The sequence below is a fragment of the Phodopus roborovskii genome, unplaced genomic scaffold (assembly GCF_943737965.1).
Source record: "Phodopus roborovskii unplaced genomic scaffold, PHOROB, whole genome shotgun sequence".
In the NCBI taxonomy this organism is placed as follows: Eukaryota; Metazoa; Chordata; class Mammalia; order Rodentia; family Cricetidae; genus Phodopus; species Phodopus roborovskii.
In genome coordinates this window covers 24,023,735-24,095,823 of record NW_026126567.1, presented here as the reverse complement: position 1 = coordinate 24,095,823, position 72,089 = coordinate 24,023,735, and the positions used below count along the sequence as shown (strand labels likewise).

The 72,089-nt window shown below is 38.7% G+C and overlaps 1 protein-coding gene across 1 annotated transcript; it reads right to left on the bottom strand.

The window, feature by feature from the left end:
- Positions 1-28,547: 28,547 nt before the first annotated feature.
- On the bottom strand, positions 28,548-57,575 carry Trhr (thyrotropin releasing hormone receptor). The gene is made up of 2 exons (XM_051202489.1): positions 56,686-57,575; positions 28,548-28,955 (listed from the first exon to the last, which is right to left on the bottom strand). Exons 1-2 carry the CDS (start codon positions 57,472-57,474, stop codon positions 28,548-28,550), a joined length of 1,197 nt encoding a protein of 398 aa, XP_051058446.1. The 5' UTR covers positions 57,475-57,575.
- Positions 57,576-72,089: the final 14,514 nt, after the last annotated feature.

The following is a 72,089-nucleotide window of genomic DNA, read 5'->3' as shown; positions in this document are numbered from 1 at the left end:
CTGATAAAGCAGAGGCTGCAGAAAATAGAAACTAAAATCAAAGAAATGTCACACAGATAGTTTATTTTGTGGAGACATAGACTGTGGCTTAGGTTAATGGTTAAGAAAAACAATTGAGTCCCAGAAGCTAAGTTGGCTCAAGTTCTTTTAATCTTAATTGTTGAGAGATGTGTTCACAGGTGTTGGTGAGTGTTGTAGCTGAAACAAACTTTAAATATGGCTTAAGATGTTGAGATGCTTTTGTTAATAGTTTAGAGGTGAAAAACCTAGGGGAACAATCTAAAATTTAGAAAGGCTCATAGTTGAGTGGGGGAACAAGGACAAAGCAGCCCAATCATCATTGGCTGATGTGCCTTTCTTGTTAGAATTGGTTGGTGTTCAAAGGTGTTGATTAATTCCTTGTGTCCACTTTTGCCCTCAGCTTCCCCAAAACAAAACAAAACCAAACCAAAAAACAAAGCAAAACAACAACACAAAACAAAACCAAAAAATTATTAATGAATGGGAATGCACCCTGAGGATTTAAAGTAGAGCTGAGTGATTATTTTCATATATAAAAGTTTAGGTTTGTGATTCTTTTAAGAATTTTTATAAGATTACCTTCTGAGACAAGTAATAAAGTGATTGGACCTTTCTTTGTAGCCATAGAAATGCAGCCGTCCAGTAAAAGAACTGGCTGAGAAAAACACCTTGCTAGCTTACACTCTGTTAATCTATAAGTTGCTTGTATATGAATGTATGTGGGTTCTTGGGATATTTGTTTTTCATCTATAATAAGTGGGATGTTCAATTATTTGAGGGAAATGAGAACCATGTTTTCTTACTCACTTGAAAAATAGAATGTAATTACACTGTAATTTTTATATTGCCTGGAAGATTTTGTTGGGATATATAAGCTATAAAGGAAAAATAAAGAAAAAAGGAGAAAGAAGAAAGGGATAAAAGAATTCTTTCTTCAGTTCTGTACCCCATTTTTAAATAGGGTTATTTGGTGTTTTGTTGACTAGTTTTTTGAGTTCTTTGTATATTTTGGAGATCAGCCCTTTGTCAGATGTAGGATTGGTGGAAATTTTTTCCTAGTCTGTGGGCTGCCATTTGGTCTTGACCACTGTGTCCTTTGCCTTACAGAAGCTTCTAAGTTTGAGGAGGTCCCATTTATTAACTGTTGCTCTCAGTGTCTGTGCTCCTGGAGTTATGTTCAGGAAGCGGTCTCCTATACCAATTTGTTCAAGGGTACCTCCTACTTTCTCTTCTAAGTGTGGCTAGATTGATGTTGAGGTCTTTGATCCATTTGGACTTGAGTTTTGTACATGGCGACAGACATGGGTCTATCTGCAGTCTTCTACACACCATCATCCAATTGTGCCAGCACCATTTGTTGAAGATGCTTTCCTCGCCCCATTGTATTCTTTTATCTGTTTTGTAGAAAAATCAGGTGTTCATAGGTGTGTGGGTTAATAGCAGGATTTTCAATTCGATTCCATTAGTCTACCTGTCTATTTTTTGGCACATCTACACAATGGAATATTTCTCTGCAGAAAAAAAATGGAATTTTGAAATTCGCAGGCACGGTGGATGGCACTTGAAGAAACCATCCTGAATGAGGTAACCCAGTCACAAAAAGAGGAACATGGTATGTACTCGCTCATATATGGATTTTAGACCTACAAAAGGATCACCAGCCTATAATTCACACCACCAGAGGAACTAGGTTACAAGGTGTATTCTAAGAGATTCATATAAAGTCCCTCACAGAAGGGGGAAGGGACAAGTCCCCCGGAGCACAGGGGAGTCGGGGGGGGGCAATGAATGGAGTAGGAGAAAGATAAGGGGAGGAGAGGAAAGCACGTGCGACTATGAAGATTGAGTCAGGGTAGGAATAGAAGGCAGAAGAGAGAGAGAATGAACATGAAAGAGGGAGCCATTATTGGTTTGAAGAGAAAACTGAACCTAAAGAAAGGTCTAGAGACCTACAAGCCTGCCGCCAACTAACAATTTGAGCAACCATGGAAAGGTTACCATAAATGCTCTTCCCTGATAGTGAGATCAACAACTAACTTATCCACCATCATGGAGCTCTCATCTAGTACCTAGTATCGGAAACAGAAGCAAACACTCATAACTAAATACTGAATCAAACTATAATCCAGATGCAGAGGGAGAGGACAAGACCAGGTTGCAGAAACACATAGAGACAGCTGATCTGAACAAGGAGGAGCTAACCGGCCCCCAGACTGATAGCTGGGAATCCAGCATGGGACTGACTCAGACCCCCCTGAATATGGGTCTAAGCCCCCCTGAGCAGTCTAAGGGACCTCAGACAGTGGAACCAGGATGTATTCCTGGTGCACTAAAGGACCTTGGGAACACATCCCCCATGGAGGGATAACTGCCTTAACCTGGAGACAGGAAAGAAGTCCTAGTCCCTACTTCAAATGACTTGACAGATTTATTTGACCCCACCTGGATGGCATTGCCCTACATTTGGAATTGGGGTGAGGGGATGGGAGGGGAGGGTGGTCAGGGTGCATGTGAGGGGTAAGAGGGAGGGAGGGGGAACTGGGATCGACATGTAAAATTAAAAATAAATAATTAAAATAAAAAACGAAAGGGATAACAGAGAAAAACCCTAAGTGTGTGTATTTTCATTTTTTGTTGGCCCCAGAGAGTTAAGTTTAGCCCCCATTGCTGGCTCCTGAGAATTAAGTATTAGTCCCTCAGATAAAAAAGTCAAGTTGAGTGATAGTCAGCCATCTTCACTTGCTTCTCCTTTAACCCCAGCTACTGGAGATCCTCATGGCAGCAGTACCCACCCTTAAAGAAAACTGTCTCTCTTTTCCAGAAGCCATCATCTATGGCTAAATCTTCCTTTAGGGGTGGAGGATCATGGACACCTTCTAACTCAATGCTCGACTGTTGATTGGTTTTGTCTTGTGCAGACCACAACAGCTGCTGTGAGTTGATAGTGCAGATGTCCTGTCATATTCAGAAGACATTGTTCTCTCCACTTATTCCTGACTTCTGGCTTTTACAATATGTCTGTCTCCTCCTCCACAACGTTCTGTGAGCCTTGGATAGGGAGTGTAATGTAGACATTCCATTTGTGGCTGAACACTGATGCTAGGTCTCTGTGCTTGAACCCGTTGCAAGTTGAGTTTCTGAGTCAACTAGCTGTCACATTCCTCACTAAAGTTTCTCTGATGAGCTCCGAAAGCTGCACTAATTTATGGATAGAAAGAAGGGTTATATGATACTACAGCCATTTAGCAAAATAACAGGACCCAGTGTCTGTGAGCTCCCCAATCATGGGTCGTTGGCCAGATTTATGGTACTAGCCACTCATTTCCTACTGTGGAGTGGGCCTTAAATTCAATTAGAAAGTTGTTGGTTACCCCATAATACCCATACCACTCTTGAATTTATGAGTATGTCATATATATATATATATATATATATATATGTGTGTGTGTGTGTGTGTGTGTGTGTGTATGTGTGTGTATGTGTACATATATGTACATAGACTATTAATACAAAAATGTTTAACTGTAGTTATATTATACAGGAGTTTATACTCATTCTAGAAGCCATAGGTTCCCAAATAAAAGGTCTAGTGACAGATAGAGAAACCTCCCATAGAATTGTTGGTCAGCAGTGTCCTAGAGATCCCCCTAAATACAGGCTATTGAGGCCGCTCTTGGTTTCCCATCAGAACTTGGTGGTAAGATAATATTGCCAAAAATGCCACACATATTGGTCACAAGATATGTATAAATCAATTCGGTACTTACTAGGAAGCTCCCTCCTCTCCAGCTAGCTCTAATGGCACTGATAATTGTTATACAGTCTGCTTTGGATTGGGTTAATCATCACCATTCTTCCCCAGCATCCTACACTGTCAAATGTTAGGTTTTTGACAAAGCTCTAAGAGTATAACCCAAGTTTGTGTGGATGCGCTGGGACTAACTTTGACTGTAGCTGCTAAGGGAACCCTTCCATACCCCGTAATTTATTGAGGAATACGAGTCGACTGAATAAATTGCTCTTAAAAATACGAATGTAGAATTTTGATGATGCAGAATAGGAAAGATTTGCATTTTATTTCCTCCTCTACACATGAACCTATAAAAATCCACATATTTTATGTTAATGACTGCTGATTCTATCACTCTACTAAGTACCCAGGAGAGGGCCTAGTTTCCCAAGGGACTCCATAAACATCAGTGTCTTTGCAACTGGGAACAGGGAATGAAGTGTAAGTTAGATGAACCTCCTTTTAAAAATAAGCAGAATAGTCTCTCTTTCCATAGTTTGAACAGTGTTTGCTATTCATTACTTTGTGTTATCTTTTCTTTCCAGCTCTCTAGAAAAGTATCCCCTTATGTACAGTGAGTATGATTTCTATCTAATTATTTTATTTTGTGGTCTGATAACAATTATGTAAATCAATGAATTAGGTTAGCTTTAACTTTTCTTTTGAGTGCAACCCAAACTTGCACATTCTCAGTATTTGTAATTAGCTGTTCCTATAGTGTGTTGGTTGGTGTGGTTTCAATTATGATAGCAGCGGCTGAGAATCATCCTAATATAAACAAGAAGGAAATTCACTGGTCTGTGTCATGATCATGCAAGTATCATCTGCAAGAGGATTTGATGCAGTGGCTCTCGTCTTAATATCAGGGACCCAGCATGTTTGTCTTTCTGCTCTACTCTTTAATGTCACTGGCTAAGCATCCTAAGGTCCTCTCTTTATTGCCATTAGACAGCTGCTTGCAGTAACTGAACAGCATGGCTACTTGTGCACATGAAGACTGTAAGAGAAAAACGCCCAAAGGCTGAGTGTAGGCCTTCTGTTTCAGTTTTGAGGGTGCTAAACACAGAAGTCCATTCTTGTGTCACTACCAGTTGCAGTGGGGCTGTCATGTGCTGATGATCTGTGAGCAATTATCCACCACAGATGCCTGGGATTACATGAATTTCATCTAAATCATGGACATTCTGTGCCAGGATGGAAGAAACAACAACAACAACAACAACAACAACAAATATGATTTGGTCCAAAGAAGTAAAAAAATAGAAATACTATTCCTTTCCAAAAGTTCCTGGATGAATAATCAGCAGAAAAATGGTATTATGGTGTGAGTTTTAATTTTGCTCCACATGTCTACATTTTGAATGCCAGGTCCTTAGGATGGGATTCTATTCTGAATAGTGTAGAAACTTGAAGATGTGGGACCTCGCTGGTCATGCATTGAGTCTTTGGCAGTTATATTTAGCCCTGCTTGTGGCCTTCTGGCATTTGAATGGATGAACAAGTGGACTAGACATGTTCCCAGCATCATGGGTAGAACCGCTCCTGTTGCCATGCCTTTACTATTATGATGGACTGAGATCATGAGACAAAATAAGGCTTGTGTCTTCAAGTGCTTTATAATAGGTATGTTAATTACAGCAACACAAATATTACTAATAGCAAAAAGAGGCTATAATGGACCAATAACCATCTCATGGTGCTTTCCATGGATAAGATGTGGTGGAAATACTTTAGATATTTGTATATTTTTGAGCCATTTAGGATAGAAACTTTCTAAATATACAAGATAAAAATGACCATATAGATTATGAAATGGATTATAATAGTAGTGGGCCAAATGGTATGCACTTGCTAAATTCAAAATACTCCCTTACACTCCTTCAATTTTGTTTATTAACCTTTCATTCATTCTGTGTGAGCTACTCACAATGAGGCTCCTTCACAATTTAGGTTTCTCATGAGTATCAGTTGCTTGTGACTCTATTCTGGATGTGTCTGAACCTGAAGCCCCTTAAGATTCATTCAGTACACAGTATAAGCTCTGCTTGTGTATCTCACTGTGTTGGCAGCCTCTAGTGCTAAAAGCAGAACCGAATCTGAAAGATTACACATCTTTCATGTAAATAAGCCGAAGTTATTGCCTCTGGAGAACTGAATAAATGATTGCTCATGCTAAAAATCAATTTCACCAAAAGGAAGGATTGATGCCATCTAATTAAATCCTGTTGGACTTGGCCAAATTTTTATCAGACTTTGTGACATAAGACAACAACTTGAATTTATAAACATGGCATCTGCCCCTGTACTTTAGCTTTGGAGAGTTAGCTTAGATCATGCATTCTCCAATTCATAAATCCTCAGGAGTTGGAGCCAGTAAGTGAATGAATATAAAAGCCCATTCATTAAATGATAATTTCCAATCACATGCAATGCTCCAGGCAGTATGCTAGGTCAAGGCTACCCTGTTCTCCATTTTGAATTGACACATATATAATTTCAATGAGATACTTTTTTTTTTTGGTACAGAAATCTGCAAAGTGCAGTCTACAGAATAAGTGACAAATTCTATCTAAGGATGGCAGAATGGTCTTTATAGAGAAATCAACACTGAAGCAAGGGCTTTGAAATGGATAAAATCTCCAGAGAGAAATAAGCTGAAAAAAATGCATTTCCAAGAAAAGAATCTTATGATCCAGGCCCCTCAAAACTGAAAAAGTATGATAATGCCAAGTGTTAATGGACAGAAAGTTCTTAATATGGCTTCAGGAAAAGAATTAAAGGAAGTAACGAGGACATTGTGTAGAAATTGTAAGCAGAAGGACTGGAATGTGAGCCATATGGGTTGATTTCTTAGTCTACCACTAACTATGTAGAGATGTCATCACCTATAAAATACACATATTAATTTGTCACAAGTGTGTCTTGACATGACCCTTGACTACGTTGTGACATGATCAGCATCAGGATCCTCTGAATCCCAACTGTGGTTCCCAAGAAGGACTCTGGTGGGAGCAGACCAAAACTTCCTTCCAGTTCTTATGCAGGTAATTGGTACGCCAGTCTCTATCAACACATAACTGAACCTTGTATTAAAACTCTGCAGATATGAAGTTTTAAACATTATTGGATGTTTAAGGGATGATTGTTTAAAAGTTTAAAATAGGAAAGGTAATATTTGATTGACTTCCACATAAACTTGGCAGAAAATAGATTTGAAGACATGAGGTCAGTTGAGAAACTCTAATTATATTATGATTTCAAAAATAAAAGGGAAAAATTAAATAAAGAATTTGAATACAAATAAAACAAAGAAACAAAACAAAAACAAAACAAAACAAAACATAGCAAAAAACAACTACTGAGTCTTTTCAGCCACAGCCACAGCACATAGCATAAGGCTGGTAAGTTGCTGAATGAATATTTTATAGCAAGCTGGAGTGGCAGATCACACTTTATAAAGCTCACAAAGAATGTTTTAGTTTGTCATGCATGTAATAATTTTGAGTTCATAGTTGCAGAAATCTTTAATGAAAAATTCATTGTGCATTGTACTGATATATTCATCCTAAATATGACATAGCCTGCTTTTTAACTCCTTTGACATTCACCCCCAAGCAAATTTTAAGAAGAAAAGACGCTTAGAATGCAGATTTTAGGCTTTTGTTAAAACTCTTCTGTTTTTAATTTGCCGATTTATCATTCAAGATTTTTTTCTTTTATTTTTTTGTGATTATTACTGAAGTGTAGCATTTTCCCCTCTCCAAATCCTCCAATATCTTAATTATCAATTATCTTAATTTTGAAAGATTAGCAACTAAGGGGTTCATTCTTATATAAAGGTAAATAAAACAATCCAGAATATAGTAAAAAAAAACATGAAATTTTTACTAACATATAGCAATTTCACAATGCTCTAACCATAACTACTATAAAGACTTTAATATGTATTCTTACAGAGTCTTCTATGTATTCTGCAAAGGGAGAATGTAATGCATAGTTTGATTTTCTGGAATTAAAGAATTAGTACTAGTTGGTAAGTTCTGTAACAGTGTTTTAGCTTGAGATGATTTTGCCTTTAAAGGGTGTCCTTGAAGATGTCCTTCATGCTACCCTGGAGATCAATAATTAGCAGTTCCTTTAGGCAAGGTATATACATTAGTCAGGTTGGAGAATGCCAATCAGTTGCACATTGTTCCATCCAATAGATCGCCTCGATATACTTACTCTACCCCCAGTGACGTTGTCCTAACAATCTTTTATCCCAGTCAGTCTTTCAATAAACAACATTTTAAAGAGGGTTTGTGCACATCTTCCAGTAATTCTGTGGAATATATGATTTACAGAAGAAATTTATGAGTCAGAATTCTGTGCACTTGAAATTTTGTTATATGCTAAACTGATCTTCCCAAACTCCGTGAACATTCACACACCCACCAGCCAAGCACGAGAGAGTCCATATTCCTCTATTTGCAATTTTTTAAACATTATTATTTTTATGCTTTCTTAAATGAGTGGTCAAAAAAATCACACTTTAAAATTGAGTTTCCTTACTATAACAACCACTTTTACTCTCCCCTCCTTCTACATGTATTCCTTGGTTTTATAATTTCCTAGTTTGTATTCTTTGTCTATTTTAAAATTGCTGGAGTTTTACTGATTTAATTCTCTGTGGAAGCTCGTCAGATACTTATCTTCAGTATATTTAGAAATTTTTTTTCTCTCATTTAGCTATTTGTTTTTAATATGTCTTATGGAGCATTTTATTATGCAAAAATTAATTCTTCATGTCTAAAGCTTGATGATTATTTTCTCTCTAGTTTCTGTGTTCTGAAGCTCATTTGAGAAACTCTAGCCATGTCAAAGTAGTAAAAAAATTCTCCTATCTTTTCCCCTAATGCTACCTTTTTAATATTTTGCGTTTTAATGTAGCTAGAATGTTACTTGAGAATTAAGGTTAAATACTTCCTTTCTATTGGAAACTCAATCATTTTAATAATCAATTAAATACTTTATCACCTAAATAATTAAGAGAGTTGATTTACTTTACTTATACTCTTAGTCATCTTCCTCCTAGATTCAATGTTCTGACAGATTAAATGCTCTCTAGAAAATCAGGCAAGTACTTTCCTGGGGTTCACATCTCATATTAAAAACATACAAACGCATTTGTGGAAAAAATATATAAATTAATATACATTTCTATTTCCTTTTCACTTTTCTTTTGCCTAATATTCTATGAATTTTTTTTTACATGAAGATGTTAGAATACAAACATCAATTTTCATGAAAACTCCTGCTGTGATTTTAATTGAGAATTAATCAAATTATGAATTGATTATGGAAATTTTACAACATTTTGAATCTCTCCATGCAGAAATATGGCATGTTTTTCCTTTGTTCTGTGCTGTTGGAAAACAGTATGGCTTACTTCAGACAGAAAAAGAGTCATGGGAATGCAGCTTAGTGGTAGAAGGTAATCTCAGCATAAAAAAAGTTCAGGTTCAATCTGTGTCACCAAAGAGGAGGATGAAACTTAACTTTTTTTTTTCTTAATACAGGGTCTTATTATATAGTCCTGACTGTCCAGGACATTGCAGTTCAATATAGAGCAAGCTGTCTTGGAACTCAAAGAAAGCCACCTGTTTCTGCCTCCCAAGTGTTACGATTAAGGATGAATAAAAGCATGTGTACTATGAAATGTACACATTTTTGTTGTTGCTGTATTTTTTTTCCGCATTGGCTTCTTCAGTTGATTAGTTCTATTCTGAAGAGAGTTCTTGTATGCCAACATTGAGATCTTTGGATAATGCCTCTAAATCTAGCAAGTATATGTTGTGCTATCTGTTGTTTTTCCCCCTTTTGGGGGTGTTATAATCTTTTAAAATTATCTTTTAATTTTCCTTCAATCTCTTCATGCCTTCTAGGGATCAAACTCCTATCATCATCCTTGTTCATTGTGATTTTTATCTCCTGAACCATCTCACTGGTGGCTTTTCTAATCTTATCATCTTCAAATAAGTCAAAGTTGTGTTTTCTGTATTTTGCCTTCTAGAAGACCTTTGATGTGCATGTGTGCCTGTGATGACTGGATATCTATTCTTCACTAAACAGTATTAGGAGATTAGCAGCAGCACATAGAAGCTCATATGCAATCTAATCAAACATAAAGGAATGAATGTCTAGAGACAATAAGGCACACAAAGCATGGGAAATTTCCCAACAAGAAAAGCAAAATTTGTTTTAAATAATATATTGATTTAATAGCTTTTATATAATTTTCCTTAATTATTGTACCGGTTAGTTTATGTCAACTTGATACAAGCTAGAATCATCAGAGAGGAGGGAACCTCATTTTATTAACTTGTGATCAATGGGGAAGGGCCTGGCCATTGTGGGTAGTACCATCCCGGGGCTGGTAGTGGTCCTGGGTTCTATAAGAAAGCAGGCCATGAGGAGCAAGCAAGTAAGCAGCACCCCTCCATGGCCTTTGCCTCAAGCTCCTGTCCCCAGGTTCCTGTTCCATATGAGTTCCTGTTCTCTCTATTTTTGATGATGAATTATCATTTGGAGTTGTGAGTGAAATAAACCCTTTCCACACCAAGTTGTCTGTGATGATGGTACTTTTTCATCCTTAGTCCTTAACTAAGACATAAAGGAAAATAGTTCTTCCTTCCTTCTCTTCTTCCCTTTCTTTCTTCCTCTCTTTCTTCCTCTTTCTTTCTTTCTTTCTTTCTTTCTTTCTTTCTTTCTTTCTTTCTTTCTTTCTTTCTCTGTGACGCTCTTAGCACAGACAGAGAACACATGTTCACAGCAATTCATTTTTGTTGGGCTCTATTTCTAATTTCACTTCACTGCAACGAGATGAGTTGTTTGCTTTTCATTCTTTCCTATTTTACATTGCAGAATATTTGTGTACACTATAAAGATGTGTTTCTGCCTAAGGTGCCTTCTGATTGATTCACTAAAGAGCTGAATGGCCAATAGCTAGGCAGGAGATGATAGGCAGGATTTCCAGGGAGAGAAAGGAAGAGGAGTCTAGGTGCGAGGATGCACGGAAGACATCAGAGAGATCCTGAAGAAGTCAGATATACAATACCAAGCAGAGGTAACAGCCATAGTGTAGAACATAAATGAATAGGAACAGGTTAACTTAAGTTATAAGAGCTAGCTGAAGAAGTCTAGCTAAAGCCAAGCTTTCATAACCAATAAGAAGTCTCCTTGTATAGTGAGATATTCACTTTGTTTGCTTCTGTGGCACTGACCACGCCCATTGGAGGTGGAGCCAGGGGCAGAAGTGACCTGAGAAACTAGGTTTGAGGAGGAGCTGGGAATATTCTCTGGCTAGCAGGACATGGAGAGGAGAGCATCCCGTGGAACCTGCTGGTGTTCATCTGTCTAGGTTGTAAGTTTTTCTCCCTGAATAAACACCTATCGGCCTATTTGTTTATCCTGATCCTTATTAAACCACGATATCTGTGTTCTTATGTGAGGCTGGCAATCCAACAAAGCCCATCTACACTTCAGTTTTATCTACTTTTGGTTTTCTCTAGAAATCCAAGTTAACTTTTCAACTGCTTATGAAGTATGACACAAACACCTAATAGCTAATCAAGTGTTTCCAAATAGAAGAAAATTAGATTAAAAACTGTTTTTAGAAAAGGAGCAAAGAGATGTCAATCAACTTGCCAAATGCTACTACTTTCAGTTACAAGGAACATATAAATCTGTAGGGCTTTCAATCCTTTAAGTGATACGTATGTGCTATACATACATGCTTAAACATGGCAGAGACATGGACAAATTATTATTCACCAAGCTGAGTAATTCAGAGATGCATGTCTCTGTTTTGTGGTAAGAAGGGTCATGGCTACAGGAGAAACTAGGAAGAGCCTAGTTAGTTAGCATCATCTCACTGTCTTCCCGGAATTGTTCCTCGTCAGTGTCCCATCTCTTTATTCAGGCATGCAAAGGATTTCTCAAACCCAGGGATCCACCCAAGACAGCTCTTCGTGTCCGTCCACCTTTGCTTCTCCCTCTGAATAACTAACGATATGAAATTTCCTTAGTTTGATAAGCTTCAATACACAGATGAGGTCTGCTCTTGAAATGTTAGGCTGTACTTTCCAGCAGAAGTTTATAAAATGTTCACGGAGTTAATATTCCTGATTCCATTTCCTTTTTAATAAATGGGAGTTACTTCCTGTACCATAGAGTCAAACCCTCTAGTGACGGTTTATTCCCAGAAAGGATTGAGCCACACCTCAGCACAAAGGGGTAAAACTTTAATGTGGACAATTAAAATGTGAAAATAATTAAAAGGGTTCTCTGGCATCTTATGAATAAAACAATAAAGGGAACTATCTGTTTTCCCTTCTAATATGTTAACATCTGAGCTCAGCTATTAATATTTTGTTCATACCATGTACACCTGTTACTGCTTTGAAAGTGTCCTTCTCTGGAAGGGCATACTTCCAACACCTTTAAACTTCTACACCTGGAGTTTTTAATGTATATGTTTGCACATGTGCACATAGTACTTAGTAGACTAGCATGGCCAAAGGAAAGGGGAAAGGTGGGGGGAGAAATATGAAAATGAAGGAGAAGAAAGGGAACATGGTGGTATACACCTTTGATCTCAGCCCTTGGGATGCAGAGGTAGGATTACCAGGCATTAAACCTTAGCTTGGTTATATAGCAAGTTGGATAATGACAGCATGAAACAAAATGGATCTTGTCTCTCAAACACAGAATTGGCATCTGACCCCAATTCTCCTGCTAAGTCGACTTTGTATCTCCTGAAGAATTCAGTGCTCTTCCTCCATCTGCCAGTTTAAGTAATGAAGAGGTCACACCACTAGGTCATTTATTTACTCATTGGTATTCACAGAAAAGCATAATAGTAATTTTCTTAATTACACTACTTGCCGTTGTCGCGTGTCTCCCAGATTTCTGTGCGTGATTTTGTCTGCGGAGCAGGCATTCTACATGAATTCAATACCTTTAATTGCGGAGGAACTTTTGCTGGGAGAGGTAATAGGCAAAAGGGGAAATCAGCTTCTAGGATTCCATTTAAAAAATGGAATTTGCCCCTGATGTCCTTGGGTTTGGGGAATCAGGGTGAGCTGTGCTTCGTGATTTGCATGTACAAGCTGAGTGGAGGCTTCTCCGGGGCACTGTTTATTTGCTAATAAAAATGCAAGAGAAGGTCTAGTTCTCACTGTTTCCTGATACTCCCGTGAAAGGACAAAATGGGTCATCCGAAGGGCTCTAAAGCATGGAGAGAGCAATGCCACAGCCTTGCAATGTGCACCTGAATTTCATGAAACCATCAGCGAGTGATTGCAGAAGTAGTGTGGACATGGGCTTCCCTCCAAGTGCGCAGACAAGGTTCAGCAGTTTTAGGTTCGTTGGGCAGAATGCTCATAATCTCAGTCCCATCTCTAGGCTTTCAAAAGACCAGCTGAAAAGCAGGATAAATTCCCCTGAATTTATTGGCTTTAAAGGTCTTAGCAGCTTATCTCCCAGAATTCCACCTTAGCTTCCTCCGCTATCAAGTGTTTGCAATAGGTGAATTTGTCCCTTTCTGGTTATTTCTAGACTGGTTATAACCAAATATGCATCAGTCTGAATTTCCTCTCCTCACCGCCCACACCAGCTGATTCCATTGCGGGATGGAGAGGCTATATGAAACCCTGATCCATGATGCCAGAGGTTGTATTGCCGCTTTGAATGAAGTTGAACCCACTTTACAGTAGGGACGTATCTATTTTCAGTACAACAGTAGAACTAATTAATTTTTCCTTTTCTTTTTAAATTTGTAGATTCCTTCCTTCCTTCCTCCCTCCCTCCCTCTCTCCCTCCCTCCCTCTCTCCCTCCCTCCCTCTCTCCCTCCCTCCCTTTCTCCCTTCCTCCCTCTCTCTCTCCCTCCCTTCCTTCCTCCCGCCCTTCCATTTTCCTTGCCTTCTCTCCCATCCTCCTTCCCCTTCTTTCTCCTCCTCCCTTTCGTCTTCTTTCTCTCCCTCTTTCTCTTTTTCTGGGTTTTAAGAACAGATGTTTATTTTGAGGCTTACAGATCTATCACCATCCAAATACTGCTAATGAAACTCAAACTCCTATGACAACATAAACTCTTCTGGTTTTAAGGTCTGCCGTCATTTGTGAAATTCTAACACTTTTGCTTGTGCTCATTTTTTTTTAATTTAGAATTTATTTTGGGGGGCTATTATATATATGGCACTGTACATTATTTTGACTTCCCCTTCCCCCTTCAAGTCCTCCCATGCCCCAAACACTCTTGGATTAAGGATCTCTCATTTAATAATTATTGTTGTTACATTTTCCACACACACACACACACACACACATATGACTGAATCTAATTAGTGTTGGTTGATATATATACATATATGTATATATATATACATATATATGAGTTGAACACTTATGAACTTATGATTGAGAAACATTCAGATTTCTCCAAATGCCTTCCCTTAACATTGCAGGGTCTAACTAATTGCCTTAAATGTATAATCCTCTTGTTGCCACCTCCTAAGTGGCTAGATTACAGGCCTGAACCTCCCCACCCCATTTTCATTGTACTCCTCTATTTGAACAATCTGCTGTTCAGATAGGGCTGGGCCCTCTGTTACTTTCACAGGCTGGCTCATGTCAAGAGAAAAAATATAGTAAAGGTGAGAATTTAGTGACTGAGCGTTAGAAAGAAAAGGTGCCAGAGGCTGGGTCCAGCTTGTATTCCATTGTTGAGAAAGAGAGCAATTGTTGGTGGAAACTGTGAGCCTGTTTTCATAGAAGCCATTGTTCCACAAGGCATAGAAAATAGTGTTATTGACATCTGTAGATACCTGCTGGCATTTCCAGGTTTTTGTGTTCCAGAACAGAGAACTGAACAGCAACACTTGGTTACAGCAGAAACAGAGATGGCTTTCCAAGAAACAGTATACTTCTGGGAAGCAGACACGAGCAAAGAAAAGGGTTAGGAACTCAACAGTAGTGTTGTACAAAGGATAGAGGCATTTAGAGTATTTTGGGGTTACTTGAATAGTGTAGGCTTTCTTGTACATGCTGTCTGTTACATAGAGTTTGTAATGTCATAAGTCAGTTTCTTATTTCCTGGAGTATCCTGTGCCTGCCGTTAGGTCCAAGGTCTTTACATTTATACTTTGCCAAAAGATTTTTTCTCCCATACTAGTCTCCTTCCTCAGAGTACACAAACAAGATCAGGACAAAAGTAGAAAGCTGTAGGAGGATTATGATATATAGGGCAAGGAAATGCATGTAGTTCTTGGAAATGGGAAATCTTTGCATTTTTTAGTTTAGAAAACATGATTTCTGTATCAAAGCTGCACTTGACTGTTTTGGGATGAGACCAGAAGCCAGACAACTGCAAAGGGCTATTACTTGGCAAGTTTTGCATGTGCGTTTTATTTCTAGGGTATGGAAGGAAAAGATGAAGGAGAAGCCAAAGCTCCCTGGCTAGGCAGGTTATTGGCTTAATGGCAAAACTGCCCATTAATAATAATGTGACTTAATTAGTATCTGTAGGCTAGGGAAGGACAAAGAAAATCAAACTGCATTTGCTTCTATCTCAGACAGTTCAAATACATGTTTGGGTCCTTAGCTTCCATCAACTTGGAAACAGAAGCATTAACCTTTTGTTTCTGTGGCCCCTGTGAGTTAATATCAAATTATTGACAATTATTGTCTTGTTTGATTTCCACCATTTCATATTTGCATCTGATGATTTTTTTAAATGTCTGATGAGAAAAACTTTCTGTTTGTTTTAGACCATTTCAGAAATGGATTTTCCCTAGTAACAAAATAAATGGAAGACCTAGTTTCTTGGAAAGCATATTATGCTAAATAAATAGGTTTATTCAAGGAGGGGTGAGAGTGGATGATGAAGGATGACGGCAAAGCATCCTATAAGATGCTAGGAAACTATTAGTGACAACAGCAGGAAGAAGTGTGCCAAGAGTAACTCTGCCCACATGAAAATGAAGCACTTAAGTAGGCAACGGAGAAGCTCAGTTGTTTGCTGTCTGTCTGTCTGTCTGGTACATTTTAATTCAATCTGAGAAAGAAAAGTCTTTAAAAGATCAATTGTTCCCATTACTGAGTAGTCTTTAAGATAAACATCCTGACCTCAACTGATGTGGAATTTTCCAAGTCTCCTATTGAACATGAGAATGAGATTAGGATGATTGGAAGTGAAATTTGAGGCTGACAAGGGGAAGAAGCTAGCCACTAGCCACGGCCTGTAGACAAAGCCCATGAACCAAGAGAGAAGGCAATTTGCTACTCTCAGTTCAGTCAATTGTCCTAAGCAAAGACAAAGCCCAATCTCCAAATAATAAATACTTTTTTGTAAGGCACAGAATGATCTTATAGCTGTACTTGAGTGAGCGAGTTCATTAAGAATACAGAAAGCAAAATAAAAGAGTGGAGACTAACAGAAGCATTAGATACCTAACAGAATACTATAAAATCATGTGCTGACAACACCCATCAGAGGTTACTGGAGAAGCCCAATTGATAGAGATAGGAAAGGCTAGCGTTAGCAGGTCAAACGTTCATCAGAAATCAGCTGGGGAAGCCTTGATCCAACAGCTATGCCGGAGTTACTAATTGAAATGTCCAAGCAGAACATGGAGTTTTTTTTACACAGATGAGACTCCACAGCCACTTAACAATAGTAACTCTGGCCAGAGTACCCTTTTGCTATTATTATGAACATAGTTTTTACATTTGAGTTTTTTAAAGATTTATTTTCATTTTTATATATCCATCTCATTTGCATGTTTGTATATATAGTGCCCATGGAAGTGTCTGATCCACTGGAACTAGAATTACAGTTAAGAGCTGTCATGTGGGTGCTGAGACTCGAACCTAGCTCTTTTGAGAGCGGCTTACCTGCTGAGCCATCATCTCTCTAGCCCTCTCTTGTGATCCTTTGCTGTCTTTCTTTCACCCTGTTACAGAGCCAATTGCCCAGCCAATTTCTAGTCAGGGAGTATTGGAGTACCCTTAAAGGAATGTTCTAGAGTTTGGAATAGGAGAATCCTACTCCCTGTCAATGTCTGCTTGCAATTGGCCAATTTGCCAATATAATGTACATTACAAAGCTATTGCCTCAAAGGGCTGGATTTCCCCTCTGCTTCTAAAGCTAACTTAGTTCCCATCTCATCTTCCCTCTCAGGACTTGCTTCCTGCAGGTAGCAGTTTTGTGACAATACCTCAGTGTCTGAAGACACCTCAGTATCTTCCTTATGTTACTTTATTTGATTATGTAATGCCAATCATAAGACACAGAAGCATTAATTTCTAAAAAGCTGAAATAACAAAACAAGGCAATTCATAGTAACCATCTTCTTTGCTACCTAACGTTAGCAACCATAAGAACAATTGTGAGCTATAGGTGAGAAAGCTCAGCAGCTTCCATTCAGCAATGGAAAGTTTTTTTGTTCATGCTTTACATCTTTACATTAAGAAGAATGTTTTTAACATCCAAAGTGAAGGTACTGATTCTTTTAGTCATCTCAAGTATGTCTGGCAGCCAATGAGAGTCATCCAAGAGAAGATGATTGACCATGAGTAACTTCTTAGTCATTATGAGATACTTTAATATTAAATGCTAAAACCCCTTTCCTTTATTCAATAAAACCATGACAGAATACGTGATTTGGAAATGTTTTCACTAATCCTTGCTTATTTAAAAATAATTCTTATTTTTTCTTGCCTTCATCTACCTGGTTAGGAGTAACATTTCTAGATATTTCTGTATAACTGTTCACTGATAAGAACCTGCACTTAAATATTGTGCTTGTTGCTATTGCCAATTACTTTTCAGATTTTTATTTTGTTCAGTAGTTAGAGTTAGTGTTCCATAATACTTGAAAATTACTAAAATTAATAAACCTACCATCTTAAGAATATAGTTAACAGACTGGAATATTAGCTAAAAATTGAAATACCTTTTTTTTTTTTAATCATCAATGTGGGACTTTCTAAGGCTATCATGGCAAAATCAGAGTCAACATAAACTCATTTAAGGTGCTTTCCAGCTCCTGAGAAGACAAGAATTCCAAGAGGTCATATGGGGGACATATCATGTTTGATGATTGAATAATACATGTATGGAGTGGAGAATTCCCAAAGGTCATATGGAAGATATATCACGTATAACGATTGAGTAGTACATGTATGGAGTGGAGGGAGATTTTTTTTTATTTTTATTTAATATTATTTTATACATTTAAAAATTCCAAGAGAGGGGAAATATTTTTATTCTGGGCTATTTACTGGCTTATGCTGCTACATAAGAAAATACAAAGAGAGCTGACTCAAGTGTAATTCATTGACAAAGATCCTGCCTCACTGCACTTAAATTGTGTTTGACAGCTAGGAACATTGTTAGTCATTTTGAGAAGAAGGTTTGCATAATTCTGCCATTTGGCTAATGTATGGAGAAATATATCTTGGTGCTAAAATAATTTTGGAGCTTGTGGGGAAACATTCTAGATGGGACTTAATAGACATTTATTGCTAATATTTGTGTTTCTTTGCTTGTCTTTTAGCAAGCATATTCCTTTTGGATAATTTTAGATATAGAGAATAGTTCCATCTATTACCATTATTCTGAGCCAGAAAAAATAAAATAATGGTAATATTATTATTATCATGCTTTATATTTTAAGGAAAAATGTCTTAGCTAGGAAGTGAGAAATAGCCCAAATAAGTATCCCATTTGGATGAAAGTAGCCTGATGTCAGTCATACTTTACTCTGACATTCCATTGAAGAAACATACATATTATGGCCATGTATCTTAAGACTACTTTTAAATGTAACTTAACCTTTCAGTTCATTCACATATCCATTTTGAGTGTAATAATTATAGTCCATGGGAGCCAAATATTTGTAGGCTCCATTAGAGATAATGAAGAGAACAAAGTTAAAACTTAAGAATATTATATACTGATGGCTGATGGTACCATAAAGCAGATCAAGAGAGTAGGATCTGGAAACAGGTGGTCCGTGTTGGAGGTTCTGAGGGAAGCAGAGGGGAAGGAGTTAGGGGAGTCAGATACAAAGGAAAAGAGTATGTTTGGGAGTTGTGTCCAATTTGGTCAGTGGAAACTCAGCCATGCACACACACTTCGGAAATGTTCCACTGGAATATGAAGGCATCCTCCTCCCTGGTTTCATCTCTCACTGTTGGATTGCTTTCCCCAGGTATCTTAACCCCCTTGAAATTCTGGGCTATCTGTGCTCATAACAAAGGTTTTCCATGGTTTTGAACAATGTGATGTCCAGCGAGGCTGTCACCTCATTTTCTCAGCAGGAAAGAACTGCAGTGTACATGGGACTGTCTGTCAGTATTCAGGCATCTGTACTGGCCTGCCTTTAGAGTTCTGACAGGACACATCCTCAGCTGCAGCCACTAAGAGCACCACCTGTGCACATTCACTATGTTCCCTTTTAAAAAGGCCCTGCCCACCTCCCATCTCCCTTTCTTTCTCTCCCTCTGTCTGTTACCCCCTCTCCCCCCTCTGCTTTTCTGCCTGTCTCTCTGCCTCCCCCTGCACTCCCACCTCTCTTTTCTCTTCTGTTGCCAGCCTCCCCCTCCTCTCCCTTCCTCCTTTTCCCATTCACTTTTCCCTACTAAAAACCCTTTCACCCAAACTCTGTCGCCTGGCGTCTTTCTCCCGAACACCGCTTTTTAAATTACCACACTGTCTACCACATCTGTCATGAAATCACAGAATCAGAATCAAAATGCAGTTGGAGCAAGATGCTGCCATTACTATCATGTAATTGGAAAGGTTCCGTAAAATATGGGGATCTAAAAAGCCATTAAGTGGCCAATTTGACTTATTATCTAGGGGGTATTTGGGGCACTTTTTAGTATAGAGTTGAGTGAGTCTGGGGACCTTCACAAGTGGCATTAAGTGAAGGGGTTTTAGATTTTCTAATGTGGAGTGGATGGTCTTATATGTTTGTTGGTTTACTTCCCATGGGTGAGGCAGAGAATGGCACAGGGCATTCTTGGCTTGTCAGTCCAAGAATAAGAGCCAAGGGCTAAGCCTGATAGACTCTGTATTCCACGAGAAGGCAGTAATTCATAACCACTGAAGGCGTGAAGCTGAAAATTTAATGAACTGCCCAGTGAGGGCGGTGCTAGGCCTCTCCTGTGAGAGGTTCACCAGAGGTGTTTGTCAGTGAGAGAGATCAGCTATGGCCTTGAAGGCTGTGGCTGGAGTATGTGTGTGTGTGTGTGGGGGGGTTGTCCCCACTTCCAAGAACACCAGAACGGTGCCAGACCATCATTGGTGTTGTGTGGGAATCCCAATGGATGGGTAGATGGAAAGTGGGCTGTCAGTTCAGGATCAGGATCCCTGAGTGTCTCAGGAGAGGTTACAGAGAGAGTCTGAGGAAGTTTCATGGCACCAAATGTTTGCTGCAGCTGTGGGTGATAAAACACAGACCACAAAACTCAACAAAATCCCATGTGGAGTTTATTGGGGAAAGGGAGCAAAGGGTGAGGTAGGTGTTGGCCAACCTGCAACTTAAAAGGGAAAGCTTGCACATGCATGTTGTAGTCAGGCAACACAGGACCCTTGGAGCTATCTAAGTATCTGTCTGAATGCCAATTGTCAGGAGGCAGAGTCAGCATAATGCCCAATTCCTTACACTACACAGCAGTGAATGTTTTTCAAAACTGAGTGGCCCTAAGGTTTCCTGGTGTCTGTGGGGAATCTACACTGTAGTTAGGATGTGTCATATACACAATAAAATTGCTTCTTTAATAATAATAATATATTCTCATCCACCAACAAAAGATTCTTGAATGGACCACTATGTCCCAGGTGCTGAGCCAATCACTGCATTTGGCTGAGCTTGGTGAGCAACAACATGATGTCCTCAGATTTTATTGCCATTTTCAGGAGTGGGCGGAGGTGACCTGAGGAAGGAGGTCGGAGGGGGCCAGGAAGGCGCTCTCTTTTTCTGGCATGACTCGGACAGGAGAGGATCCGGTTGAATTTCCTGGTGTTCATCTGTCTAGGTTGTAAGTTATTTCTCCCTGAATAAACATCTATTCGGCCTATTTGTTTATCCTGATCCTTATTTACCGCAATATCTGGTGTCAGAAGCGGGATTTACCTGGGTTTTGCCCCCAGGCGGCAGAAGCCGCCCCCCTCCCCCACCTTCCCCAATGGGCGTGGTCAGTGCTACAGAAGGACTACCTCACTACACAGGAGGTCTAGAAAAAGGGGGATACATAATGGCACACAATCTCGTGAAGCCAATTATCTTAGACAATTGAAAACTTATAAAACTTAAGGTTTACACATTATGGTATAAGAAAGGATTCTTTGAAGCAACAAAGTGAGCGTTCTCTTGCCCTCTGAAAATTACAATGCTACACACACACACACACACACACACACACACACACACACACACACTTAGACCCCTGTGTTCAATTGTGAAAGAATGGGGTCATTCAAACATAGCTGACATGGACTTAAGCACGAATTTCCTCTCACATGTCAAAATGCATTCTATCTGTTTGCTAGTAGAGTATTTCAGCTACTGTCCAAAACTTTTCCCTCCAGTTGCAGACCTATCTGAGATTATTTGGAATTGAAAGGGTATCAGGGTAATCCATTTTACATACAAATAGTTGAGTTTGATGTTTCTAAAAAAGACAACAATAAGATGTATTTGAAGCAACTATTCCAAAACTGCTTCCCAACTTTCAACTATTTGTTAATAACTGTAATTTTTTCCTCTTCTAATATTAGCATTAAATGACTTCATTAATGTCAGTGTAATCATGGATGACATGATGAGTCAAGTCATTTCTGTAACAAGACGCATTCAATTTCTTATTAAAACTGAAAAGTATTATTTGTGCATTTACTTATAATTATCTGGGAAAACGACCAGTGGTATATGGCAGATAACAATGTATCAAAATGAAATGTTTGGGGCAAATGGTTTAGAGTCAAGCTATACCAAAAATTGGACGATTTCAAACAAAAGAAACCACAGGACCCGGATCTTTCAGTTTGATTCTTTATTGCACACCACACATACAGAATCAGAGTTTCCTACAGTAGAGAGGATACATAATACTGCACTTCCTTAAAGAAAAAAAAAGTCTTTGTTCACAAGGACACAATGGTTAACTTCCAAGCAGGGGGATGAGTCAGCTTATAGCTCTCTACTACTGGTAAAAGGAAAACAAAACACTCAAGGCAGTTCAGTGGCAGGACGGTTCAGTGGCAACATGCAAGTCAGCAGGTTGAGGGAGTGCAAAACTATTCACTGCTCTTCAATGTCACATTTCATACAGATGCTTAGGTTCATGAAAGTCCTATGAGCTAGCTTTGATCTCTATGCTTAACTGGATAATTTCACGGTTGTTAAGGACCTCTGAATCCTACATACATAAATAAATATTTTCCCATATATGATGACAATATGCTATAGAAAAGTATCCACATATACACTATAGTTTTTAACGTGGAAAATTGTGACTTTAAGAATACTTTTAGAATTATAACACATAGAAGACAAATAGTATACTATGTTTTCTGTAGATAATACATGAAATTTACAGGGTTTAGAAAATACACAATAGCTTACTTTTATACACACATCTACCTACAGTGTTTGGGTGACTATTTCTTCATCAAACACAAGCATCAGGAAGTACTTCATTTACCTTCATTTCCTTTCTACTGGTTGCTTGCTTTAACTAATTTCTGATGGTTATACTGCACTGGGGATATAGCTGTAACATCCAGAGTTGATTCTTTTTATCACGCACTTATTCATCTCCTTTCTTTTATGTGGATTATCTTTTAGCTATCTAAACCATGTCTATCCTCAAAAGAAATCCAAGCTTTTTTTTTAATGTCCTTCTAATGAGTCTAGGTCTTGCTGATCTTCTTCTCTCCAAGAAGGATACTAAAGTGTGCAGTACAAAATCATATAACTTGTCTCTCTACCATGTACTCTGCATGTTTTATTCACATTTCAGTGACAATATGTTGTCACTCTGAACACATAGACAATGTAATGATCTTGCTCATTATTGAATTAGGTAATAAATGTGAGGGTGCTATTTAAGTTTGCATTCAATATATATATATATATATATATATATATATATATATATGAATATGAAGTGGTTATCACCATTGTCTGACACAATTACAGGACATTTTAATGAGCCAGGAGAATGGCTTAAGACAATAAAAAAGCACTATAAACACATTACATAATTGCAAAGATAACTCTATGGGAAAATCAGGCATCATGAAGATTTTAGGTTATATTTCTTAGTTGGAGATTTGCTTATTGATTTACTTATTCATTCATTCAACAGAAAGTCAATGTCAAGGTCACAATCTGAGTTCAATTTGTGAAGCACAAAGATGAAAATGAACTTGTCATAATGGCATTTTCTGTTTATTTGCTTATTCAGAGCTATTCAGTATTCAAGATTCTTGAAGGATATATGGAGAGGCTCAGAACAAAGTGGCATTCAGGCTGTGCTCAGTCATCCAGTAAATGATAATTTCTTGAGACAAAGACAGACAAAGCACATATTAAGATAAACTCTCTGGTAATTTCTATACCTATCAACACAGAAGTGGCTTGTACTCATGGTTAAGGATTAAATGTTTGCTTCCTCTCTGTGCTATCGTGTACCATTTCAGTAGCATAAAGTCCTTACTGACTCTGAATGAAGGCTTTTGGTCAGTAGGAATCACCTTATTCTGAGTCATATTGCACTTATTTCTTTTCTGGAAAGATTTCACCTTTAGTAATACCAACCCAAGATGTTCTTGAGGATGTTCATATTTCTTCTTGTTTGGCAGTTAAAGAATAGTCGTACGCACAAGAAGGAGGTCCATTCTTCTGTAAAGAAAGAAAGGAAGAAAGAGTCGCTTACAGGCTTGCTGGAATGCTGAGTAACACTACTATTTATTCTAGTCTCTTAGTATAACTTTCCCTTATTCCAGTTAAGAGTCTATAGTATGGACCTTTATTAAGACTTAAAGTTATCATTATGTCACTATGTGGTTTATTGGCCACTAAATTCTTTTGTCTTGTTACATCCATTCTATTCGGTTAGCATGAATTTGCTTGGTGGAAAAAGGAATGCAATTTACTTCTTGTTTGATCTGACAACATTGAATACAAACATCCATGATAATTCTTGTCAAAGGAGATTATTTGTGCATCAAATTAAGAATGATATGGATAAACTTCTCAGTCAATGTAGTCCATTTGCTGTTGAAAATCTTAATAGTGAACTGCTCCCATTATGCCACCCTCCTGGATGACATCAACTGCTAACTTGAGGTCATAACTATGAAAGAATCACACAGAGAAAACATTCCAGGGCCTTTTGTGGCCTTCTTTCTTTTTGTAGTAAGTAAAAATGAGAGTTAAAATAGTTATTTTTAGAGATGCCACTACACATAGTTCATTAAAAATAGATAATCCTCCTATCAAGTCATCTTAGGTGTTTGCAAGTAGACTATTCCTAACTGCTTTCGGTTGTAGTTCTTATGGTTCTAATCTGTATTCTAAATACTGGTCAAGAGTTGCTTCTTGAGGTTATATCATGCAGATCTGCTTCCTTTCATTTCGGTGCGAGTTTTGTAGGAATAGAAAGACTCACGTTCCTCTCAAAATTTTAGCAATGGTTTTACATATATTTAATGTTCCCTTTCTGGTTTCTGACAAGCTTGTGAAATGTCAAGTCTCTAGTCTGTGAAGAAAGCAAGCCATATTAAACAAGTCAACTCTGCACTATTCCTACTATATAAATCATGACAGAGATAATAGGAATTTTAGAGGCAACAGGCTAGTTTTTCCACTAACTAAAAGAGAGTTTTATAGAAATCAGAGCTTGTGTAATATTTTCCTACACATAGTATATTTAACAGGACATTTGTATTTTCACTTAAGACACTTTCAGTCTACATTTGCTCTTTGAGGAAGTTAGCCGAGTTTTCCTGCTCTGAGCGAAGTGATACTTGTGAAAAGATGACAGTTTGAGAGGAGGAAAAGGAGGGACAGCATTATCAATTGAGGATTCCACAAGATTTCTTTGTGTGTGCTAGTGTAAAGCGTTATGTTTATATGGTTCAATATTTATATTGGTGGATATTTATTCATTACAAGCTGAAGAAACCCAAAACAAATTGCTTCAGTGGCTCACGTTTCTAAATATTTGAAATATTTCCTTAGCATGGGGACGACTGGATGTTTCTGAGTCTTCTGTCGTAGTTTAAGAAAAACGGCACTTGAGAGGAAGGTGTCATATGACAGGGTTCAAGCAGAAGGGTTTTTATTAGGGAAAGGGATGATAAAGTGGGTAATGGGGAGTGGGGAGACCAGTCTCTGCAGACAGAAGCAGCAGGAGAGAGGAGAGAGGGAAGAGGGGGAGAGAGAGGCAGAAGGAGAGGGAGAGGGAGAGGAAGAGAGAAAGACAGAGACAGAGTAACAGACAAAGAGGAGAGAAAGAAAGAGAGAGAGGATGGGAGTTGGGCAGGGATCTTTTAAAAGGGAACATGGTGAATGTACACAGGTGGTGCTCTTAGTGGCTGCAGCTGAGGGTATATCCTGTCAGAACCCCAAGGACAGGCCAGTACAGATGCCTGAATACTAACATCTTCTCTCACTCAAATGTGGTTTTCTGACTTCACATACAACATCCCATCCCCTCTAGGAGTTGAGCTGAAAGAAAAGTAATATTGATATTTTATTTGTAAAATTAATAGAATTATAAGTTAATAATTTATGTTCCTCTTAGATGTTAAAACTTCTAACTTATAATATTTACAGATTTAAAGTAATTTAGAATGACATCACTAGTGGTTTCACTTTTTAAAAGAACAAAATAGAACAGTAGCTCTCTCTTTCCTAAGACATATATACTATCCATAAAGCAACTCCACTATCCACTTAAAACCTAGTTTGGTTTCACATTTCTTTACATGGATTTACTAAGCTGTTTACACAAACTACCCATTCCTCTTGGTAGATTACCAAAGCATACACATTATTCTGTGTATTTCACCTCCTTAGAAATGTTTGGGGACCCTGAAAGAAGGCTTGGATGGCTGGAGAAATGGCTCAGCAGTTAAGAGCACTGGCTGTTCTTCCAGAGGACCCAGGTTCAATTCCCAGCAACCACATGATTACTCACAATTATCTGCAATAAGATCTGTTGCCCTCTTCTGGCCTGCAGGCATATATGCAGACAGAATAATGTATGCATAATAAATAAGTCTTTTTTTTAAAAGAAATGTTTATAGAATTTGAATTTGTCCTATTTATCTTCAGCATGTTGAATACTTATGATCCATGTCAAACTTTAAAAGTTTGATCATACGGAGGAAGAAACGCTAAGAGGAAATTTATGTTTGCTTTATTATTCATTCATCTTTGCCCACTTTCCTCAGGTGTGTAACCTCCCCAAAGTCCCTCAGCAATTAACAGAATTGGATGTAATATAACAACTCTGAGAGCTTTCAGGAGTCCCTTAATAAGATTATTTCAGTACACCAGCAAATTTTAATTTTTAATTTAGCCCTGCAGTTTCCATTGGATGATACATAGTTTTGATTATCTATGGAGATACTTTATGAGTATTTGTAAATTCAGCTATCTGTTGGATATTACACAGCAATACAGACTTTTATAATGGCATTTTCTTTAATGAAACATTAAGGCCTGAATTCCTTTGGATTTATCATGTGGTCAAAAAGCAAAGCTAGCAATTTTTCAAAAATTAAAAGGGGAAAATAGAAACATTATGTTAAATGTTCAAAGGTCAAAAGAATGCACTTTATCATGTGTATATTCTGGGAAACCCAATGGGAAACCCATTGGGCCACAGGAATTTAATTGTCAAAGGAAAAAGTTCTCTTTGTAGTGGCCACACTCTTTAGGAAAAAAAATCATGGATACATGTGAAGACATGGTAAATGAGCTAATAGTGCTTAAGTATCTATCTACCTGTGTGTCAAAGACATAGTAGATATTCAATATATTATTCCTTTCCCTAATGTAGAAGATCTAATATATTCAAATTCTCTTTGCACATAAATTTATGCACAAACACTATTTCCCTATCTATTTTGCCACAACAATAATAATTAATCCAGAACAGAAGTTAAAATAGATTGCTTAGTGTAATGTAGGTAGACTTCTGGTACTTTCTGTGAACATCTGATTACATTTTTTTTTTTTTTTTTACTGATGTCGTGGGAGGAAAAAAATATCTTCCTAGAGTAGATGAGGACAGGTTCTCCATGAGGCCACTATATTCTCTATTAAAAAGGTTTAAAAGGCTAATTATCCTTATCAATTACATTTCAAAGAAAATCATAAGCTAAAGGTATAGGTTGGAGAAAGGAGGTGCTAGCTTTATGAGGCACTTAGAAATACATTTTTTTTGACCCAACTATTAAAAATTAATGACTATGAAGTTATCACCAAGACCAATTTATAGCCTTCAATATCTAACTGGCTATACCCCAGCGGGTGAGTCATTTAAAGAGGATTAAAATAATACCTACAAGCATCCTGTGCACACCTGTGTAATGATAACTGGAACGCTAGGTCAAAGTTCAAAGTGTAAGGATGAATTAGCAACACGAGGAAGACATCAGTTTTAAAACAAATTCAGGAGGCTTGCCATGCTTTGATTTAGGATCTGTAACCAAAATATGCTAAGCACTTAAGTAAAATAAGTGAAAAATGACAAGGGAGCAATGGAAGACAATTGCAGGCAAGCTAAGGTCAGAGTGGGGCATCTTCACCTTGAGGCAAAATAACCAGAATTTGGCTGACTTCAAACCTCAGAAATTGCTTCAGACTTTTAAGCTTGATTCAGCTGGAAGAACTCTCTTGATGCAGCTCAGTAGTTTATGCACAAGAGTGTTTAAAGGGGACTTTGACTTTAAAGGTTTTGGGAAAAACATGAAACCATGTTTTAAATACTCAGTCTAGTCCCTTCTACATATTTGAATTTCATCGCATGTTAGCTGGTATCTTTATAGTTGTTTAAACTGCGTATGCTTTCATTCAACCCATTATTTAGGAAACCTGACGAGTTGATAAAACTTAGGTTTGCTTCAAAATCCACATGTCTAAAATTTTGGGGGTATTTTGAGTTTCTAGTCCCCCTTTTAAAAAATGTATTTCAGATATTTATGAAACAGTACTGTACTTTATTAAGTGAAATAGTAAATTAAAACATTTAAAAATCACATCTTGCTAAACTCCCAAATGTGCAGATATTTGGTGTGTGTGTGTGTGTGTGTGTGTGTGTGTGAAATCACATTTGATTAGGTTGCTGCGAAGAATTTAAACTGTCACCTAGATTTAATGGAAAGGTCTTTACCCCAGGAAAGAGAGTTGATTTCCCACATTAAATGAAAGTCAACAGCCTTTTTGTTTTCACCATTTATCCCCTCCAGAGATAGATCCCACTTTTGTGAATCTAGTTTGGAAAGAAGGAAAGTGAAAACACTGTCATGGGTTAAAGTATACAGGGCCAAGATTTGTAGGAGGAAAGCCAAGCCTGCCTGCTGTCTCCAGTGTAAGCACTGGCTGTTTTCTCTCTCATAGATAACAGCGTGGGTTCTCATTGACTATGATTCACATCCTGCTCACTCATGAATCAGCCCTGACTAAAGGTTACCTCAGAAGCCAAGCAGGTGTCATCAAATGACACTTTGGTTGTTGACACATAAGTATCAGTGACGGTGATGTCATCCAGCTCTGTGCTGAACCGGTCTGTCTCCTTGATGACGCTGTAATTTAGTGCCACGCTGTAGTTGGCCGGTTTCTCTGCCGGCTTCTGCTTGCAGTTGCAGAGCTTTCTGAAGGCTGCACGGAATTTCTGAGACATGAGGTTGTAAATCACGGGGTTGATGGCACTGTTGAGATAAATGCAAATTCTGCAAAAGAGCAGGAACCAATTTTCCTGGAAAGGGCTGGAGAGAAATGAGTTGACAACCACGAGAGTCCTGTAGGGCATCCATAAAAGGGCAAACAGAATCACGACCACTACCAGCATCTTGGTGACCTACAGAGAAACAGAGAGAAATGCAGTAAAACCTTAACCTTAATGGGAACAAATCAAACTAATCCTATCACTCTCTTCCCCAGCCATGCTTTCCAAGATGTAGTCTAAGACTGTCTTTCAGTCAGGCTGGTTTATTTGGAAGTTGAACCCAGAAAGTAGGATTGAAGGAGCAGAGGAGAATGTGACCCAGGAAGAAAAACAAAATAGGAGTTTGAATGAGATAGCTCTCCCTTGGACAACTGAACTCAAATTCTGTATTTCAGAATTAGCTGCACCAGAGGACTTTTATCCGCAAGCTGCCTGCTGCTATTTGATGAAAGCTGTCCCTAAGGATTTAAAACCTTATGTATATCCAGGACTTTCTATGTTAAGAATTTCTGGGGGCTTTAAGACAAACTTCTTTGATAAAAATAAAAGTACTGATAGACAGGGACTGCTGAGTACCTGGCATGGGATGTGGGCAGGAGCCAACCACTTCAACAGCGGGTGGGATCAGTCCAGCTAAGGCTTTTGTCAATCTCGCAAATGTATGTGTGACAAACATTGTGAGATGTAGTTCTAACTCTATCTCCTTAGCTGGAGGAAAGATCCTAGCCTTTCTCATAGGCTATCTATAAAACGGGATAATAGGTTCTTCTGTCATCAGATGTGATTACATAACTGTGTGAAAAGATACAGAAAAATTGCAGGAGCAGTGCAGGGTCTACTCTATAGTAGATAACACCCTAATGTTGCATATTTCTTATCACAACTGAAACGATTGAGACCATTCTGAACATTATTGCATCTGCCAGGTTTCAGATTACAGAGCACACATACTGTTGCTGCTCAATGTGTTGGAGGAAGCGGCTGAGCCTCAGTGCAGGACTGGAATTTGTGTTAGCCTGAAGGCTATTGTCACAGCTCAACTCTCTTTAAGTTTAAATAAAGGGTGGTGCAGACAAATTTCCCATAATTCCCAGGAGGTCATTTAGCAGATTCTTCTTACCGTAGTACTCAGTGAAATCTGGCATCACTCTCTTTGGATTTATAGTAAGACCATCCAGCTTTGTTTCTCCTGGTTTACTTTAATCAAATCATTGTTTCATTTGGACCTCTGAAGATCTGCCGGGTTATATATAATGTTTTCTCACTTCACAGAGTTATTGAAGAATTGCAATAGTGAATGGAATGGGACTTAAAAACCCTAAAGCTCCATGAAACTCTAACTTCCCATTAAGGGCATTATAGAGAGATCATAGTATTCTTTTTTTTCTCTCTCTCTCTTTTTTATTTAATTTATTATTTTACATGCCGATCCCAGTTCCCTCTCCCTCCCTCTCTCCCTCCCTCCTCCCCTCCCTTCCTCCCTTTTACCCTCTCTGCTCTCTCACATGTACCCTGACCACCCTCCCCTCCCATCCCAATTCCATACGTAGGGGAATGCCATCCAGTTGGGGTCATGTAGATCTGATAGGTCATGTGAAGTAGGGACTAGGGCTTCTCTCCTGTCTCTAGGTTAAGGCAGTTATCCCTCCATGGGGGATGTGTTGAGATCATAGTATTCTAACATGATGAATGCATGTAATTATTGCTGGGATCATCTTTGCATGCATAAATAATAACTAATTGATTTCCTTTAAATGCAAAATTTTACACATTTAACAAGCTTTCGGTTTCTCCTTGCATTTGAGAGAATTCAACTTTCTTGGTCCACACATTAGCTGTTCTAAAGGTGAACAATACGAGAACAGAAGAAATATATTCTGTCTCTTTCAGTGCTGAGATGAGGTGAGCTGAAAAGAGTAGTCCAATTGACAATCGTTGTGTGACAATGTGGACAGGGAGTAGAGTACAACCCTTTAGCTATCATGCCCCACCATCCTAAAGCTACTGCTCATCTGTGTGATTCTCCTATAGGTACCTATTTCAAATATTTCATATGAATGAAACAGTCAATCGTACACTTGAGAAATTCAGACTAATATTCATAAGGTGACCATACTGTGGTATATATTGGTTATTTACTTCTTTTCGTTGTTGAATAGTATTTCATAGTGCACATATATCACATTAGATTTATGTATTCTTTAAATCTTTAATTGTAATCGCTAACACTGCTATGAAACTTTGGAGTCTAAGTTTTGAATTGGTTGTTGCTATTTCTCTTATCTTTTACTTCTGTTCAATTTGTAGCTGTGAAACTACTAGTTTGCTCATTTCTACAGTGATATCTTATACACTAATATGAAATACTCCTCTAACCTTTGAAAAATACTGGGAGATAATTCTCATTATGATACCTAGTGAAAACACTAATTGAACTTACAGAGATATTAGAACTCAAGAAAGGCATAGAGTAAAATAAAGCTAGAATCGTTGAGAAGGATGGATCAATGGTTAGGAATTTTTGCTGCTCTTTCAGGGTCATGTTCCCAGCACCCTCTTTAGGCGGTCCATAGCCTTTTGTAACTCCAGCTCTGGGGACTCACAAGCTATGTTTCTTTTCTATTTTGTCCAGATACTGCACACACAAACACACACACACACACACACACACACACACACACACACACACACACTTTTTCAGACATGTCTGTTTGGAGTGCATTCAAAAGAGAAAGAGAGAAGTGGGTGTAGTCATGGAAATATTTGCATTTTTTTTCTGGCAAGAAGTGTGAGAAATCATGGGCTTATTGGAGAGGGTTGAGGAGTATCAGTTTCATTTTTTGCTTTCAAAGATGGACTATAGAATGCTACTTGTGTTTCCTTAGGAACAAGTTCCATAAAGAAAAACATTTATGATCCAGGAGAGAATGAAGAATAGGATGCTTAAAAGAACGGTCTTCAGGATGGAGATCGTATCCTGTCTGCCCTCAGTAAGAACAGGATCTCTTTCAGCCATGTTTAAGAGAGCAACAAAATAGATTTTTTAAAAAGCCAGCTAAAAGAGTATTTTTAATCATTTTGTAGAATCCAAGAGAGTTCTAGCATTTGTTATTCTAGCATCTAGTTTTTTGTTTAGGTGGAATTAACAAATTCTTTCACATCACAAGAGCATCTGTGGGAGAAGGTTTGCTGTTTACATTGTGTTGATGAGAAAATTGGAAATGAGCTCATATAAGCCAAGAAAAGAAGCATCCAACTCATCTACAGAGATGCTGTTGAGCCAACACCCTTGACTCTAGTTCTTATTTCTTTTCTAGGCGATGATGAATTTAACAGATTTAATAAGCTAAGACATGCACTCTCTATAGTTATTGTGTGTGAACTATATGGAAGGGATAATATTATTACCAGACACCACTGATAACCCTGAAATCTGCATCCCGCCCACCTAATGTCTTTTGGTTCCAAATTGGAGTCTTGCATTTTAGAGTCCTGATTAGGGAAAAGACAGTTGTCACAAGGCAGTTAGGAGTCCTATCCTTCCCCCACACCCTATGTCTTTTGGCTCCATATTTGAGTGTTGTGTTTTAGAGCCAAGATAGTTGTCACAAGGCAGTCAGGAGTCCTTCACACCAATCTACTTCCCAGGGAAACAAACAAACAAGAAAATTGAAATGCATAAAATAATCACAAAAAGTAATGGGAACTCATGTTTCTTAGGACACAACCCAATTAATTGCAAGTCATTTATTAGGTTCTGATTTCATGGGACCTGGGGATATTTTAATTAATTATCAGAGACAAGCTTATTAATCTTCTTGGGAAGTCATGGGATTTTGATTCATACCTCTGTTCCTTAGGATATTTAGTTGGGATTCTTGTGCTGATTCAGAAACATACCTGGATTTTGATTCTGTGAATGATCCAGAAGGGGAGAAAATTCTGTGTGTGGTCAAAGGACTTGCTGCTATCAGGTGACAAAGAAGTCTGCATCTCTTTGTGCATCAATGAGTGAGAACAGAAGGAGGTGGAACTGGCAGACACATCAAGGTTTGTGGTTTGTGTCTATCTCCCAAGAACACGGAGCAAAGAACATGACCCCTGTCTGGATTTTTGTAGTCTACCATACTCTCCAGTGTGGGAGGCTTTGCTTAATGCTGAAAAGGTGGAGTCCATATTTGCAGTTAAACTTCTACTGACAACTCTTTAGTTCTTTGTTTAATGAGTGGCTTTTCAGGAGTCACAGCAGGAAATCTTAATTTTAGTACAGGTTCTTTACCAAATTTGGATTCCCTGTAGCATAAATATAGTGCTCTGCTTTCGGCCTCTCAAGAAACATAAATCAAGAAGACACTTCCCAAGAACATCTTGGGAACAAAAAAGGTTAGGAGGAATCATCAGTACAGAAACTTGATATATAACAAGTGCTCAGTGAGTGGTTGTATTGTTGGGTAAATGTTTATTCTTACCAAATATGTGTGAGATAAGAGTCCTTTAAATTAGCTAAGTGCTGTGGTTCTTGTACTTTTTGTTTTTTTATGACTGGGAGATTCACTTGCAGAACACTTCATTCTGGAAACAATTGTTGGTTAATGAATACAAAACAGTAAGCCTTTAATATTCTAATGCCACCCTTTAAAGAGCAACAATACATTCTGTGTCTGGACTCCATCCATGTTCTCTGGCTTTCTGCATATTAACAAAGTGTTCTGAAACTGGATATATTTTGCTCTCAGCCCTCAGCAAAATGATCGATGACCTTTTGCATTTTGTTATATTAATTGAGGCAGTTGAAGGATGAACTGACTTGATAATTAAATAGCTCTGAGTGTAGCCAAGCCTCTGTGCTGATTGGGGCCCTGGGGTTTCTTCTTGTAGAGAGTGCTCTGCTTTGTTTTAACAAATGTCTGGACATTCAGTTTTGAAAAAAAAAATACTTATAGTCAATGTGAAGGGCTGCATGCCATAGCATGAGGTCGTTACTGGTGCCGAGAAATTGAATGAGACTGGAGAGGGTCTTGGAATCAGCTCAAGACCAGTGAAAGTACAATAAAAATAAGTAAAGGCTGAGTGATGATTCATGGTGAAGAGACCACGTACTGTCAGTTGTTGCACTTGACATCACTTATGGATCTCTTGACAGGAAGCCATGCAGGAATGCAATTCCATGGGTTTCTTGACTTCTGTCACCCCATATTGAATGTTCTATTCAGAATCATCATATTGGCAAGAAGTAGACAGAGTCCATTATGAGTTTTATTTTGATTAAAATGTCTATGAAAGATTGGTAACAGAGAATTTTAAAATTGTACTTGGTAATTCTTTCTCAAGAAATAGGGCTTGAGGGAAAGGGGCATACTGGTAGATAATTTTAAATATATAGGATCATGAGAGGGGTGCACACAACTTTTTTTTTTTTTTTTTTTTTTGGTCATAGTTCTAGAAGGGTTTGAGATGGATGTTTTTCCTCAAAGATACAAACAAGAAGATGAAACTGGACTTTAAGAGTCAAGAGGGCCGCAGGCTTCGTAGGGCCACTGGATCTGCCATTGAAAGACATCAGAGTTGAAGTTACATGCAAATGAATTTCTATGCAACACATAGCATGACTCTTCCTCTGTGGCAACCGCAGTTCCCCAGGAAAATATCCAAGTGTCACAAATATGAAAGCCCCTAGGAAATATCCAAATGCCACCCAATGCAAGTATGAACGTCTTCCCATGCAAAATAGGCAGAGCTTTACACAGAAGTCTGTTACAGGATGAGTGTGAGGCAAAAACACATGAAGAGGAGATGGTGCTGGAACTTTGAGCTGTGTGAAACTGAAGTCCAAAGATAACTGACATCAAACGGTCTTAGCATACAGGAAAGCCGAGGACCTGTTATATAGGGAATGCACAGTAATTTCCAAATGTATTTCCATATAAAACATCAACACAGCATGGATGCTGACAATATTCTCCAATAGCAATAGGAATTAACATATTAAATGGGAGAAAATCATTAAGACATCTGACGTAATCTGTGCTGTTCCAAAGCATGTGTTTGTGTATGTCCTTCACAATCAGCCCTGCCTCAACTACATTGTGGAGGATAAGACTGTTGGCAGAAAATTAATACATTCATGATGGGAGGCTACCATGAGAGGATATGCATATTTGACAGAACACTCTTTTTCTCTTTATGAAATACTTTACATTTGGAGAGAAAATATTTTTCCTGATGTTTTCAAAGCAACAGACAAACAGAAAGTTCTGGCTTAAAAGTTGGAATTGGTGGAGACTGTGTGTCAGAAGGAAGCCAGCATGAAATGAGTTATTTCTAAACTGAGCCACATGCCTGAAGTGCATAACAAGGCTATTTCTATTCTCACTGTGACACTAAATCCTGTTGGGACATGTTTTTGAATGCATCTTATTTGAAGGTTCTTCTGTTACAAATGTAAGTAACTGTGTTCTAGGTAACATCTGGAGCTAGACTCAGTGCGAAACTTCCCATAATGCTAGCAACTATTGTCTCATGGCTGTTTCAGGATCGATTACTTTAGTCTTGATAGCGCTGTGTGATGGTAAGGCCAGCTCCTCTCCTGTTGCTCGGATGTTTCTTGTTCACAGGAGGTGAATATTTGGAAACACGCTGGGAAAGGGAAAATCTCAGCTGGCACCATTGAGATTCAAATTACAATAACATCTGAATTTAGAAAATAGAATGTCATTTTGATTTTCTTTTTATGAGCCATGCTACAAAAGTGCCACATTTTATCTGCTGTGCTTTTGGTTTGCTATTGAGCCTCGTCCTGTGCTATCTTTTCAAGTAAAATTACCAGCAAACTGCTAACTTAAGGGAAAGGTGGCCTCATTCATCTTACTTTCATTTTTTTTAGTTTTGCTCCTTAGGGTACTGTTACTGGTTCTGGACATTTTTCTGCTCAGAACCAGATTAGGAGTTTTAAATGGTCAGGCATCTTGGCTAGGCAACTGGGATTTGGCAGCTAGCTGTAAATCTTCTCCGCTGACAGTTCCTGAAGATGCTCTTTTGCCAACCTTGTCCATTTCCCTTGCTTTTTTTTTTTTTCTTTTTTTCTTTTTCTTTTTTTTTTTTTTTTTTTTTTGTCTATACAGTCATGATCTGGCAAGGGGGGATATTGTAGACTGAGATACATACCAGCCATCTGTTGTCATTTATTCACCCACTAAAAGCTTCAAAAGCAATTTTGAGAGTGTAAAGTCTGAGTGACAGAGGAGAGGACGGGTGAGGTGATACATAAAGAGAGGTAAAGCTCTCAAAATTGTCAGGAGTTTTTCAGGCATTTTGTTTTATTCCTTCTAAAACTCTTGGGAAACAACAGACTGGCAGTGCCTGGGCAGCATCCAGCTCCTTCTGTGTCTCACTCAGGACAGACAGTCTGGACCTTGGCAGGACTTGTCATGAGCTACAGAGGTGATTTTCTTGCTAGCCTGGAAGACTACCCAGAAACAAACTACAGGCCAGCTATGTTTCATGCCTTCAACAGCTGCTTTCAATGACTTCAGCTTTTCTTAACTTTTATTATTAGATAGGGTCTCATAGCCGAGGCTGGCCTGTAACTTCCTAGCATCCTGCCTTCATTTCCCAAGTGATAGGATTACAGCCATCCACCATTACACCTGGCTTGATTTTAGCTCTCTGATGTGCTACAATGCCCAAAACCAAGACTTGATTACTAGTTTTTTTAAAAAAATATTTTATGTACATTGACAATTTGCCTTCATGTATGTCTGTGCAAGGGTGCCAGATCACAGACTGCCATGTGGGTGGTAGGAATTGAACCTGGGTCCTCTGGAAGAGCAGCTGGTGTTCTTAACCACTGAGCCATCTCTCCAGTCCCCATTGATTATTAGTTTAAGTCACCACCAAATGTCACAAGGAGCTCATTTGAGTTTTGATGTTTGCTCTGTAGAACATATTTGACATGTGGAAATGTATGTGTGGTGATTAATCATAAGGAAGATATGAAAATCCAAAGTAGCATGTACACACTCTTTCAATGTATGTGGTGTGGAATATGCGGTAAGTGGTGACTACTTTATCATCAGATTGACCCAATGCACCAAATGAGGCTTCTTTTCTATCTGTCTTCGTATCTATTTGACTAGAAGCTCAGTTGAGTCTATAAGGTCTACTATGCAAAGCAGGGTATGTGAGGACTGGGTATGTGGTCTAGGCTTTTGATACAGATTTGTATACAACAAATAAACCAAAACGTCCCTATTGGTTGACAAGGTCTAGGTTGTTATAAGAACTATGTAATGACCAGAGGGACAGGGTATTCAGACAGAGTTGTACTCTATTTCTAGTTCTACCTACTATAGGAGAGACAAGGAAAAATTAACCGAATGAAATAGTAATAATATATATATATATATATATATATATATATATATATATATCACAGAACTAGGGACTTCATTGACTTTTTCAAAGTTTAGAGTATTTGTGAGGTAAGTATTTTCTTCATTTTTAAAGGAGACCCAAAGAAGTTAATTCTGGAGAGAAGGGTGGGTACTATTTATGCCTCAAGTTGTTGTCTCTCCTGTTCTTCTGTCTTACTCTTACTTTGCTAACAGCAAAACCCTGTATCCACCCTGATCTTCTATTTGATTTCCTGCTTATCACTCTTTGTCCTTCTAAGAACAATGGCTGCCTTTCCTCCCTAGAATAGTGAGTCCTACTCTACCCTACTTGCATGAAACAATATGACCAAAATGAATATTTGGCATGAGGCAGGGTACACTACATATTCAGGAAATGAGTGTGGAACAAGTTCACGGGTGCTGTGCATAGCCTTACTACCTCCATGGAATTCCAGAGGCTGGTTCATATTCCCAGCCTCAGTCACACATGTCATTATAATGTGTCCCCTCTCTTTTCTGGCATGTAAGATCTTGATGGCAGGAGTAACATTATGGGCATATTGTTTCTTTATCTCTACCCTTGAACAAGGTCTTGTATAAAGTGCTTGAAACTAAAAATTGAATTTAGAAAAAAAAAAGGAAAAGATTTCTTCTTAAAAAGAGAGATGATAGATCAATTTATGCTGATCCCCAAAAGGTTTTTTTGAAGCACAGTTTTTTATTCTGTGGAAATGAAGAATTACTGGGTATATTGTTATAAAGAATTTAGGAAGATTAAAGAGTCAAGGAGATTGTAACTTAATGTGATCTATGCTTGGAATGTGTTCAGTAACAAATGCTGATTGAGCCTGTATTCCAGCAAACTTAAGCGAGATGGCATTTGCCACAAAAAGTTACAATTATCATCTTGACAGCTATTCTTGTTCTGTCTTATCTGCCTGCTGTCACAGTCAATCAATTGTGGTGTCTCTGTTACTCAGAAGTTGTAGAAAACTGTTTCTCCTGGTGCCGTCCTGTACGTAGAGATTATGATTTCGCCATCTAGAGTTTATTAATCTGAGATTCTCTACTACAGTGGGCAACATATTTTCCTTGGGGAGATTCAGAGTTAAGTTTAAAGAAATGAGAATGAGTGGCACTGAACCTTTTTCAAACTAGGACTATGATGTGTGGGTAATTTTTCAAGTATTTAATCTAATAATTCATGGGCCTATGACATAGATTAGTAATCACAGACCAAAGTTTGACCTTTAATTTTAGCATTGATTTTCTAGCAATTTCTAAATGTTGCCCTGGCAATGCTGTGCTTTTAGCAAACATGGAATCCAGTTTTCTAGGAGAGGAAGTACCCTAAGAATGATTAGATCAGGAGCTGGGTAGAGACAAGCATAGGAGGCCTTGGAAAAAAAAAACACAATTTGAATTGATGGGGGGTGATATCCTAGTTTTCAGCAAGCCAGGTTCTCAGCTTTGCCAATAAGTTCTCTTAATTTACCAAAAGAAAAACTTCCCCTAGTCCACAGCAGTCATTCTGGGTTACATCCTTGCCAGGGCATATAGAAGTTCTGAAGCTCTGGCCATCGCTATTTCTAATTTTCACCCTTTTCCTCAGTAAATTGGTGATGGACATTTCATCTCACTCCTAGGGTTATTGTGTGGAGAAGAGCAGTGACAAAAGGGTTCATGTCAGTCCTGGGAACAGAATAAATACTGGAGAAGTCGAAAGTGGCTTCAGAAAACACATTACTTACTGTGCTCTAAGCACTGTTTGAAATACTTCACATATATTGGTTCATTTAGTTTCTGCAGCAGCACACAGGAAAACATTCTGACTACTTCCATTTAGAGAATAAGGCAATTCAGGCTCTGGTTCCACTTATAAATGGTAAGATCAGTATCAGCCAGTCAGAAGAGTGTCATGTTCCATCTCTCCTAAAAAAGGTAACTTCTTTTCCTCAGGTTGAGAGATTGTCGTCCTTTCTTACTCAAATGCTGACACAACATTTAGATAAAAGACCATTTATCACATCATCTCTCAGCCATCATTCTACCTAATGGTCCTTATTCCATCATTGGGGAATGTTTCAGTTCTTGATTAGAACACATAAGGCATTTAGTTTTAAAATTAATGTTAAATTTTATGAAATAAAACTGAATGGTATTGCTAATGCCATATTTCTTTGCTTAAAAGCCTAATGACCTCTGTAGACCAACCTTCTGTCTTAACATTGTAGCAATATGGAACACTTGGTTGAGTTTCAAGTGTTGATTTCTTCATGTGTGCATATAGAATTATAATCTCAGGACACTTTAAAAATTGCCATGTTAAGTTGACAAATATCCTACTTCATCCTTTTCTTTTTGCCCCTATATTCACAAATCTTCTTTAAAAATTTTATGTATTATATCTTGTCATAATATGTGTGTTTACTAATTTTACTGCTCCCTTTCCTAATAGAATGTGAGATACACGGGGTGAAAACTGGCTCATTGCTGGGCTCTCAAGTTTCAAATTAGGCCTCAGAATATTCAACACATTTTTTTTTATGACTAAATAAATTAAATTATTAGAAGAGCAATTAGACTTCTTGCTGTTCAGCCTTTGAGGACCTTGAAACTATTAAGCCTCTGATTTCTATTCTTTAACAGCAATAGGAGCAAACGAGAAGGCATGCGAAAGCCCCTTAGCACTGCACCGGACACACAGTAAGAATTCAGCAATATCACCTGCCATGAAGGTTAAAACATGCCTGCGACCCGGGCAAGTGGGCAGGTGGCTGCACTGGCACAGGGAGGAAGATCAGGTGAGTAGTATGGTGTGAGCTCATGAAGGAAGAGTGTAAGCTGCCATGTTTTCACAGTGGTTCTCAAACTAGGACCAGGGAGTGTGAGGAGGGCTTTGGGACAAAATTGGAAGGCTCTTCAAAAGTCTGTATGCTCCAGGAGAGCCTACAATGTTGCCCCACTTGTAGAATTTGAATCAACCACTAAAGGGACAATTCTCTGTGTTTCAATGGGCTTAGGGTGGAATAAATGTTGAAAGCAAACACTTTGCTAAGACAGAATATATTCACATCTTTATGATGAGTGTAAACATGTCAAATACAAAAACAATTGGCTAGCGAGTACACAAGAAAAATCACTATTTATTTCAGTCTTATGCATTGTAATTCCCACAACACTAATTTGTGATCATTTACCAGGCTGCTTTACTTCTCAGTGCTATTAAATTTCTGTTTAGGGAATGTGTCTTTGTGAATTTTATGCTTGCTGGTCATTATTCTTCAAGGCACTTTTATGAAAAAAATTATGGGTGTTTCTGAAAGAATAAATTTCTCATTGTTACAAAATGTCTTGATTCTGTACTCTTAATTTAAAAGGACATGTTGGGTCAAGTTCGGGTCAGTCAAAAGGTGGCCTTCCTGAATAGATGGGAGCTTGCTGCTGAAAGCTTGGCTTTTTAGATAGCAGAATTATTTGATAACAGACATTTGCAAAATTGCTGTTTCTTTTTTTTTTTAAATGCCTTTAAGAGGTCTTTGAAGACCACTAAGATTCATTTGAGGTAAGTTAAGTCTACCACAGCCCAATAGTTTGTATACCTGACTACTGAAGCATACCAAGAAAATGGTTTTCCTTCTAGTACTTGAGTAAGGAATACATAAAATATTGTTTCAAAATAATAAGTGCCTTATAAACTTAGAGTACGCAAACACACTGACATTTGTCCATTTTAAAATATGATTATGACAGGGAAAATAAGCCTTGTGCACTTCAATCGTATCTCTTGAGCACTATTCTGAGGAGGTATATGTTGATGAGGAACACTGTTTTTCAGACACTGTTTTTCAGCATTTTTAAGTGTATGACCTACCCCAGCAGTTCCCTACCCTTCCGAATTTGGGTCTGCACTGGATTTTGAGTAACTGACAACAAAAATCAGGAGCATTTCCCTAAGGAATAAACAGACATCCTGTAGTGCTGAAGTATGAGAGTGAGACACAAATAGAGAAATCTTCTGGCTTTTATCTCCCGTGAGCTCAGAGCGATCTGTGAGGTAAACACACAGAATACGCTTGTCTGCGAACACTGAGTGAAGCACTCTTGAAGCCAACTTGCTTTATTAAGAGCATTTGTGTATCATGGTGCTGTGTACCTCTGAGACGAAGTCAGCAGCAAAGTCAAGAACTGTGGGCTTTTACTCCGAGTCTAATTTCTTTTAAGTGGGTTTCCTAAATTATTTAGAGACAGAGTAGAATGAGCCAAGACATCTGAGTTAAAGAGAAATGGCTCAACTCAACACCAGACATATATGTTGGAGATTCTTTTTTTTGTAATTTATTTTGTATTTAGAGAGGTATTTGGGTTCTACTGATTTTGATTAGTGCTTCAGATGGAGCTTGTTTTTTTTTTTTTTTTTGCAAATACAGAGAGCTAGGCCCTGCAGTAACACACCCAATCTGATTAAGTCAGGCCCTCTGCCTCAAGATCCTCACATCAGTGAGAGGGTTACAGTGCCACACGTGAAATGGTACTAACTGAAGTGTATCCCTACTGCAGCACAAAAGAAATCGCCTCAAATATAGTACCATCAGAGCTTGTGGGGAACAAACTGGTTCATCCAAACATGCTTTAGCAAGAGTGAGTCCAGGACAGACCCATGGGAAAGTGAGCGTTTACATGTCACCAATAAATCCAGACGTCTGGTAATATATGCTCTTGCTAGCTTAGTTCTAATCACGAATGGGACGCAACTCTGTTATCACACTATTCGTTACCCACCGCCTCCATTTTCTGCGATGGAGAGCTGTGTGACTACTCTTCCTGCCATTTCCTATCCTGATCCCATCAGGGAACGTAAGACCAGCTTACCAGGACTCGTTGCTTTCTCCCCTATAACTGGACTTGATCTGCACCCATGATATCCCATCTCTCCTCATTTCACATGCAGTCCTGCTTCTATCCACTCATTCACTGACAACTTACTGGATATTTCCATGTGGATTGGGCAGAATCAGGTATTGCAGCTGGTTCAGTGAACCAGACACACAATTCTGGCTGACAAGGACAAGGGGAATTTCTTTTCTGTCATCCTTCTTACTTCTTTGGGAATAAGTATTAAGTCTTGTTCTACATCTACAACTAATTCCTTCTATTCTCTTGGCTCTCTCTCATGAAGAGTTAAAAGGCTTGGACTCATCTATCTTCAGAGGTAAAGCGTAACAAAAACACCTTGCCTAACAAACCCGTTAGGGTTATTCTTTCATCATCAGGCTTACCCATGGCTACTCTTTCTGGTTCTTTCTCCCTGCAGCATCAATCATTTCCCTCAGTGTTTTATAAAGTTTGCCAGCCCTTTGAATGTTTATCTTTACAATTTTCTACTGATTACTGCTGAAACAGTATCTGGCCATTTTAAGGCTTCTTTCCTATACCACAGCACAGTATTTATTCCAGTGATCATGTCTGTTCTTCTGCCATCATCACCATCTACATGCTCAGAAGTCTGTATTTATAGGGTAACTGTTTCTTCTGAGCTCCGAATCTGTATTATTAATTGTGCCATTGTGGACTCTAAATATCTCAGAGGCAAGGTAGGTTCACCCAACTGAAATCTGTTGTTCACTATTCACTGTCCTCATTAAGGTACACTCCCAAATGAAAGATAGTGTTAATTTATGGCTATTGTTTCCAGGTAAATGGGGTTTTGTACTAATCCTAATTACTTTTGAACAAAGATATTGCTATTATCATTTTTGACAGATGTGCAAGCTGAGGCTCAATGTTATAAATTAAGTGGTTCACACAACTTTGGAGGGGCCAATCTTGGCTCTGACACAATGCTGTAATATTCTAGAACGCATGTTCACAAATTCTATACTACTTTCTTTTCCAATAGTCCATTCTTTTTCTTTCATTTTCTACCTATCTATTCACACTAAATCCATCAAGTGTTCTCCAAATGAACTAAAGTCTTTCCATATCCATTGCCATTTATCTTATTTGGGTATCCCTTTGTATGAAGACTCACATTGCTGCAAACCCCCCGCCCTCCAAATAATGTCTTTGATACTGGATCTCAATTATTTTTCTATATTGAAGATAGAAGGATATGTAAGTTTTTGTTTTGCAATCTGCTGGTGATTTTTTTTAATAGCCTATAAATCTTATCCAGCTCCCTAAATAGACTAGACAAGGATCTTTTTCAGACCGTGCTGAATCCAGAGTAGGACCTCCACTTTGCAACTGCAGGTTGTTTACACAAAATAACTGATTTTGATTACTCTTAACATTGAGAGGTATCTAACTGATTCCTAAAGAATTCCTGGAGATTCACTCTGGAACTTTAAGATCTCTAGTTACATATTTGTTCTATAATTTTATTGTTACCCCAAGCCTATTTCCATCTTTCTTGATAAAATATAAAATGTATCAGGGAATTAATTCTATTTCCATGTCCAATTTCATGATTGTGTCATCATTCAAACATTAACAAAGCAGAAGCTATCCACACTAAGCATTATCAGAGGAAGTGTGATTGATAGGTACCAACCCTGAACGCTGATCAGTATCAACCCTGTATCACTTTATGATTTTCAGAACACTTGCCTCAGTGTTTACACCCTAATAATGATATCACATATCTTGCTAGGATAACCACTGCTGCCTTAACACATATACCAAGTTCACCTACATTCACAGTCTCCATATCTATCAAACAGTAATGGCTCCAAATGGAAAGGCATAGGGCATTTTATCTTCACAACTACCAGAAAGTTATGCCCAGGGCAGTCCAGCAGAATGTGTAGCCAGAATGTAATTTTGTTGTTTATGAGAAACAGAAACACTTTATTTTCTAAAATGCTATAAATTTTTGTTTCAATTATATATGGCTATTTATTTTTAGATTATTAATTCAATTTGTATGTCTTCTCCCTTCAAATGTATTTGAGGTTTTTCTCTGACACCACAATGCTACTCTACAGAGTTGTCCTTGACTCAAACACCAGGCCATGCCTTTTGCTTTAACTGTGTCCTTTCATGGTCCCTGGCTCATTACTTCTACTGCCCTTTCTGTCCAAACTGGGAACCACCCCTAAAACTCCCTCTTATCTTCTGGGCATGTATTAAGAGGGAAAATAGTCACTTTATCTTTAGTCAAGTCTCTTATCCTTTGTGCTCTGTAAGTGCAGCATTAGTTGCTAGTTCTGTCCTTCCCTCTTTAAATCAGTGCTTGTCACACTATATTTCCAATATTCCAGTAATTTTAACATCCACATATTTGATGCTGACAACTCACTATGTAATACTCTTAACCCCTACACATTACTTGGAGTTTTAAGGGAAATTTAATACCTCTTCATTGCCAGTACTTTTGATAATTTTACCATTTTCAATCACCAAAAAGTATCTGTAGAATAATAATACTTAGTTTATATATTTCCTTTATCCTTCATGAACAAGGTTCATTATCACTTATTATAATCACATGCATCAAAAGGCAAAATGAAATGGATGGCGTGGTGGGAGAGGCAGATATTGAACAAAATTACCAACAACAATATGATGAGCTATATCAATGAAAGAAAGCAAATGGAGAACCCAACTTTGTTCTGAGAAGAAGAGGAAAGCCTGTCCTAAAGGATGGATGGAGACTAACACACCCGATAAGATGCTACAGAGTGCTTAAGGTTAAGAGATGAATCAGTGGCTTTAAAACGTGGTAGAGCACCAGTTATCAACCTGTGGATCATGACCTCTTTGGATGTTGAATGGAGTCATCTAAGACCATCAGAAAATACAGATAGTTACATTATGATTCATAACAGTATCAAAATTACAATTGTGAAGTAATAACACAATAATTTTATTGTTGATGGTTACTACAACATAAGGAGGTGAATTAAAGGGTCACATTTGGGAAGGTTGAGAACCACTGTGGCAGAGTGCAGAAGATGGGGGAATAAATTTGAGAAAGTAATGAGAAAATATATCATTAATATCCCAACATACCATGACAGTAACTTGGAGTTTCAATATATAACAGATGAAACTATTGGATGACTTCAAGCTGAGATTAATGACATTATTCATATTTTAAATTATTCTAGTAGTTTTCTGAGCTGAATTGGAAGAGGAAATGAAATGGCAAAGAGATTCCTTAACCTCCAGACCTCTATGGTTAGCTAGTGGTAAACTCCATTCTCTGATATACAGACAGGCCAGTTTGGGGAGACTGGCCACCTCCCTACTGTGTGTAGAGGAAAACAACACAGTGGGATTGAAGCAACTTTGATAGGAAGGAGAGTTTCGAGAGTGGCACATTTTAGAAGACAGAGAGACTTCAGGAGAAGAGGGAGTTTTGAATGTGGAAGCTTAAAACATTTAAAAAAGATAACTGATTATAGTCCTGAAAATACTTCCAAGAGATCACTGAAGGCTTATTTGGAAGGGAACGTCAAGCGTGAGGTGGTTGCTGTTTGTAGAATACGGCTTCTCTAGCATTGCTCAATGTGTTATGCTTGCTTTTCTAAACTCACTGTTCCAATCCCAGTCTCTGTGTCCTCTTAGTTTATTTTATGTGTTTCTATAAAATGAACATTTGGCCTATATGGCAGTATGTCTCAGAGAGAGATCCTTATTTTCATACTGGCCTCTCTTCTATTCCTCTATTTATAATAACACCATTTCACACTCTTTCTTTTATCTTAAATGAATTTACTTTTTCATTCTTTTTAACTATCCTTCCCAAGCCTCCATATACCTTTCATACTAGCAGCTCTGAGAAACTTATTTAATTCTACCAAGTTAATCATCGAATTTTCCCTTGCTCTTAGAGTCTGCAGCAGAAGTACTATGCTTAAACCCTATCTTTATTAGTAGAGATGTGATATGGAATAGGTGAATAATAATTCCTATTTCATAATTAGTTCCAACTTCTCAAGATTGTTGTGGAGATGTACTGAGTTAGCATTTTATTCAAAGCACCCAAATAGTGTAAAACATAATAAAAAGTCAATGAGCATTTATCATTTGTCACGTATGGGTTTAGTGTGCTTCTCTCTGAGCGTATAAAAGGAGCTCAAGAATGACTTACTGATTTAGTATTCTTGATATTTTGTTGGATATGTTCACTGCCTATATTAGAAATATTAATCCATATTTTGATGTTTTATGAATGAGTAAATAAGTGATATTTTAATAATACATGCCTGTACTAGATACTACAGGGTAGTAAATAAAAATCCCAGCACCTGGAATGAATTATCTTTTTGAGTTGTTGGCCAGTGAGCCACCAATACAGCCAAACAACATAGCCAATACTCTTGTTTACTCTCCAGAACATGACAGGAAGATCCTATTGCTGAAGGCACTACAGATCTGAGTAATTGAATGGAGAGATCAAATTGTTACTTGGAAGATTTTAAAATCTGGTCTTCACTAATTTATGTCAGTGGGTGTCTTGCCTTCTTGTAAGTCTACGTATACCATGAACTCTTTGTGTACCAGAAAAGAGCCTTAGATATTCTGGAACTGGAATTATAAGAGATTTTGAGTGGCCATGTGGGTGCTAGGAATTCAATTGGGTAGATCAACCCAGTGGAGCAACCAGTGATCTTAATTGCTGAGGCAACCCTCCAGCTCTCTAACCTGGAAACTTTATCCCTACTGGATGGTGTTCATAGTACCAGAAGGTTCTATACTACAAGAGGATAAAAGTAATCACCAGTCTTACCCAGATGTGAAACTTGGGAGTTCCAATAATGACTGTCCTGGAAAGACATGCCCACTGTCCCAGTAGTAGCATGAACAGCATGGGAATAACCAACCACTCTCTGATTGGACTTAAGGCTTATTCTACAAGATGAAACCCATTCCTGGCACTTTATCAGGACCAAAATCCTGTTGCTATACATATCATAGGACCCGTGAAAGAGCCTACTAATATTATACTAAAAATGAAATTTACATTACATTAACTCCCAATGACTTATTGTCATACCCATATATCAGTGCATTTCTCAACCCTCATTAGAGAAAGTTCTTTCTGCAGTAGATGATGATCAGTAAATAGACCCACAACTGGTCAAGGTTCAAAGAAAAGGGGACTTTAGACTGCTCAGCCCTAAATAGGACATCTATATCACATCTTCTCTCCCAAGGCTCAAGAAACATTGTAGAAGAGGGAATAAAGAATGTAAGAGCCCGAAATGGTGAATGACTACAAGAAAGCTGGTTTCTAGGAGCACTGGAGCACATGTGAACTCACAGTGGTTCTGACAGCACAAGCTCAAGCTAGACAAAACCTGATCTTGGAGTTGGGCACGGAGTCTCACCCCTAGATGAAGGGCTCCTGGAAACTGATAACTGCTGGGATAGCGAAAGTCAATTTTCTTTAGGGATATGTACCATTGTTGGTTGACTACACTCCAGTAGACGAGTACACATTCAAGAGTACAAATTGACCCTGATTGGTTAAAAAAAGGGGATACAAGTTGAGTGTATACAAAAGGGGGATAGATCTATGAGGAGTTATGGGAGGGGTTAATATGATCATAATACATTATATGAAATTCTTAAAGAAATAATATTAACACATAATTTAGCTTGAGAACTTTGAAGTACCATGTTACTGAATTAATCTTTTGATATATTATTTTATTCATTGATGTATAACTCAGCAGGTAAAGGGGCCTTTAGCCTGACCACTTGAATTCACTTCCCAGTACATATATGATGGAAGGGGTAAACCAACTCTTGCAAGTTGTTCTCTGATTACCATATGTGCACACCCATATGCATGCAAACACCCACACAGTAAATGCCATCAAACTAAAAAAATTAAGTATAATAAATTAGCTTACCAAAAGTTATAGAGATAGCAACAGTAATCTGAGATGTACACTGTGCATTTATGGTGATAGAGAGCATGCTTCCTTGCCTCCTAGTATATTTCTAGTGTACAAAATCATTTGATTTTTTTTCCTCAGCTTAAGCAGAAACCTTGAATGCAACATCATCAAAATATAAAAGGGAAGGGTACAGAATCACATAGGTGAAAAATTGCACAGCATAAAGTTGGTGTGTGTGTGTGTGTGTGTGTGCATGTATCTTAGCTGATATATTTATATCTGTAGAAAAGAAAGAAATACAGGTAAAGATGCTCTTCTGTAGAGAATAAATAAATACAGGTAAAGATGCTCTTCAGCCTGCATTCTGTGCTATGTATATCCCAGTATTCCACGGCATTCCAGTTAAGACGCTGTCTTCCTTATTTGTCAGATTTTGCTGTTAAAGTATACTGATTTTGTTTGTTCATATTTCTCACCCACAGTTCTTCCTACATACTTCAACCAATGCTTCTCAGCCCAAGTCTTATGTCCTTCATGCTGGATAGCAATAACCTTACGTCTGGCCCCTTGATCCTTGTTGGCTAGATCATATAATTTAAAAACCCAAGTTAAAAGAATCAAGTCCCATAATTTAACCATCACTAGGAAAGGCTGTAGTGATTCTTCACTGCTTTATGGCCAAGTTTAGATGTCTTTAGATAACACAAAGTGCCTGCTAGGATATTATTTTGGACATCTTGGTTGCACAGTTGAAAGTCTTGCTTTTTATGTTGGCTTGGCAGACACTTGCTTATTCTTTAATAATGGGAGTAGGTCTCATTGCAGTTAAGGCTTTCTCTCCAGCCATAAGTGTCATAATCACCCATTTATTGTTGCCTCTTTTGTGCACTGTGACCCTCAACTGCCCAACTCTCCCTTGATATTAGTGTCAATCTTTTACATCTTACAGTAAGTTCTATACAACAGTGACTATTATGGATTCTCTAAAATAGCACCTGGCATGAAATTGGTGCTCAATAATAAATGATTATTTAATTGAATAAACAATAGGTGAGCAAATCCAGAAAACATAATAAGTTTTTCAAAGCCAGCTAGAAGAGACTGCAAATACTTTTCATAGGACATGATGTGTGTGAAGTATTTTGGGGAAATTAGTCACGCAGGAGCATTTACCTGGATCTATTACTGTCTTTGCACTGGTGTGCATATTGTTTATCTTCCCTGAGTTGCCATTGCTTTATTTGGTCCTTCTTTCCAAAGTAGCTCCTCCATTTAGGAGAGGATTTTTAAAGCCCGTGGGAAGGGCAACTGGATTTTGTATTACAATGTGAATTTTTGTCTTAGTGCAGTGTTTCTGAGTTAGCCATATCAGAATTATAAAAAAACAAAACAAAACAACACTTCCTAAAAGGTCTTATCTACTATGTTAATTACCATCCACTGATTGTTTTAATGAGTTATTTTGGATTCTAAAGAAGGATTTAATAGAAGAGATGCAAATTTTATTAGTAATTAGTGAAGGATATGGCACACATAGGCCACATTTTCCCATGGGGCAAAACATTGTTAGGTATAACTGTGACCTTAAGCATACATGCATATGCTTTTTACACTTTCACTTCTATTGTATATGAAAAGTGATGTCTTTGAGGTATAGCCGTACAAACATAAATATGCTGGTAAATATTACACATTTTTTTTAATCCAAAAAAGGAGAGAAGACTTTATCACTACATTTATTGCTTTCTATAGTGGAGTCACAATAAACACGGTCAATTGTAGGCAATATTGTGATGGTGATGGTTCTGGATGCAGAGATGGAAAGAGACTGACAACTTGATCTTGCAAAACCTGTGCTCCCATGCTGCAGTGCACCACCATGTCCTTACACTTGAGGAAGCTATCATATTCCAAGCTCAGTGCTGAGCATATTCTGTTAAGGATATTGGAAGGTATAGAAGACAGACAGGTTAATAGTTCTAAATGGTTAAAATTACTAAATCAGAAATATATGCAAAATACTGTAGAAGCATAGGAAAAACACTTAAAATGTGTACTGCCAGCTAGGGAACCTGATGTGTAATTCTGCCTAAGAATTTCAGAGAAGACTTTATGGGGTGCGTGAGAGATTGATTTGGGATTTGAAAGACAACTGGGAAACTGCCAGATGAAGGAGGATCTGGCTGAGAACAGAGCATTTTCAGAGAACTGAAAAGAATCCAGTACTGTTAGAGCTTAAAGTGTATGTTGAGAGAGCCATGGGAGACGAAGCTGAAAAGTATGGGAGCATGCCAGGATTGCATTTGTTATGCTAGGTACTTTAAATGTCAGGCTTCAGGGAACCCTAAAAGTATTTTTGATGCTGGAGCCCTGCACGAGAGAGATGGTTTAACCAGCAATGTGCACAGTGGTTTGGCCAAGCAGAAAAGGACCTGGAGAGGCTTGTGAGTGCACACTGAAATAGGACAGTGAGAGGTGGTGGCTGGAACCATGGCCATGGGAGTTCAGAAGTGGATCAGCTATGCAAGTTACCACTAGAGCCAGGTCCTCACTACGCTTGGATTTAGGTCAAGGCATAATAGGAGCAAAATGTGCTTACCGGGCTCTTAAGTTTCTATCTATACACATAAACAAGAGCGGCACAGGCACTGCAGTCTCCCTCATTTCTCCCCCACCACAGTCTGTTGTCTTTCATAGAACATAGTGGTCGCTTCAGGATTGTTTGTATGCATGACAAACATGGAGATCCTTGAAAGTAAAGCATAACATTATCATTTGATACCTGTGCATCCTCCCCATTTAGGATGGTGTTAGGTACTTTCTGTTTGTGAAAGAATGTTTAATGGCACTATAGAAGGAGAGACTTAAAATTGTACATTTTCTCCTATTTAGTAAAAAGTAAACAAGACCAAGAATATATTACAGATCAGTCTCTACTGCCTGAAAACTTGGATTTTTAAAAAAAAAAATTGTAAGGAACTGCATTAGATAAGTATGGTTTGTGATTTTCAAGAATAGCTGATTTAAAGATATTTTAAGATCAGTCAAGCTGAGAATTCTGCAGTGGTGCAGGGTTTCCTCTTTTGTAGACATATAACAATGCACACACACACACACACACACACACACACACACACATTAATGTTTAGTTATAAAAATATAAAATTGCATATAAACCAAACAGGGTATACTTTTCTAGGATGAAGGACACAGCTGCAGAGGTTATCATTTTGGGTATTTATGGGAAATGCTCCTGAAACAATCTACAAATCAGGAATAAAATCTAAGTGGCACACTTAGCTGTCTGTGTGTTAAGTGACAAACTACTTTGGTTTTTGCAATGTAGAATTTTTTTTTTAACACTAGTATGAACATAGCTGAGTCCACATGATTGGAAGAAATAATACAATTGAACATGGAAGGCAAGCCTGTGTAAACAGCCCTAGTAAACTTGGGAAACTTTTTTCCAGACAGAGTTTCTTTATGTAACAGTACTGGCTGTTCTGGAACTTGCTTTGTGGGCCAGGCTGGCTTTGAACTCAGAGATCCACCTGACTTTGCCTCCCGAGTGCTGGGATTAAAGGTGTGCACCACCAACTTTAATGAAGGCTCAGTACAAAAAAGCTGAATACTCATTGCTTTGTAAGGGAGACCTTTGCCTAAGTTCCTGGGTGAGATGGGAGATTATATTCTATTGAGCTGGATTTTGAAGCAGGGGGACGAGCGTTGTTCTATTAGATGTGCACACAGTTGCCAGCTGCATGAGTCATGCAGCTTGAAAGACTTAATGCTCCCAAGCCCTACAACCAGGACATTTCATGATAAAGCCCCTGCCTCTTTCCTTTTGTTTGTTTGTTTATAGTCTTCATATGTTCATTAAACTACTCAGCTACTCCACTAGCTGGCCTTGAACTTGTCTTTATGCCCCACCTTTCAAGTACAGATATTACAGGGTTGGACCGCTACCATGCCAGGCTTCCTTTGTGCTTTGTTCAAGATCCTTTCTTTTTAAATGCATATTTTTATTTTTCTGAGATCATAATTGCATGGTTTCCCTCCTTTCTTTTCCTCCCTCCAACTCTTCCCATATATCTTCCTTATCCAGCTCTCTTTCAGACTCATGGTCTCCTTTTAATTGTTGTTGCTGTGTGTGTGTGTGTGTGTGTGTGTGCATATGTATTTGTATGTATTCCTAAATGTATAAATACAAACAGCCTCATTCTGCATGATATTGCTTATATGTTTTCAGACCTGTCTATTTGTTACTAGAGAGCCAATTAGTGGGCTTTTCCCTGGGGAAGACTATTTCTCCTGCGTTCGGCAGTCTTCAGTTGCCTGCAGCTCTTTGTCTAGAGTTGAGGCCATGTGAACCTTCCACCTTCCATGTTAGCATGGCTCTGACTGTTGATGCTTTCCTAGTCTCTTTGAGGAGCTCATAGTGGGCAAGGAAGATGGCTCAGTCGGTTAAGAGTTTGCTGGACAAACATGAGAACTGGAGTCCACATCTGCAGTAACTACATGTGGCATTTCTTGTGTAACCCCAGGACTATAATTGCAAAGAGAGGAGGATCCTTAGGAGCTTACTGGCCAGATCGAGACAAATTGGTGCGCTCTCTTAGTGGGAGAACTTTTCTAAAGAACAAGACAAAGATCAACTGGAAGAGATACCCTTTGACTATCTTTGGCATCCACACACACACACATTTATTTATATACCACTGCATAGATGCATGCCCCCCCCCCCAGGAGGGTAACATTAGAAAAAGGCTGGAGGAAGATAGGAGGAAAAGAGAGCAGGTACCTTACAGCCTTTATTTCCATGATCACACAGAATGGCTAGGGCTGCATCAGAACAGATGGGGGGAGGCAGGTGGAAGCAAGATTTAATTCCTGAAAAGCAATGATGGATGGCAAGCAGCTGTAGTTCGGGGAGCGCAAATATGAATCTTGTCTAGTGCATCTCATTTGAGTTCACCAACAACCGTGTGAGTCAGTTGATGAACCCATTTGACTGTTGAGAAAAACTGGATTAGGAAGACTGATTACGTTTAATTACTTCTACTTTTGGTGTCCTCTTTGAGAACAATTTCAGCATTTTGCGAGTAAGAATGAGAAAGTTAGCGTAAATAATATTGTGGCTATAATAATTTAAACTTGTCCTTTAAAATAGAAGGAAATAAATGTAAGAAAATGACCTTTGACAGAGAGTCCCCTTGTCCACATGACACCATTTATAACATCATAGACACCACCACCATCATCACTGTCATCCCCAAATGGCACGTGTCACTTTAGAAGGGGAAGCTGTTTTTGTTTTGTTTCACGGACTGTCAACATTTTTTCCCTAGTAAAACTTTATAGAAGGGGCACCGAGTATTTTGAAGACTGGATAAATCAAATCAACCTACTAAAAACATTGACAGAATCTCTGGAAGATTAGGTCACACTATTTTCCTACTCCTCATCCTGTAAGACAAAAGCAATTGCTAAGTGGTACCACTAAAAACAAAACCAGAAAGAAGCCTGGCTTGCAAAATGTCTTGCATATCCCTGTTGCCCACAGAAAGCAAGTATTTGAATGAATTTGTTTATTAATAGCGCCAAATTTTACCAAAAGGGTTAGAGTTTCACCAAAAAGGTCTTCTGTATTTTCAAACTTAAAACTCAATAAGTTATGCAGAAACACACAGCAAATGATAGAGGTGGTTTCTCCTCATGATGTCAAACATAGGAATTAAATGCTTTGAGGGGTCTTATGGCTTTGTGTAAGTAGGGCAGAGTCCTCAGAGTCAAACCACCCAACTGTAAAACAAAAGACTAATTCAATCAGGCAATCCCTTCGAATAGCTTCTAGCCACAAAGTGGAGTTGAATTCAATTTATCTCAACTCAGGTAGTTTACTAAAATCTAATCAAGTTCTTGAGTAATAGGAAAAAGTTTTTGATCTAGATTTTTTTCTTTTATATTGGAGGTACTAGTGAAAAATGAACAAGGAAATGTTGCTTTACATTTGTCTTTCACATAAAAATGTTCTCTCTTTTAATTTCTTCAAAACGTAACCCCCTAAGCTATGTATGTTTGATTTTAGTAACTTGGCTAGAAGGTCCTGACCCAGATAAGTATTTATTAAAATGCAAATTACACTTGCCTAAAAGAAAAAAAATCAGAGAGAAATATTAAAATGTAAGTCCTTAGGTTATAGGACATGGAGATTTGAACCTTATGAAGAATGTAGTCTTTCTTAGAAAAGGGAGAGGACAGAACATAGATCAGTAAGTTTGGAAAACATGGGCCTCACTCATAGCTGGGATAGCCTTTCCCAGGCTGGGGAATGCATGCCATTTGGTTTCAGCAACAGCTGATGTTGATGTATCCATTTGATTGACGGGAAAACTGGGGCTTAGAAAGGCTTAATAATTCACGATTACTTTTACTTTTTGCGTCTTCTTTGAGAATAATTTCCATATTTGGGAATAAATGTGAGCCTGTTACCATATTGAATGGTCCTTTTGTCATCCTTTATTCTCATATATTCACACGAATTTAAATTTGCCCTTATTTAGCAGTGGTTCTCAACCAGCAGGTCATGACCACATCTGTGTCAAATGACCTTTATACAGAGATTTTGTAAGACCATTGGTAAACACAGATATTTACATTATGATTCATAACAGTAGTAAAATTACAGTTATGAAGTACTAGTGAAAATAAATTTAGGGTTGGATGTCAAGAGAACATGAAAAATTGTATTAAAGGGTCACAGCATTAGGAAGGTTGAGAACCACTGATATAGAAGCTGTTACTTATGTGAGCATATTACCACCAACTGCTCTTATGGGTAACCTTCTGCCATCCATCTCTCAACCTTCAAATCTTCCTTATCCAGAGCTGTTAGTTTTCATCTCCAAACATTCTATATTGCTCTCACATGCTCACCATTAACGTCCTTTGAAAAGACTGTGAACGTGTAACATAATTAGCAATCTGAAGTGCATTATTAATGCTGATAGGTGCTAATGACTATAATTGAAAGAAAGGTCATTAGGCCAGACAAACAAGCTTCACAAAATATATATAGCTAACATGTAAATGTGAGTATAAGGAACAAACTTTCTAACTGACCTACCTTGCTGCTGATATTAACTCTTGTTTGGTCCACAATTAAGATGTGCCAATTCCTTACTGTCTTATTGTATTTTTTAACATATGTCTTGGCAGGGACCAATATATCTCTCTCCATCTCCATGAATCAAGTTTTGGATAATGTCCATATGCACCTTACATTAGGTAACATCGCTCTCTAGCCACAGAAGCAAAGACGACTGTAGCTACTCACGTGCTCCCTCTCTCTTCATAATAGATGTCACATGAATCAAGTGTCACCTATCAGTTAAAATGCTACATGCATTCTCTTCGGCCACAGCCCACCTTTTATTGCAGGCATCTTCACTTTTATGAGTATGCCCTCTTGTGTACATATATACATGTGTGTATATTTACCTAGTCACAATTCATAACATCCTAGGTAACCTAAAGTTTAAGAAGTAATAGTATGGGTGATCCACATACATGCCCTTAAAAGCACCTTTACTTTTCTCCCTATATAAATACAATGAACTGTTTTCCTTGCACAAAATAAAAGAAAAATTCAGGTGATCTGAAAGAAACAACATTGCTGATTTCATAATTTCTCTTTTCATTATGAGAATAAATATTTACTACATATTTATTACAGCCAAGAGACAAGGAAGAAGAACTGAGAGCTTAGCTTGTAAGGATCTTAGAGCAGTTGTGCAGACACAAACAGATGAGTATATGTCACAGGGCCTCTTATTTTTACATTATCTTATAAAGGAAATGCTTTGCTGCTAACAAAGTCATCATCACACTGCAGTCACATGTGCATAAAGGTTATCTGGAAGCATGAAAGAGTTTCAGTTATGCTAAGCTAGAAAACCTACATTAACAAATTGCTTTTAACTGATTCAGATTGATGTTGGTCATTCTTTTGAAAGAATTTCTTCCCAAATAAAATGTATTTTTAGTTTCTACATGCTTGGATAACTTGGAGAGAGGGGGAGAAAAGGCTTGAGAAGTGTCTTTGAGTAAGATCAACCAAATAACACTGGCTACCTTTCTTCTGTGGGATTGGTTATGAGTAACTATGTATTGCAAGAAAAGTTTCATTATTTAGACTCACTGATATATTCTCAGATTCCCTTGCTAATTGTGTAGCAAAATTCCTGAAAGGTAATTCTTTGTCATGCAACAGAATATTTTTCCTACAGAGGCCAGAAGTATTTTAGACATTTTGTTAACATTTTTGGAGGGGCACATGTGTTTTAAACCAAGGTTTCTGGGGTCCTGTCTACAGTCCTCTATATCATCATAGGAAACACCTTCCTGTTAAAGTGCTATAAAATTCCTCTATTTATTTTTAGATCTTCAGTTGATCCACAGGTATGTTTAATATGCAAAGCAGAAGCTTACACTGGGAAACATTCGCATGATTGTATTTCAGTTCTGCCATCGGCTAAGTAGGACAAAGCTGATCCCCTCGTACAAAAACTCTCTTCCACACTTCCTCTCTTGACTTGGGAGGGCAGCTTTGCTTACCTGCTTCCTTGAAGATACAGTGCTGTTGAAACATCTGTTAGTGGCATTTAAAGTCGAATTCTTGTTCTGATGGGTTGAGTCATTCTTCCACATCTTAGAGTTCTCTTTAGGGTCTGAGGGGATGGGGTTTAAGAAGAGGATCCGAGCTATAAATCCATAGAGCACAGTGGCCAGGATCATTGGTACAACATAAAAGACACCAAAGTCCATTAGGTAAATAGGTGAGTAGTAATTCCTGGAGATCTTGTAGCCACAGGACACCACAATAGCATCTTTGTAGGTGCTAATATTGAGATCCAGCAGAAAGAACCAGAGCATACAGTAAATGGATGTGAAGGCCCAGACAAAGATAATGATCTTTTTGGCTCTGGAAAATGTGCAGAGAAACTGGGCTTTGATGGGGTGACAGATGGCTATGTACCTCTCCACGGTAAAGGCTGTTATTGAACACGAGGACGCATTAATTCCTAAGTACTGGAGATAAGTAATGCAGAGGCAACCAGCATAGCCATAGACCCAGGAACCGTAGATGCTGTCGGTTATGTTGGGGAGGCCTGCAGCTACCAGGACCATGAGATCCGCCACAGCCAGACTCACCAGGTAGCAGTTTGTAGGGGTTCGCATGTGCTTGGTTCTCGTGACCACCAGGACTACCATGATGTTGCCCACGATGCCCAGTCCGCAAATAACAAGCACAAGGAAGATAGTGACCACCTGGTACTCTAATGCCACAGCTGCTTGTGGTTGGAGCTCGGTTTGGTTCAGTTCACTGACTGTCTCATTCTCCATCTTCAGTGGCCTTAAGTTTCTCTGACTCACGGACCCTTTAAAACATTTCTCCAGCCTTCACCTTTATTGGAGTAGTTCTTGCTCCTGTGAAAAGTCACACACATGTTCAGTCACAATGCCATGGTCTGCAAAAGCAAGCACACTCAGGCAACTCGTTTCCTCTCTTTATACCCTGGAGTTTCTACAGTAACGGGGTTCCTGTGTACTTCTGAAAACTCCCTATATTGTAGTTCTAGGCAGAGAGTAGTAATTATTTTTGGACCATATCACCATAAGAGGGGCCGGCTTATTCTGTCTTCACAGGAAGAAATGTTTAAGAAAACACAAGTAAAAAAAGATCCCTATTTTGGAACTGGGTCCAGTTGGGGGAAAAGAAAACAACTCCAAACTTAAAAAAAAAAAAATCATGTTCTGGCTGCAAAAACAAAAACAAAGAATCCTCTTAGATGCTCAGAAAAAGTACAACGAAGAAGAAAAAGGTACCAGCAGAGAAGCCAAAAGGCTCAGTGCTCAAGCCGGGCAGGAATTTACCTACTGCCTCTGCCTCTCAGCAGTAAAGCAGCATTGGGGAAAAAAAATGCAAGTCTTTGCACCTAAGTTCCCCATTTCCCCAGCCCCAGCCCAAGACCCAATAGAAGACAGTTTCTTCTCTTACCTTTTCACTCTGTCACAAATGCTGCCTGCTTCTCAGGCTAGATGAAGGGGTGATTGGTCCAAGTTTCCAGTCCTGCAGAAAATCCTGTCTAGTCTGTCTGGCAGGGAGATCACTAAACAGAGGCTGAGACTTCAGAGCGCCAGTTTCTCTAAACCCTCACATCCCTTTTCAACTCATGACAGACCCTACAGCCGCAGTAACAGAAGCAGCAGCAGGCGCAGCAGTGAGGCTGTCAAATCATAGATCGTCCCTTAATGAGAGCTCTCTCTCTCTCTCTCTCTCTCTCTCTCTCTCTCTCTCTCTCTCTCTCTCTCTCTCACACACACACACACACACACACACACATTCCCAAGTGCCCATCAGTCTTGACTGATTCATAGTCTGTTGAAGAATTTACTTTTAAACATGTGGCTGATACAAGTGCTCAGTGTGGAAGGCTGATCCCAGGTAAAAGATCTAGAAGCAGCCAGTCTTGTAGGCAAGGACACTCCCAAGTTCTGCAGAAACTCCTGTCCCTGAGCTGCTCTGAAATGGTTTTTAGGAGGTAGCAAAAGCTTTGGAAAGAGCCCTTGAAGTCCTCTCTGCTTCAGTAGACTAGTAAAACTGGCTCCTTCCTTTCATATTGCATGAATGGAAACGAAGTTAAAATTGATTTTAAAGCATCTTAACTATGAGCTTCTGAGGCGTACATAAAAGGGTTAGCTAATACGGGGCTCAAAGACTGGGAGTAGTGGTGTGCATACTGGCAAGCTCAGAGTTTGGGAGTCAGGAGCACGGTGAGTTTGAAGCTAGTTTGGGCTATATATCAAGAGCTTGTTTCATGGATAAAAACAAACGAATAATAAATAAACAAAACCAACAAACAATACCTAAAGCCTCCCGTGGACACATAAGGATCTGTGGTCCTCTGTTTACTGTTGCCTGAAATGCAATCATAGGAACTACCCATGAAAGCTTTAGCTAAATACATTCTTAAGCTGGAGAATTAGCTAGAGAAATTCTAGCCTAGGGTCATTTCTGCCCTCAAAAGCCACTTGTGGCCAAGCTATAACATGGTCCTTCTCTGGACACAGATTGAATGCACCGTTAATGTTTGTGTGCTTTTAGCTGACTGTCTTACCATGAAAAACTGCCATTAGTTAGATTTTCAGAACGTGGCACCGAGTCTCTATTTTAGAAGTTCACAACGTGGGGGAGTCTGTTTTAAGTGGACAAGACTTCAAAATTGTGCCCAAAGACAGTAGCAGTGAGCTTGAGGCAAAGCTAAGGATTTTAGAGAATGACTTCTAATTTGACTCCCAGAGGAACACATTAGTATCCATTTCTTTTTCCCAATCACCCTTTGTTACAAAGTAACATCCCAGAAGCCACATTCAGGCTACAGGTATGTATTTTTGGCCTGATTAGGACCAACTCGTGTGATTTTCAATAATTAGATTATTTTTACCTATCAAAATTTAGAAATTATGTATTAAAATCACTATTCTGAATGAATACTATGTATCTCACTTAGTTTTTCCTCCTGTCAAGGTCTTAGTATGTGCAGGATGCTTTCCAGGTAAGTAAACATCACATCACATTTTACCTCCAAACAGCTACAGTTGTTGGCAGAAACAGACTTAGGAGCAGTTAGGTGAGTTGGATATTGTTTACCTCCAAACAGCTACAGTTGTTGGCAGAAACAGACTTAGGAGCAGTTAGGTGAGTTGGATATTGAAAATGGACACTCATGGATTGAAACTAAGGCGCTCACGAGTGGCTTAAGGTGGATAGAGGGACCACACCAAGCTCTCCCACACAAGGAAGCATAGCTTCCTTCAAAAGAGGGGACAAGAGATGGCATTACGACTAATGAGAATAAGATATACAAGGCTGTGTAAAGTGGCAAGGATTTCCTGGGGTCAGGAAAGATGTCACCACCTCCTTGACCTAGAGGTGTTGAGCTGTGATGAGACAGACATTAGGTGGCTGACAGGCAGGGTGTCTAATGATGGTTCTTTCTGGACTGTGACCACATTATCCTTCAGACCTCTTCCTCTCCCCCTTAAACTTGCTCTTTACAGTCTGGCAAAAGTTGTTCACATACCTGCCTTTACCCCCAAACCTGTCAGATCATTATGGCCCTACAAGCTTTCAATCACTTTCATGCTCCTTACCGCATTGTGTTTGTGAAGTAACTGTGATTTTGTAAAGTTGATTTTTGTTTGTAAACCTTAGTGGGCATATATATATATATATATATATATATATATATATATATATATATATGGCAAAATGTTAGAAAATCTTTTATTTGTATTAAGGTTTTTGTATTGTATTAAGATACCTTAACAATAGTATATTAATTTTTAGCCAGCTTTGGTCTTTACATTTTTAAAAGTTCTTCTAACTAGAAAGAAATGAAGGCATTTCTTTGGAAATATGTGAGTCAAAATAAGGTCAGTACATAGATGATGGACCTAAGGGAAAACATACATCTCAAGTTCACATTCTGTCTGTATTTGTGGTCCTCTGTCATTTAGGCAGGGCTTCCCAATCATGCACACTTTTCACAAGAAAAAGCAGCATCAAAACTCATAGGGTACCTCATAAGATTGTCCCTAGCTGGAACCTGTTCATTTGTTTTCTGACCTTGCTTTAGAATTCCCTTTTGAGAAAATAAAAAAACACTTCTTTTGGCACACTGTATTCTCAGTTGGATGACTTGCTCATGGTATTTGGTTTTTCCTTTCCTAGTTGCCACAAGAAAGTCTCCATTCATATGATCAAAATCCCTTCCATAGGACATGCACGGCTGTGTGCTATCAAAACCACAGGGGCAATTCATAAGAGAGCTATCTCCATGTCTAGGAATGAGCTCTTCTAGTATATAGGTCATTCTTCACTAGTCATTACAAATCCACTAATTGGTAACTATTTATGCTATCTATTCTTCTCATTTTAGCCTCCTGGAGGCCATGGGAAGTGGCATCAAATTGTCATAGGTAACTTGGCAAGATTTAGAAATGTGACTAGCTCAGAAAACTAGAGGGAGAGAGAGAGAGAGAGAGAGAGAGAGAGAGAGAGAGAGAGAGAGAGAGAGAGAGAGAGAGAGAAAGGCTTTTGGGAAAAATTTCTGAGCTCTAGAAATAAGAACTAATATATGATCTATCAAATTAGGATTCAGACAGTATCTTTCTTAGGGCTTCTTTTGCTGTGAAAAGACACCATGACCATGGCAACTCTTATGAGAAAACAAAACAAAACAAATCATTTAATTGTGGTGGTGGCTTACAGTTTCAGAGGTTCAGTCCATTATCATCTTGGTAGGACACGGCAACATGTAGGCAGACATGGTACTGGAGAAGTAACTAAGAGTTGTACATCTTGCAGGCAACAGGAACTGTACTGGGATACAAGGTGTGCTTTGAGCATGTAAGAGCTCTCAAAATCCACCCCCACAGTGATATACTTCCTCCAACAAGACCATACCCAATTCCAACAAAGCCACACATCCTAATAGCGCCACTCCCTTTAAGGGCCATTTTCTTTCAAATCACTACAGACACTGTACCAAGACTCTGGTCCCTGAGTCTGAGCTGGGAAGCCTAGTGTTCTGCAGATAGTTTACAAAGTTAGTAGAACTCATGGGGGGGACTCACTTCAACAACACAGAAAGGAATTTGATGTTTCTTCTCTGCATGTGAGGGTTTCATTGCAAACCCTGGAGTAAAACAGACATGTCTTCATATTTGTTCAGAACTGTCAAAGACACTGTGTGTGTTATCTGAGCTGGGCACAAGCTACTGATGTTTATATTTTTGTTCCTTACATATTTTTATATCACTTGTGCCATGCTTATGGAGAAATATGCACCTTATATTTAAAAACAAAATTGAAATAAACCAACACACACACACACGAGAGAGAGAGAGAGAGAGAGAGAGAGAGAGAGAGAGAGAGAGAGAGAGCTCTCCTTCCTTGTGTTGTGTGCTGTTCTTAGCTGGTCAGATGACTCTTATATTCAGGAAACGTTAATACTGATGAAGTTTCTCATCAGTTACTTGAGGATATGACCCAACAGAAGAATAGACTTTAATCAAACTGTCTAAATTGTGAGCTCATATTTAGTTTGATTTATTACACATTTTATGAAATAATAACTTGATTTTCTAAAATGCATGTAACTTGAGGAAGTTACTCTAAGAAAACCAGTGAGAAATCTGAGTATTTTAGTGGATTTTAATTAGACTTTTCTTTGTATTCTGGAAATTTTAAGTCAAATTCCCCTCTGTGTATGAAAAGTTGTGAAAACCTTTACTGCTAAAACGGCATGTTTTTCCTCACTGAGCTCATCAATATAAAACTTGGCTGTTGGTTACTCTCCTAGTCTTATGTTTTTATTAAACAATATTTTATTATACCATATGTGTATACAAATGAACACCTCTATATACTGTTTTCCAGAGCCATAAGGACCAAACATATGCATATACATGACTAAAACAAACCACTGAAATGAAAGTTCTGTAGAACAAAGGATTGTTTTCATAAATTTTCTGAGCTTCAGCAACCACATAAGCGTCTTATTCTGGTATGACAAGAAAACTCCAATCATCCTAAAATCATCTCTGTTCTCTGCCCCTGAAAAAGGTCTGTAGTCAGCTACTCATGTTTCAGCCTTCTACCTTTAGAATATGTTTGCTTTACAGAACATTCACATAAATGGGATTGTAATATGTTCATCTGGGCTTTTTTTAAAGCATAATTTAAATATATTTAACTATTGCTTGCCATAAGACTCAATGGTTTGTTCTTGTTGTTGTGTTTTCATTGTGTCATGGCCCCCCATAGAAGCGGAAAGGGACAAGATCTCCTGAGCATATTGGGAGCGCTGGCAGGGGGCAGTGAGTGGAGAGGGAGTTAGGAGAAAGAGAAGGAGAGGAGAACGAGGAAGCAGGAAGACTGAGTTGGGGGAAAAGAGATATCATAATAGAGGGAGCCATTATAGGTTTAAAGAGAAATCTGGCACTAAGAAATGTCCAGAGATCTACAAGGATGACCCCAACTAACAATCTAAGCAATAGTGGAGAGGCTACCTTAAATGCCCTTCCCTGATAATGAGATTGATGACTACAGTATGCTATAGCAGAGCCTTCATCTAGTAGCTGATAGAAGCAGAAGCAGACATCTACAGCTGAACACTGAGCTGAACTCCTGGAATCCAGTTACAGAAAGGGGGAAGTGATGAGCAAAGGGGTCAAGACCAGGCTACAGAAACCCATAGAGGCAGCTGACCTGATCAAGGGGGCTCATGGACCCCAGACTGATAGCTGGGAAACCAGCATAGGATTGACCCAAACCCCCTGAATGTGGGTCTCAGTAAGGAGGCCTGGGCAGTCTAAGGGACCTCTGACAGTGGAATCAGGGTATATCCCTGGTGCACGAAAGGATTTTTGGAGCACAATCCCCGTGGAGGGACACTCCCTTAGCTTAGAGACACAAGGAAGAACCCCAAATGACTGGACAGATTTTGATGCTCCCTCCTGGAAGGCCTCACTTTCCCTGGGGAGTAGATGGGAAATGGGATGGCGGTGGGGGTGGTCTAGGGGCATGGGAAAGTGGGAGGGAGTGGGAACTGGGATCAATATGTAAAATAAGAAACATATTTCATTGTATGAATACAAGGCTATGTCACTAACTTATTTATTGGTTTACTGATTTAAGAGCTCTTGGTTTTCAACATAAATATTAGAATAATATATTTACCTATTTAACATTAATGAATTGCATGTATTTATTATACTTTTATTCTCATTAAGTTAGATGTATTTTCTGTGTGTGTGTCCAGAATCAGACATGTTCACAGGTTGTGGGATGATTTCATGTGTCTTATTCTGTGATGTTCCCCCTTCATACCTTGAGACAGGATCTCTCAATGAACTTGGAGAGAGGCTGGCATCCAGAAACCTCCATTAACCCTGCCTCCTGTCTCTACCCTCACAGGCACATTCATCTTTTTATACAAGGGTGCTGGGGATTTAAACTCAGGTCCAAAGCCTGTATAGCAAGCATTTATCCACTGAGCCATCTCGGAAATGCCAGTTCATTGTATTTCCCAGCTTTCATTTAAAAATATCTTTAAGATCTTAAGAATGGGTTATTTAATTTCTAGATTCTTGTAGGTTTCCCAGGCATGTTTTTGTTATCTGCTACATTTTAACCCCATACTATGTATGATTTCAATTCTTTTAAATGTATTGCAATTTATTTTTATTGCCTAGAACATGCTTTATCTTGATGGATATCCTATGTGCTCTGCTTTGGCTTGACAGAATGTTCTATAGATATTGATTAGCTTGAAATGGCTGATAGTGCTAAGTATTCCACAACCCTATTGATTTTTCTGCCTACTTGTTCTGTTGATTTCTGGGATACAGTGTGGAAGTATAAAAAAATGCGAATTTCTCATTCCTTTGTTGCTGTCATGCTGTGACTCATGTATTTGGAGGCTCTGTTATTTTGTCTCCTTGGTGATACGACATTATGGTCTCTATAGTGATGCACCTTAGCCAAACCACCAAAAAGCTCATTGGATACAGAAAGAGATATTTTTAAAAGTTTGACATTACTTTGAAGGTGCTAAGTAGAGTTTTAGCAAGTCTAATGATATCAGTTTTATTTTTTCATAATCCCCTCGTGTTGATAAAGTAGTCAATAGAAGCCTTAAATGCATATCAGGCATTGAGCTAAGTCCCTGAGAAGTGTATGGTATGTCTTAGTTTATCACAGCTATGCTAGAAATTTAATTTCAAGTCAATTTACCTGAAGAATCAGGTAACTGATTTGCAGAGTAACTTTGTGTTGTGCTACATTGCCTTCCCTCTGTGCTGCATTGGCTTAAGTATTTATTTTCAGACAGAAAGCATACTCACAATATTAAGCCAGATATGCATTTCCTCCACAAAATACAAGGAAGGAAGTAACCATGACTAAAATTCAGTTAAGGATATCAACTGTTAACATTAACTGAATGGTTGGTGTTACTCTGAGGTCGAGCTAGCACTGATGTGTAGCTAGCTACTTACTTTCTATGCTTTGTAGAAATGTTGTCCAACAGCTCATAGGTGGCCCAATCTTTATAGAAGGTGGATTTGGTGAGAGCTTGCTGGGAGTGGTCATGATAGGCAATAGTATTTTATTTGAAGGAAGTAAGCAAAACCTGTCACATGCAGAAGGATCACACTTTAGATAATCAAAGTCCATTTGAATAGTGGAAATCTTAAACTATTAGAGTACCACAAATAACAATGAAAGAAAGTAATTTCTGAGATATCTTCTTATATTTTTTCCTTAAAATTCCCAGCCCATTAGGAAAGCCTCTGTAACAAAGCCTGGTAGAGAAGTGTGGCGAAGGAAGTAAAAATCAACATTAAGATGATTTCTCACCTGCAGTGTGGAGATTTGCCTCTGTACCCATTCACACTGGTGAAATGCCAATTATTTGCCAGGCTATATGCCAGCCCTTGCAATGACACACACAAATATAGAATGCACAGAGGAGTTCCTAGCCTGGCATTGGTGACATAACCTAAACTGCCAATTATAATGCAAAGTGTCCCTTGCTGTCACTGAGGTAGGTGCACTCAAGGGAGTGCAGAGATGGAAATATATGACATATGACATGACCAGAAAGAAGCTAGTAGGATACAGGCAAAGAGGCATAAAACAGAGAGCTTAGAAATGATTCTGGGACCAGCCACCAGGGATAAAAAGATGACCCCATATAAAGCAAATACTCAGAAGAGAGCTGTGAATGCCTAAATCTTTTTTAATTAAAAAATTCATTTTTTTCTTGGGGCAGTGGTGGTACACCCCTTTGATCCCAGCACTTGGGAAGCAGAGGCAGGTGGATCTCTTGGGTTCAAGGCCAGCCCATTCTACAAAGCTACATAGAGAAATCCTGTCTTGACCCCCCATGCATTTTTCATTTTACATACCAACCCAAGTTCCCCCTCCCTCCTTTTCTCTAATCCTCTTCTTTGCTTCCCGCCCCCATCCACTCCCCAGAGGGAGTAAAGCCTTCTTTAGGGAGTCCAAAAATCTGACATACCAAATTGATGTATGATCAAGCCCCACCCTCTGTATCAAGGCTCAGTAAGGTATCACACCTAGGAAACGGGCTCCAAAAAAGACAGTTAATGACCTTGCGTTAGGTCCTGGTACCACTGTCACTGCCCTCAAAGCCATATAACTGTCGCCCACATTCAGAGGGTCTGGTTCAGTCCCTTGCAGGTTCCCCAGCTGACAGTCCATAGTCTGTGATCTTCCACTAGCTCAGGTCAGCTGTCTCTGTGGTTTTCCCATTATGCTTTTGACCCCCCTTGTTTATATCATCCCTCACTGCCCTCTTTAGCTGAACTCCACCAACTCAGCCCAGTGCTTAGCTATAGGTCAGGTGGAGGGGTCCTGTAGTGAGCTCTGCTCCACAGCCCAGCCTGAGGGTGAATCCTCCAGGGGAACTAGGGCCTATGCTCACTGCATGATCTTGACCTCCATCCTAGTTCACTTACTGCCTGTGTGACTGAAAGTCATTTAGTTTCTCTGTGCCTTGAATTCTGCACATGCACAGTAGGACTAGTAGAATAGTCATATCTTAAGGTTGTGCTGTTGTTTTTTTAAACATAAGGTGAAATTATATAAGTAGAAAGAACTCACTAGACCTGTACCTGAGATTACGCACACTAAGTTTTATCAGTTGCTTCAATATGAATAGATGAAAAAGATCTCTCTGCTTGTACTAATCTCTGAGATTTGGACTTCTGAACTTGTTCTCAGTTTATTGGTACACATAGGGCCAACTGCCGAAAGCTCAATGCTCATTTGAATTATACAGGACAGAACTCAAGTGCTATAATGTAGATCCTTTTTGATGAAAACATTCTTGAAATAAAGGGCTAGGTTTATTGATTCTTCTGATGGAAATTGTATCGTCTGCCCATTCTGGAAGGAAGAAATTGATTTTCACTTGAACTAGCAAAAATGGACACATCAAAAGATACCCATATTGACTAGCAATGGCATCAAATGTTGGGCTGTGAGACCAAGTTAGAGTAGCATGAGAAATTTGTTTTAATTGCAGATGACATGACTAAGGGCTATTTCACAAGCTTCCAGTTTTGTTTATGTATACAAATCATATAGAGTATTTAAGCTGATCATAACACTTGACATTGTCCTAAGAATTTGATATGATAATTCAGTTCATCCTCATAGCAATCCCAAGAGATAAATCTTATTACTAACATAAATTTGCAAATGAAGAAAGAGGTTGAAAAATCTCCAGGGACAGAGTCAATGCCAAGTTGGAAATCTGGCTCCACAAGCCAGGAAAGGTGTGAAGGTAATGTAGGCTGCATATCTCACTGTGGGTCTGCAGCAAAAGCATTTGTTTGAAAGACACTATCAGGGAGAGAAGATGACCAGACCCCCCACCTCCAGCATTCCTAGGCAGGTGCTCTACCTCTGAAGACAGTCAACAGTCTTGGCAAGAACTCCTAGTGTCAGCGCTCAGGTTACTTCTGAGTTTTAGCCAATTGATCTAATCAATTTAAGGATGAGAAAGGAATTAAAGTGCATATAAAAGAATAAAGCATCAAACTCCCAAAGGGCATGCTTTCAGGGACTTCTAGGATGTACCAATTCTAAAAGTTCAGTATCATTCACAAAACAGTTTTTAGACTGTAAATATTACATGCCTCTGCATATTCCATGGACAAAGATAAATAAAAGAAATCCCTCTATGCACAAATATTTATTACTCTAATGCATAAATGACCAAACACACAATGAGAGTTACAATGAAACCTTGTAAGTGTGATGATGAGAGTACAAGGAATTATGCAAGGTCTTCAGTTATACATAATGGTGACCACTGTTCTGGTCTGCAGGGTCAGAAAAAGCTCATGAGTAATCTTAAAGCCTGACCTCAATACTACAAAGAGGGAATGTACATTTCATGCTGTGGGAAGAACGTGTGCAATAAAGGGAATGAATGGGAGAGAAGATCACGGCTTGTCTTGTTCTATTCACCAAACACCATGCCTTCAAATGCTGAGAATGTCATTGGGAATAATTTATTTCCTATGTCTTAATAACTGAAAAAAGACTGAACCTCGACAAAATAGCTGGTTATTTTTTTCTCTTGCACTATATAAAACTGGATGCTATTGAGACAGGAAAACAGCATGTGTCTCCAATATTATGCCTCTTCTTAATAAATCTTCTCTGAAATGGCTTACCTAAGGGGCTGCACACTTCAAAGTCTGAAGAACTTTCTATTGATTGATGCACTGTCTTTCAAAGGAGATGCTGTAAGCAGCAACTTTGAACCTGCCTCACTTGTTTCAGTTTGATTATGTCGAGTGTTTACCACTTCCTCCCAGGGAAACAAGTCTGTAGAAGATTGTCTCCTCCTTCTAGGAGACAGGTTTCCAACATGTCTCAGTAAGCAACACCCTTGACAATAGTGTGCTTTGTAGTGATCCAGTGTCTCCAGCTTTGGAAGACCAAGGGAGATACAAGGGAGATAGGTGGTCTTATAGGTCAAGGAAACAAAGTGCTCGAGTATTCCCTCAGATGTTTAGGAGACAGCAAGTTGGCTCAGAGAATAGAAACATTTGAGCACAGGCATGGGGACCCGAGTTTGATACCCAGATCCCCCAAAGAGATAGGAAGAACTATTAACACCTACAATCTTCCTTTGACTTCTGTATGCACCCATTGCTTTCCCAATTTCTCTTCTCTCTCTGCTTCTCTCTCTCCCCCTCTCTCTTATACACACCCACACCCCCCACAACCCACACACATTAAAATAAAAACTTCAGTAATCCATAAATCAAACAGTCCTGGGCTATTTCCTTCCATTCTCTGTACCTTCATTTTCTCATTTGTGAAATGAAAGTTAGAAGAAGTGACATGCTCTGTTTTTAATGTTGGATGTTAAGATCTCTTCAGGCTCTGCTGCAGAGTCTCAGAAGTCCCAGAAGTCTGGTGGCCTGTAGTCATGGCATAGCATCTCCTCCAGCTGATTATTTTAAGGAAACCGCAGCGAAGGTTAGTTTTTTTTTCCCTTAGTAGTTTTGTTTTGATTTTGGACTGTGTTGTTAGACCTGCTGCATGTGTACCCAGGTTTCCATCACATCTCTAAAACTTCACTGCTTCTATTTCCTGGATGCCTGTGAGGCTGCTGTCTGTGACCTCTTGTTGTGCTGTCTCTATTGTATCCTTCACTTCCACTGTGGAAGTTGCTGGCCTCTTGTGTATACAGGGCTTACTGCCACTGGCTGGTGTTTATGAAGACTAAGAGTTATATAAAGAAACAGATAAAAATCATACATTGATGTCAAAGAACCAAGAATAGGACTATTGAATCGCTGTCAAAACATAGACACATCCCTTGCGGGTGGAGTGATACCACCTATTAGGTGGTAATCATGATACCCATTTGTTTTCTGTTCTCATGTATTCATATTAATCCAAGAGGAAGGAATACAGAGCTCTATTGTTAAAGATGTATATTTTATGTTCTTTTCATTGTAAGTTCACACCTTTTACCCATTATCCACTTAATTGTGGTTTAGGAAATGCTGAATCCTGCTCCAGCTGGCTGTTGCTATAGTGATTCCTGAGAGACAAAAGCCAGGCATGAAGTATTCAGGTGAAATTATTACCAAACTAATGTTTAAATTAAACGTGGCTTTCAGTTTGTTTATTAAAACATTTGAAAGCTGCTCATCTGGGAGGATGAAGCACTACTTTCCCAATTACTTTGCCCTCTTTTGATTGCTTTTGTATGCATCTGTGTCTTTCTCAGAAGTGCCACACCACCATGGGCTTGGCTCATGCTTTGCTGAGGGTGGATGAGCCACAGAAAAGGCAATGGCTGATCAGCCTAAGGCTCGTTGTTTTCTGAGTAACTGTTCAAACTTTGATTCTTTGATAGGAGCACTCTAGCAAAAAGGAGTTTTCAATTGTGAATTCCCCCTCTTTCCACCTAGAACACTGGTCAAGAGCACTTGTATGTGCATGTGTGCCTGCGCGTGCGTGTGTGCATGTGCGTGTGTGTGTGTGTGTGTGTGTGTGTGTGTGTGTGTGTGTACATCTGTGCATGTGATCTCAGAAGAGAATATCGGGGGTCTTTCTCTATCCTTCTTTGACTTATCTCTTTGAGATGGGGTCTCTCACTGAATCTGGAGCTAGTGTAGCAGCAAGCAGGCCCCAAAGCCTCCTGTCTCTGTTCTTTCCTTGCCTTACAGATGTTACAGGTGTGTATCTCTCTAGGCCTAGTATTTTATTTGGGTACCAGGATTCAAATTCATTTCCTCATGCTTGCATTGCAAACACCCTTACCCAATGAGCCATGTCTTCGGACTCTGCCTCCAGATACCATTTAAATCAAACTAATTACACATAAGGAAGACTACTTTGTTATTCAGTTATGTATAGCATGTCTTCCCCCTTCATTGCTGGTGTTCCAAGCTCACATCTCAGCTTATACGCTTCAGCACAAGCTAATATGCTACTGGTGTGTAACAGATTTCATGTTATGCTGTGTTTCAGTTCAAGTAGATTTGAGCAGTGTAGATGACCAGAGCATTAGATGTCGATGAGGAACTTGTTTTTATTGCTATGTAGGCGTCTTTGTGTGTGAATATACATGCACAGTTGGGCTTACGGGGTGCCAGACAAGAATGTGAGACCCTCTGGAATTGAAGTTACAGATAACTGTGAGCTGCTCTAGGTGGGTTCTGGAACCAAACCCAGGTCCTTTGAAAGAGCAGCAGTACACTCAACACTAAACCACATCTCTAGGCCAGGAAAAGAAGACTTGGAACATTTACATTTCTCTTGCCCATGAACTTCATGGGCCAGGTGCTGAATTTTTCTTTCTGTGATGATCTAAAAAAGGAAATTTGAGGGGCTTTACCATCTGCCAATTCACTTGTTGCAGCTACTCAGTACAGCCAATGTAGCTCCAAAACAGTCTTAAGCAATACATGCAAGAATGAACTTTTCTGTATGTCAATAAAACTTTATTCATTAGCAGTGAATTTAGAATCTTGTGTGATTTTTATATATTACATAAAATTCTCCTTTTGATTTCTCCAGTTACTCTTAGTTCATGGGCAATTGAAATAAAGACATTGTTATGTCCAGAAGGAAATGGTTTACAGATTTGGATGCAATGTTAGGAAAATGTGATTTGGGTTCATACTGGATCTTTGGAAGCCTGGATTATTTTTCCTTATTCAGTTTACCTTGTACAGTTGGTGTCCATGTCATGGTCTCCAAGGCAAAAGCAAAGACTTTTTTGAGGGTTAAATGAGGGAATATGTACGGCTTAGAGTTGTTCTTCACAAGGTGTGCTAATTCAGAGAAGCAATTATGAGTCACAGATGGGCCTCTGTGTACTATGGGAGATGGGCGACCTTTATGACTAGTTGAAACAGGAAGATGTGATGTTGGAAAGAGTTCATGCAGCCTAGAGTAATGCTATCTTCACCCCTCCTCTTTCCTGAAGTCAACAGAACATCATAAACCCCCTCTTATCCACCTGCCCCTACCCACCTGCTCCTGGCCACCCTCAATGGACCATTTACAATGAATGATTCTCCAAGGAAACAGCTGTTTGTTCTCTACATTCTGGCACCTTCTGTCACACCAAATTTAATCATTTTTATTTGCTCTCTACTGCAGTTTCTAAGTGTTGACAGGGTACTTTCAGGACTGGTCTCATAATTTTTAGATCTTATGATGGCCATGTTTTATACCTCATAAAGCTAGCCAGGAAGAGTTTTGCTGAATATTACACAGCTGTTGGGCAGCCAAAACTGCCCTATCAGAGTCACCCATAGAAAAACACAGTTAAAAATCAAAGATACTCATATTTTCTATGATTTAACCACTTTCAATTATTTTT

Excerpts from the sequence above, each read along its gene's own strand:
- Trhr (XM_051202489.1), bottom strand. The coding sequence starts at position 57,474 with ATGGAGAATGAGACAGTCAGTGAACTGAACCAAACCGAGCTCCAACCA. Across the intron at positions 28,956-56,685 it reads CTGTATCTTCAAGGAAGCAG|GTCACCAAGATGCTGGTAGT; the intron begins GTAAGCAAAGCT and ends GTTTCTCTGTAG.